Below are 72,089 nucleotides of genomic sequence, written 5' to 3' on the forward strand. Positions count from 1 at the left end.
ATTTCCCTTTCGATAAGTTTTTTCATGATGCCACACTATCAAAATGATTATCTACACATTAATACAAGAACAATGGTGTCCATATTGAATTTTTATGCTTTGGGTCTAAAAATAAAGTCAAAATCCCATGTGAAGCCCATTTATGGAATCACACTTTCAAAACCTTCAACACGCCCATCTATGATATTATTTATCCTCAAAAGCTCAAATGATACCCAAATCAACTCATCTAAAACTAGGCTTTATGACTAATTTTGGGGAATTAATCAAGCATTAAACAAAAACATACAAGGATTTTGATGAGAAAATGATTATTTCGAGCTCACAAATGCCTCACGATCTCCCAATGATTAGTCTCTCAATTTTCCACAGTCTCTAGTATTTTTAGCTCTTGAGACTTGTGAGAAAATGAGAGAAAATTGGGTAAGATAGGGATTTAATGATCATCCAGGTGCCGCTTAAGCGACCATTTGACCACTTAACCGGTCATCACTAAAGCTGCATAGTACCGCTTAAGTAGTACCTATTGGGTTTGTGCCTTCCACTAAAGCGGATAAGTAGCTGCTTAAGCGGCATCCGCTTTACCAGACTGACTTCCACTTTAGCGATCAGGATGGGAAAGCCATGGTCGCTTAAGCTACAGCTGGCCACTAAACCAGCATCTGCTAAAGCAACCAAAGGTCTGGTTAAGCTGATGCATCAGCTGAGGTGCATTAGTTAAAACTTGGGAAATTTTTAAGTTTCTGCCGAACCTTGGAAATTCATCCAAAATTTCATGAATGCAAATGAACTATGCTACCCTATTAAATTCAACATTCCAAAATCAATGACTCCATTAAAATTTCAATTCAAAGTCGTTTATTAAAAATGTGGCCCCAAACTTATGGGCTATTTTTATCAAATTTGGCCAACAGCTTGAAATGCGTTCGGAACACTTAGGACCCGAACCAAAGGTCCTCCTAGCCTAAAATTGATGTTTCAGAGATAAAGGAACTATCAGAATTGGCATACAAAATTGATAAACTAAAGTTTACATCTGATAGCCAATCCTTACCAGCAAAGTCTTCAAATAAAAGAATTGGCTCTAAAAACTAAATGAACTGCCCGGTAACTGAACTGTTAGCTCCAGTAAGTCACAAATGACTTGAGACTGCTATAGGAAGGCTTTAAATTATGAAAATGTGTGGAAAAGTAGAAAATGACCTGGAGGGTCATTACAATATACACCACTAAAAGAAATTTTGACCATGAAAGTAAAGTGTTAAGATGTCCCTGAAGGCTTGAATACGTGGGGATACTGAGCCCGCATCTCGCTTTTGATCTTCTAAGTAGTCTCCTTTACTGGGTGGTGTCTCAACCGAACCTTAACTACTGGGATCTCCCTAGAGCACTACCACCTAACATCCCTAGCTAATATGAATATCGACTCCTATAAGAAGGTCAACCTTTCGTTCAACTGAATTGAGTTCCACCGAAGAACATGTGACTCATTCAAAATATAACACCGCAACATAGAAACATGGAAAACTAGTTTAAAAAAGACAAAATTTAGGGGAAAGGCTAACTTATAAGCAACATCTCCAATCGTGCGAAGGAGCTCAAAAGGTCCATATGCCTAGGGCTGAGCTTGCCTCTCCTTCTGAACCTCATCACCCTTTATGTGTGATACTCGAAGGAATACCGAGTGTTCAAATCCAAACCTCAAGGAACAGAGTCTACGATCTGCATAAGACTTCTGCCTACTCTGAGCTTCCCTCAGCCTATCCTAAATCACCCTTAATCTGTCCAACAACTCTCGAAGCAAGCTAGTACTATAGGGCCTAACCTCAGAGGTTGGAACCATCCAACTGGAGATTGAATATGCCTACCATATAATTCCTCGAATGGTGCCATCTTAATACTTGAATGGTAGCTTTATTATATGTGAACTCTACCAAAGCTAAGTGCTGCTCCCACTAACCTTCAAAATCCATAACACAGGCTCAGAGTATATACTCAAGAACCTGAATAGTTTTCTCCAACTGCCCATCATTTTGAGGGTGAAAAGCGGTGCTAAGATCCACCTGAGTACCCAACTCCTCCAGAAAAGATCTCCAGAAGCTAGAAATGAATACTAAACCTCGGTCTGAAATACTAAGCCCCAATATCAACTAATAAATATAGGCACTCCATACAGGTAAACTATCTCACAAACATAGATATGGGCTAGCCCCTCAGCACTGAAGGATATCTGAATATAGAGGAAATATGTTGATTTGGTCAACCAATCTACAATGACACAAATACCATCGAAATCACGGGATGTGAGAGAAATATCTGAATTAAGACACCAAGCCTCTGATGCTTAGCCTTCACAAGCTGACAACATAGGGAATGAGCTATAAAGTCCTCTACATCTCCCTTTATGCCGCTCCACCAATCGTATTATCTTAAATCCCTATACATCTTAGCTTTCTAGGGTGAATAGAGTATTTGGAGCTGTGAGCCTTACACAACATCAATTGAATCAAGTCACTAGCTCTCAAAACACAAATAGAACCATCAAATCTCAGAACACCCTAAGAATCTATGGTATCCCTCCTGGACTTACCACTCAACACCTGATCATATCCTTTATCTGGGGACTTTGAATCTCCTCAAATATGGTAGACCTCACTTCAGCACTAGCAAGGATCCTTTTGGAATTTGAAATATCAAGCTGAACCATTAATATGGATAAGAAATTTATGTCCCACACTAATGGCCTCTCAAAAACCAAAATAAAATTCAAACTACCCATACTCATCGCCTTCTGGCTTAAGGCATCCGCTACCATGTTTTCCTTTTCCTGATGGTTTAGAATAGAGATGTCATAATCCTTCAGTAACTTCATCCACCTATGATACCTAGAATTAGCTCTCTGTGGGTTATAAATGCTGAAGATTTTAATGATTGGTATATATCTTATAATACACTCCATTAAATAATGTCTCCAAATCTTTTACATGAAAACTACTATTGCCAACTCTAAATCATGAGTGGTGTAGTTACGCTTGTGCCCCTTCAACTGCCTTGATACATAAGCAATAACTCAACCCTGCTGCATCAACATACGGTCAAAACCCACAGTAGAAGCATCATAACAGATAGTGAATCTCTCACTCTTAATAGGAAGAGAAAATATAGGAGCTAAAGTGAGAAAACCTTTGAACTTCCAAAAGTTTGACTCATACTCATAGGACCACTGAAAAGGCCCCATTCTTAGGCACCACATGTTCAAGAAATATTACCGAGTTGAGGCAGAACTCACACTTTAAGAATTTGGCAAAAATCCTATGATCTCTCAAAGTCTGGAGCACAATCCTCAAATGATGAATATACTTCTCTTTATTCCTTGAATACATAAGGATGTCATTGATGAAAACTATCATGAAGGAATCCAAAGAAGGTCTGAACACACAGTTCATTAAATCCATAAATGTAACTGGGGCATTGGTCAACCAAAAAGACATCCCTAGGAACTCATAATGGCCATAACGAGTCCTGAAGGCTGTTGTTGGGATGTACTCAGCTCGAATCCTTAACTGATGGTAATTGAAACTCAAAGTCAATCTTAGAGAACACCGCTGCTCCCTTAAGTTGATCAAAATAAATCATCAATGCGAGGCATAGGATATCGATTCTTCACTGTTACCTTATTAAGTTGCTTGTAGTTAATAAACACATGCAAGGAACCATCTTTCTTCTTCATGAACAAGGAAAGAGCACCCCAAGGCAACCTACTTGGTCTAATGAAACCCTTTCCCAAAAGATCTTGAAGTTGAGAATTTAGCTCCTTAAGCTCGGCAAGATCCATATAGTAAGGTGCCATATAAATAGGTTCAGTGCCCATCTTAAGATGAATAATATACTTAATATCATGCTTAGGAAAAGACCAGGTATATCGGCATAAAAAACATCAGAAAAATCATGGGCTATAGGAATAGACTCAAGCGAAGGACTCTCGCACTAACTTCATGAATATAAATGAGATAAGACTCATAACCCCTCCATATAAGTCTTCTAGCCCAAACATAAAGAATAATCCCGATAGTCTTGTGGATAAAAGATCCTTGACATACAACTGGGGGTATGTCGGGTATGGCTTAGGTAACGGTCTTGGAAAAACAATCCAAGGTAGCATGATAGGAGATAACCAATCTATGTCTAGAATCACACCAAAAACCACCATATCTAATATAATAAGATCATTTTGAGTATCAAATTCTCGAACAGTCATAACACATATTCTATAAGCTCGATCTACTACTAAAGAATTACCCATAAGAGTAGATACACATAACGACACAAAAAATCTCAAGATAACTTTAACTACGATGCATAATAAGTAGAAACATAAGAGTAAGTGGATCCCAGATCAAATAAAGCAAAATTTGGATGATGGCATACTGAGATCATACTTTTTATAATAACATCTAAAGACTCTAACTCGGGTCTACCAGGTACAATATATAAATAATCTCGCTCGCCACCTGGCTGGGCATCTGATCGATCACCTATCCTACCTACCTAAGGACCTCTACGAACACCCTGTCAAATCTGTATGCTACCTCTAGCTAGTGGTGGTACTTTTATAATCGGTGGAACACTCTGAGTTACAAGTAAAATTGCCCTTCATTTGAGAAATACTGTAGAGCAATGGCTGAAGGCCCCACAATCATAACACGCCCTAGGCACTATTCTGTAATCGAAAGATCCAATTGACCCAAAATAGCTACCTTTGCTAAAAATCCCAGATGATAAACCTCTCAAAGGCTGAACTTTACTCTGGCCAGGATGATCACTATATATAGACTGACCTCGCTCAATAATCTGAAGTATGCCATGACGGGCCTACTAGATTGACCTTGATTTTATACGATTGGCATAGAGGGTGGTTGTCTTGAGAATCACTACCTTTGAATCGTGAGCCACTCTAGCTCCCGTTAAAATTGCCCTGTTAAGGTGGCTTCTTATCACTTCCCCCTTAGGCCTCACAATACATATCCTTCATAATTTAGACATGATTAGGAACCTCAATAAAAGACCTGCCAGTAACAACCAAACTAGATGTAGCATGTTGGCCAACTTATAAACTCAAGCCTCATACTCCAAAATGATCATAGAAAGCTTCTCCAATCTTGAGAGTTGGTATATCAGACAATCTCTAAGATGTCAAGGCAAATACTTCTCTAAAAAGACCTCAAAGAACTAAGTCCATGTCAATGGGAGAGATACAGATAGCCTAGAATCAAGATAACCTCTCTACTAATGTCAAGTTGTTAAATCCAACTAAAAATTAGTGTAGTTGACACAACATATCTTAAATAGGCTCAAATTATGGATCCTATCCTTACAAGAAAACAAGAACTAATATGCATCCTCGCTTGATTCCCCAAAATTTAGAGTCAATCTCAAGAATCTACCCAATATCTTTTGCTCCTTAATATACCTAGCATGCTAGGCAACTATCGGTAGAGCAACTAATAGTGCTAGAGGGATCTCAACTCTAGGAGTCACAATGATAGGTTATACCCCTGCCTTGGTTCTACTCTAATCCGTAGATAGAGCATTATCATAAGGTGCACCACTAACCAATCATAAGAGCTGAACTAGAGCATCTCTGAGTAATAAAGAAGAAATAAACCCCACTAGATCCTGGGCCCCCTAGACCATCACTCATTGGGGTGGAGGAATCTTTGGTGTGGGAGCAGGAATAGGGTCTGGTGAAGGATTCCTATCCTGGTCTCTAGCTGATACTGTATCTCTATGCTCTCCTCGGCCTTTAGGTCATCGCGTACTCTAGTAGGATACCTCATCTCTAGTAGTAATAAATTTTGTCCTAGCCATCTACGAATGAGTGAATCCAAAAGAATCTTAGAAACAAACTTAGACTCTTATCACAAAAGGAATGAAGGAAGTGAAGATCTCCTAAGAATATCCTATCACCTCAAGAAGATAAAAAATAAATGTCATAATTTTAATCTGCGGGACTCTACTTGACACTTGATCTTGTACCAACTATACTAGTGAACCTAGTTCTCTGATACCAATTTATCATGATCCTATTTCCCAAGTCATAATGGAACCTACTATACCGCACCAGTAAGTAAGCCTAAACCGTAGCCTAAAACTATAAGTAATGGGCTAGTTGGTGGAAAATGGCATTAATGCCGAAACTATGCAAGTAAATGAAATACATAACACAACATAAGAACAAAACATAAATGAAGAGAAATAAGAGAAAAGAAATATCATCCTACAACCTAGTAAAATTGGTATATGAGCCTTTAATCCCAAAAAATACATGTACATCAAGTTGTAAGACTCTGTAAAGTTTCCTTGTCGTCAAAGCCTTCGAAGCAAGTTAAAAGAAGCTTAACACTTAGAATTTTAGCTAAGTGTTCCAAAAATTAGTTCATTTTTGAGCCCTCAAACTTTGATGAATTATTTCGCGATCCTCCTTACCTCTATTTCTTGATTTTATTATTGTGTTGCAATGGGGAAAGGTCATAAGGTATCTCGGGTGAGTTTCAGAATCTTTGGAATCCATTTAGTGCACGTTTGGGGTGCCAAACCAGTAGCTAAAGGCTATTAAGAGGTGCCGCCCAGCTTAGCTAAGGCCTTGGGCAAGGCGCCGCCCAACTTAGCAAAGGCTCTGGGCAAGGCGCCACCCAGGCCATAGCCTTTGTGCCTAGTTTTCAACTTCTTTTCTCTATCTCATTACGGCTAAAGTTGGTATTTTCCCACTCATTTATCATCCTTAACATGATATTACACCCCAAAAATACCATATTATTCATAATTTCATCAATAACCACCAAGAACATTTCTTAGGGTTTCTACACAAACTTCAAGAGAACTCAAAAGTTAACTGTTTGTTTTCCATAATTTTTTGAGAATTGGAATCCCAATTCCGAGGGCTACAAGAAGCACCCATTAATTTCAAGAATAGCAACCCAAAGTCAAGAACTCACTCAAAGTTTTAATTTCAAGGTATGTGGGGTTTAAACAAGAATACTCTTTCGTTCTTATGCCCAAAAGATTTGGATTTTCTTAAAGAATTTCGTATTTCCAAGATGAATTCGTATTATTTTACTATATTTCAAGTTTATAAGATTATGGAATTATTCAAGTCTTGAATTACATGATTATTTTGTTCAATTATGATCTAAATTGATAGGTCATGATATAAATTGCACATTCCGATATTGATATCATGTTTCCAAGAATTTCCAATAGTTGTTGTCATGAGTTGAACTTTATTGTAAAATTGTGAATCTTTGAGGATGACTTATTAATACTACAAGAAGTGTACTTATATTTCCATGTTGTTGAGATTTTAAAATTTTGATTAAAAGTCTATAAGATTTCAAGAAAAGAATTGAGTTTTGGTCCTAAGCTAAGAAAGAAATTCACATTATTTGTTTGATTTGAGATAAAGGGGAAGCATATTGGCTCCCATTACATATTGTTGAATTGTTTAAGGTGGATTTTCTTAACGTTCTGAGCTAAGTAAGGGAGTAGTATTTAGTATCGTGTTGGGCTTGATTCCGAGGTCTCATGCCCTAGAACTACGTGCCCCTGTAGGTTTCTGATTTACTCCAAGTGGGTTAAGCTAGTGATCACTAAAATTTAAAGGTTCTACTCGATGGCAAGGATAGAACAACTCTTCCCAATGTGGGCAAGACGTTGGACTCCATATAGCTCGTATGGTTTGTGTTGGTTATAAGAAACTCCCAAAGTTATATAATCTCGAGTCCCAAGTATCCCACAGTCTCTTAAGTTTTATAGGGTCTCAAGTATTAAAGTTCCTAAAGTATTAAGTTCTTGAGTTTTAAAGAAGTTTTACTATCCTTAAGCTAAAAGTGTAAGAAGGTATATTAATTTTGAAGGTTATGACCCTATGATTCCTAAAGTTTTCAAGTATCATGATTATTAAGTTCCCAAGAAGTTTCTTGCTTTCATGAGATTATAGCTTTTGTCCTAAAAGTTGATATTTTAAGATTTCATCTAATTTACAAGTTGAGAAAAATGAAAGAATACAAATCCAGAATAAAGTGAAATGACTCACGTGATTTCTATTATCTATTTCCTAACCACAACTTATGAGAATTTTATTCAAACTATGTGAGTCATCTATTATAGCATGCATGTTTTCTATTTAGACTTGTGATACTGATTATTTATTTGCATACACCCCCACATGCTCAGTACATTCCCAAAGTACTGATCCATATATACATCTATGTGCTACATTGTCTCATAATGTAGGTTCGGGTGCTTCATCCCAGCCTCATCAGTGATCCCCGAGTGCCTCTATCTATGTCTCCACAGTGGTGAGTCCTCATGGTTTGAGGACCAGTATGAGTTTTTCATCTCTTTGTCAGACTAGTTGTCAGATTGTTAGTATATCGAGATTTCCAGTATTATGGTTGTTCGGACGAAGTATTTTCACAGTACTTCTTATGATTTGATAGAGCAATGCCCCTGATTTATCTATTTCATCTCTAAGCAAGTTATTATGTGAAATAGCAAGCTCAAAGAGTTAGCTTGGGGCTACTTGTAGCCTTAAGCACCGTGTGACGCTTCGGGACCCATTTTCAGGGCGTTACACAAGTCAACATACAACGGTATCAAAAAAAGAAAACTATCCAAAACCTAAAGATGGGGAAAAGGTCAACTCTAGCTCTGAGTGCTCATCCTATGTTTGAACTTTGACCAGCACAATCACAGCATCAACGATGGCAACTAGCACTGGTTCTGCACCAAAAAGTTACAGAAGTGTAGTATAAGTGCCAAGGCCACAAGTACTCAATAGGCATCATCGACCGACTGAGCTAAATCATAATATAAATATAATAAAATGCGAGATAAATAAGCTAGTCAAGGGAAAAGTAAAAAATGGAATAATTCTCCAATTACTGAAAGTAAATTCTTGAAATAATAATAATAATAAGGAAACATAGCTATCTCTATATAACTGGGCCCCCATAAGCCCAGAAGATGCAAATACAGTAAATAACCGAATACTGGCTCCCATAAGACTGAAGGATGAAATCATGGAGAAGTAATAATAGTAAATATATCAACTAACCATATCAACAATCATAACCGTGGATTATTCCATACCATAAATACCAAACTCGAACCAATTCTATAACCATCATAAATATCCTCTCAATGCAGACTTGAATTGGAACTAGTATCTCATATGACTTAAATGAACCAAAACTAATATCATGAATACGAAACTTGAATTAAAAGTAATATCGTCAACAATGCCAGAATTGAGTCGGTCTTAATATCATAAATCGCCAAACTTGAAGTGGAACTATTATATCACAAACATAATGTTAGAATAATCCATAAGACTAAATCTTCCTCGGTCTCAAGAATGTAAATAAGATAACATAACATGTCTATTGAGTGTATAAGGAGCTAACAGAAATCTTAGCCTAAGGTGGGTCGGAGGAGCCCACTCTAACCTTGATAATTCATTCTAAGAAAAATTATACATCAAACTAGGCTATGGTGTCAAATGCTATTATTAGATGCTAAATAAGTCTAGTTGCATCCTAAGTTAGCAATTCTACCTAAAGAATAAGTAATTAAGCCAATTACGCCCTTAATCTACTAAATAGTCCAATATACACTAGATATACCACCAAGTCCTAATTCTTAACCCAAAACTAGCATAATATCATATTGATACTACAATTAATCCTAATCTAAGAAAAAAAAGTAAGCCTAGCCTACCTGAACATCGAAGAAAGCCTGATAAAGTCTGCTAAATCGATGATTTTCCCTTTAGATAGGCTTTTACACGATGCCGCACTATCAAAATGATAATCTACACACTAATATGAGAAAAATATACCTATATTGAATTTTTATGCTTTGGGTTCAAAAATTAAGTAAAAATCTCATGTAGGGCCCACTTGTAAAATCACACTTTCAAAATTGTCAACACGCCTCTCTATGTTCAAGGGTCATTTATCCTCAAGAATGGTTAAATTCCAAGCTCAATTGGTACCAAAACCAACTCACTAAGAACTAGGGATATATGACTAATTTTTTTGGAATTAATTGAGATTTTAAAAAAAACTTACAATGATTTTTACAAGAAAATGATTATTTGGAGCTTATAAACACCCCATGATCTTCCAATGATTAGTTTTCCAATTTCCCACACTCTCTAGGGATTTTAGCTCTTGATACTTGTGAGAAAATAAAAGAAAATCATATAAGATGGAAATTTAGTGACCTCCCAGGTGCCGCTTAAGCATCCATTTGACTACTTAAGCAGTCACTGCTAAAGTGAAATAGTATTGCTTAAGAGGTACACAGTGGGCCTGGCCCTTCTAGTAAAGCGGACAAGTAACCACTTAAGTGGCCTCTGATTTAGCGGACTAGCTTTCTCTTTAGCGGCCTGACTGAGAATGCCATGGTCACTTAAGTGACCGGATGGATGCTAAAGCTGCCTCCGCTAAAGCAACCAAGGGCCCACTTTAGCGGATGCACCAGCTGAGTTGCATTAGCTAAAACTTAGAAAATTTCTAAGCTTCCACCGGCTCAAATCCAATAATCCAAACTCAATGGTACCCTTGAAATTTTCATCTGGAGTTGTTTCATTGAAATGTGAGCTCCACACCCATAGGCCTTTTTAATGGATTCTGACCGATAGCCCAAAATACATCCAAAAGCCTTGAGACTCAAACCAAAGGTTCCTATAGTCTAAAATTGATGATTTAAAGCTGATGGAACTGTTAGAATTGACATACAAGATTGTTAAACATAAGTTTACGGCCGATAGCCAATGCTTACCAGCAAAGTATTCAAAATGGAAAATTGGCTCTAAAGATCACATGTACTGCCTGGTAACTGAATTGTCAGCTTTAACAAGTCCAAAATAAATTGGGTCAACTATAAGAATGCTCTAAATGACAAAATATATGAAAAAATAGAAAATGAACTGAACGATCATTATAGGTTAGCACAAAGGTTAACAAACCTACCAACATGCATAGGAGTTACAAATTTGTAACACCCCAGGTGTTTACGCTCATCCTTCGTCCCATATCAAAGGGTTACAAGCCTAAATTTGATAGTTTTACTAGTACTACACATAATTCAAGAATATTTGGGTCAAATTAAAATTGACAAAATATATTTTTAGTATCTTCCTAAAATATCTTAAATATTTATGAAAAAATTATTTAGTTAAGATATAATTGTGTATGCATTTGTTTTATAAGTGTTTTATATCAATTATTAATATTTTAGAGTGATAGTATGACTAGTTATATTGAAAAATGATCATTATATAAAGTAGGTATTATTAAATATAATTTTCTATTAATTATAGTATATGAAAAAAATTATATATATATATATATATATATATTTTATTATAAATTAATGTAGTAATCAGGTACACATATAACAGAACAAAAACAAATATGGTGTAGCCAACTCTACTTCCACGTGGAAGTGTACATATATAATTAAGTGAAAGGTGTCATAGTGACACCATGATTAAGCATTAATTTATAAGTAAATTAACTTTCATGGGCTACTAAAGTGATATGTGTATATACTTTTACCAACATCTTGTTTTTCAGATTGGGGAACCTAAATATGCCACTACACTTAGAAAGAAACCAATCTATGCCACTAAGTTAAAAAGTTACAAAAATTAGTTGTTTACACAAATTAAGTGCACCATAGCCATTTTTTCGTCCTAATGCCGTTAAAAGAGGATAGTGCACTTATTTAGTGCACTATCCATTTTTTATTTGGATAGTGCATTAAATAAGTGCACTATCTATTTTTTATGAATAGTGCACTAAATAAGTGCACTATCTATTTATTTTATGGATAGTGCACTAAAAATGTGCACTATTAATTATTTTCTTCTTTAGTGCATTATTCCGCCTTTTCTATAGTTTAGTGCATTTTTTAGTGCACTATCCATAAAATAAAGGGATAGTGCACTTATTTAGTGCACTATCAATTATTTTGATATCTTGCACTTCTTTTGTGCATTATATCTTTTTGTAGTGTGCACCCATCAATCCGTCAGATTTTCGTCATATTGATCTGAAATTTGTAATGTTGCACATTTTATATGCACTTTGTAATGTTGTACATTTTATGTGCACTATATCAACTGTTCAACCCTTTGAACCAATCTTTGAAATTTCTATATAAACAGAAGATGTATATAGCATACTTCATCTCTATCACTTCAACATCTTCAAATCTTTTTATAATTCATCTAAATTTTTATTCGTTTGAGTCTTAGAGAATGAATAGTGAACGTGTAAAATTAGCACTTTTTTGGGATGGTGAAATTGTTCATTAGGGTAATAAAATATATTATAGTATTTTTCCCAAGTGCAACGTCAAGTATCCAATTTCAATTGGTTATCAAGAATTTGTTGATTCAATTTTTAGAAGGATGAAAATTAAAAGTGACGATTATGATTTTTTTTATAATCGGACAATATCCAAATTCCTTCTCATCTCAAGGAATAGTAAATTATGGGGAGTAGATTATCAGTGACGATGAGTCGTTAACAGATTTTTTGAGGGCTCCTTATAATTACGCCAGTCAAATAAAGTTAAATATTCTTCAAGTTTATATTAAGAAGGAGTAGAATCATCGTCGTGCATAATCTCCAGCATGGACGGATGTTTATACACAACTTGAGAATCTAACAAGTGTTGATGTGCCTAGTTAAGTCATCATAGCAATTTTTTTGAAATGAACATTTCTCAATACTTCATGTCGGGTAATGTACCAACACAAGATTCAATACCTGATTTGAACAAAACTTTGAATCAAAGTGACTGACAATGCCCATGACTTCATTTTATTATGAGAACTAATTTATTTTTATGGCCTTTTTGGTTATGTCATATTTTGTTATGTTTTTTCAAGTGCTTAACTCTATGTGAGAGGAATAATGATGATTTTTTGGGCAAGATTATAATTAGGTCAACCATCACAACTTGAATGGGTGGACAATGCTGGAACATCTTGAAATGTTCCCTTTTCATTGAATCTTGATGTTGCCAACTATTATCAATAGGTTAAATATAATTATTATTATATTTATTTATATTTTTGACATATATTAAAAATATTTAATTTTATAAAATGCAGGGATAATGTACCGCGAGATGAGCATGTCGTTCCTGAAGATATTGAAAATAGCGATCAAGCAAATTAGGGCGAATTGTCACAGAGTGATGATAGTGAGCCTAATAATACTGATAAAGATGAACTCCCCTATGACTCTTCATCGAGTGATGATGGTGTGAGGTTCAATTCAAAATAAAGATCAATGTCCATGAGCCCTTATCCTAAAAAAGAATCAATTCCACAGACAACAATGCAAGGGTCGACATCAATCTCACAATCAAAAATTAGACCCCATTTTTATTCTAATGAAATTTCATTTCTTGATCATTTTCAAGAAGAACCTGATATGTTTATGGATAATCATGAAAATAATTTTGTCCCTTCAGGTGTGTGGCATGAACCGACTGATTTTTTAAATGATGTTTTTCATCTTTCTAGCCAGATGTTGTTCAAGTCAAAAAAAGATTTGCAATGGGTGGTTAAACTCTATCATATTAAAGAAGGGAGAGAATTTTTTGTTGTTAAGTTTGAAAAGAATGTGTTCAAAATTTGTTGCAAATGTGTAGATCAAGGTTGCTCTTTCAAACTTTGTGCTACAAAGGATAGTAGTAATAACTTGTGAAAAATTAGCAAATACATTGGCAAACACACTTGTAATATGGGTGATTGTCAAAGAGGTCACAATAATTTGGATGCAGACATGATTACAACTGTTTTGGTGCCGTATATTGAAAAACACCGAGGTACTATTTTTTGTCGACTTCATGTGACTATACAAATCAATAGTTATATTTTCAATTATAATTATTAAGAATTTTGGCTACAGGTATCCTATCAAAGATTGTCAAATATCTGTTCTTAATAAGTTTCACAAAACAATTAGTCGACAAAAGGCGTATCTTGGATGAAAGCATGCATTTGAACAAGTCTATGGAAATTGGGAGGCCTTATTTTGTGAATTACTAAGGTTCATCACTGCTATGAAATATTTCAACTATGTGTTTTAGACGTTTAAGCCATGTGTCGATAGTTATCATTATTGTTGACCGGTGATATCAATAGATGGAACACATGTATATGGTAAGTATGATATAAAGTTATTGATTGCAGTAGGTACGGATGGCAATGACTCCATATTCCACTAGCTTTTGCAATAGCAGCGAATGAAAGCCTTGATACGTGGACTAAGTTTTTGGGAGATTTGCATCAGTATGTTGTATGTGGCCATCAAGGTGTTACATTGATATCTGACAGATACCACAACATACTTGGTAGTGTCAATACAGAACGTAATTGGCAAGCTCCTTTTGCCTATCACCATTATTGATTAAGGCACTTGAAGGCCAATTATCAGATAGCATACAAAAGTGTCCGACTGAACAACCTATTATGGGTTGCTGCAACTGCAACATAGGAGAAAAAGTTCTTGTTACAAATTGAGTTGATAAAGGAGACACACTTGCCAGCATACGAATGGTTGATGAAGCTAGACTTAAAATAGACTATGCACAAGAATGATGGAAGGAGGTGGGGCATGCTCACAATGAATAGCTCTGAGTCATTTAATGGATTGCTAAAGTCTGCTGGAGGCTTACCAGTGACCGCAATGGTCAAAATATCTTACAACATGGTTGTGTATTATTTTGTTCAGAGATCGAAGTATGCAAAACAACTATTGATTAACAAACAAAAATAGATGCCAAACCTGTTCAAAAAATTTAAGGAATATAGGAAAAAGACATCGATGCATAGTATCCAAAATTATCTTATGGAAGATAATATAACGAGTTGAATAAGGTTTAAATAAGTGTTTGTATACGCTTTGTAATATGTTTTCATTAAAGGTGTTCTTGTTTTTTGTGGAGATCTACTCCGGTCGTTAATCTTCTTAGTCATTTGTCTCCACTAGCCGTAGGACGAAGCATTCAGCTAAGAGCAGCCAACATCCTATCTGAAGGCAACTATTTTGAAATAAAAAAAAGGTTTATGGATGAAGTAATTGAAATGACAAGTGGTTACGGTTTCAAAAAGCGGAGAAAGTCAAGAACCGTCGGTTACCTTTTAAAACAAAAATTAGGACATTCAACTCTCATCACGAAAAAGGTGGTAATAAACAAAACATGTATTTATGGTAAATGACAATCCAATCATTTTCTATGTTCTCATCCCATTAGGGTATTTGAGTTTGTTGGAAATCCTGTATGGGAGTATATTGCATTAGAATTCTCTATGGCCTGGTATAAAAAAACTTACTCTGGCTAGTTGATTCCACTTGGTGACGAGGTTTATTGGCCAGAAAGTCCATTTTCCATGATTGCAAATAATTTTTTTTTGCGCAATGTAAAGGTCACGTCCACCACATGTATGCTCAATGAAATGTATGTTTCACAAAGTAGTCTCTCCCAAAAATGCTCTACTTGCAAACAACCAGGACATGATAAGCGCAATTGTCCATCCAGAGAGCGTAATGGTAATGTATATTGGATGATAAATAGCTCCGGTGATGCTACTACTTTTAGGAGATGATTTTAAGTGTATAGGTTATTATGAATTATTTATATGTTATTGTATAATGTATTCGTATGTCAATGGATGGTGTAATTTTTTGTGAGATGAAATTTTACGTATTTTATTATGAGATAAAATTTTAATTTTTTTATAATACCAAATTGCAACATAACGTAAAATATAAAAAATTACATATCTTCTTCGTCAGTTTCAGGAACTACGTCGAATTTATGTTGTGTTGGCTCAACTAAACTCAATTGGTTTATACAACAATATGACACTCCAAAAGTTAATGTTTAGGGTGAATGTTTTTGAAGGCCTATCCATTCGTTAACAATTAGATATACTAGATAGGTAGAATCTCGATGAAGTCTCTTATTTTCAAGTACTTTTCAATGCTCCTCTTCATCTTCTTCTTGAAAGATAAGATCATCTAATGCATGAAAAAGTTCTAATGCTTTTTCCATTTATGATATTTCCTTATTCAAGTGCTTAATAACTTGTGCATCATCCCTAAATTTACATATCTGAGATATCATGGACTGTGCCTGTGGAATGGTCAAACCATACCATCGACATAACACCTCATAATCACACCGTTTAGAATATAGTTGAGTCCACTAAAGTGTTTCTCCCAAATAATAAAATCATCAGCTTTAGAGGAGTATGTTTCTCCAACAGTGATGTGTCCAACAATTTGTAAATCATGATAAATAGAAATAGGTTTATTTTCCAAGGAATAAATTCGACCATACCAATTTTTCCTGGATAAATCTGTATAGCACCCAAATACTTTTGCAGGATTTTTTGAAATTCTCTCATTTTATATTTTTCTAATATCGAACCAAATTTTCATTGAAGCTTGGCGTAATGAGTTGTAAGATGTTATATTTTTTTATATTTGTAGTGTGTTATTTATAATTCAAAGAATGAAGATATTTACAGAAGATGTGTCATATAAAGTGGTATTTTCAATCAGGGACGTCACTCCATCAGTCAAAAGAGGAGTGTACAGTACAAAGTGCATATATTATGTGCACTATGCAGAGTGTAGGTTGTAGAAGATGTGTCATATAAAGTCATGTTGTTAATCGGGGATGTCAGCCCATCAGTCAAAAAAAGAGTGTACAGTATAAAGTGTATATATTATGTGCACTATGTAGCCTGTAGGTTGCAGATGATGTGTCATATAAAGTCATATTATCAATCAGGGACGTCAGCCTGTCAGTCAAAAAATGAGTGTATAGTACAAAGTGCATATATTATGTGCACTATGTAGCTTGTAGGTTGCAGAAGATGTGTCATATAAAGTTGTGTTGTCAATCAGGGACGTCAGCCCGTAAGTCAAAAGAGGAGTGTACTATACAAAGTGCATATATTATGTGTACTATGTAGCCTGTAGGTTGTACTATATATCAGTCTTCTCTTTGTATTTATTTGCCCTTATCGTCCATTAGTTTCAAAATTTCTTAAAAGAATTTTCCTTCAATTTTCTCTGTCACCTTCAATTTCCTACATCACCTTCAATTTCGTGCTCCATGAATTACAATAGAAGGCTTGTTTGTGCATGTAAGTCTCCTCTAGTTGTTAGAATTTCATGGTCTGATGACAACCCCAGACGTAGATTCCTCGGTTGTATGCATTATGGTGTAAGTAATTTTTATATTTTCTATTTTTATCTTTTTTTCTTAATAAGTAATTTTTATAACTTTGTTTTTAATGAACTGCAGTCCCTATTTCGTACTCCTTGCAACTTTTTTGATTGGTATGATCCCGAGTTTCCATGCCAGACAAATATTGTGATTTTGGGCTTATTGAAGAAGACTAAAAAATAACAAACGGAGATGAAGGCCAAAAGGATCTTAAAGCTATTTTTATCATTAGTTTGATATGTAACCTGATGATGTTCATTTACTTTTTGTTCCATTGAAAGAGAATTTAGTGTTTGTGTATGTTTGATGGTGAACTTAAGGCTTGCATCCATGAACGGACAATTAGTTTAAATTCTTGATTTCGTCTATGTATGATGTTGTATTTTGATGGATATAATAGTATTTCTCTGTAAAATTTGCCTTTAAGCTTGGAGGCACCTTCTTATCACACAACACTCCTGAGGCAAGCCTAATACGTGTAGTTAATAGAAATACTCCTAATCTTTTTTAACATAGAAATCTCAAGTAACAAATATCAGCTACTTGAAGCAATTTAATTAAAACCTGAGGTTTCATTAGATAGTTAAGTTCACCGCATAATATTTTACCTCATTTAATATTATAGATCAACCACAATTTGAACAAATATAAGGTTTACAACTTGGTTCTATATATTTTTGGTAGGATGGATTGTAGGTTTTCGAGTCTGAGCTTTTATATGTAGATTATTCTGGGAGTGTTTTCCCCAAATTAGTTGAAGCAACAATGTAAATACCGAACATTGAATGAGAAAATCCAAAAAAATAAATAATGCATGACGATGGTCAAGAATATAGGCAAATATGAGTTTACATCATATTTTGGTATATTGCTAGTGTCGGATTATTAAAAATACATCAACTTTGAAGGATTCTACGTGCAAACGTCGACATTTTTTTGAAGAATCCCAGAAATATAGGATAAAAGTGAACTCCTGAATACATCATACGAAGTAAATTTTCCAAGATATAATAACCTAAAAAGCAATTTCAAGAGATGGATAATCAATTTTATTGTAGCCACCAGAAGCAATTTGGATAATTTTTATAGACAAGCAACGCTTGGTATCCAAAATCAATACAATCAGTCTAAAACATTTGTCATGTAAGTCTTCTAAGAGCCAAAAATGCGCAAGCGAACATAGTTCTACATAGGGCTCTAGTTCGTGTAGCTTTTCCTTCTTACTTGGACTATCCCATAGACAGCTAAATATTGGTCTAGGTAACTCACCAGAATAGAACTAGCTGACTAACTTAACCAATGAATCCCAACAAACTAGGACCTCGATGGTCAGCGAATGGGTTTAACAAAAACCAAAAAAAAGTAGTATCAGCTAAACATTTCAGAGAAAAAGGGAGAAAGATAAATAGTCTACCAGTCTAACTAATTCCAATATTACTAATACACCATATTCATTACTATTCTTATATAGGCTACCAAACGACCCCTTGGTTTATTTAATTATGTATTCAACACAAACCTTACAGATCCTTATGCCTGCATTTAAACTGCTAAGAGGTCATAAATTCATATTAATCAAGTAATATGACAGCTTTGAGAAGAATTCAAGAGGAGTACATGATCAATCTTGTATGATACTATAATATCTGCACATATACTTAGTTTTTAGGTAGTTTTTTGGTGGGATATCATTTTATCCTACACTACAGTATGGCAAGGGAATGTCCATTTCCTATCTTTTTAGCTTGTTATTTTTCATTTCCTTTTCAGTTTAGCTCATAAATGTTTTGTTAGAGTGGGAAGTGGAAAATAGAAGAAAAAGTAAGAAAAGAAAGATAAATTATTTTCCATATTTGGTAAGTGGGAATACCTCTCAATTATTTCCAAACTTCTTAAAGGATAGAAATAAAGAAAAATATGTTCTTGAAGTTGCATTTGCATTTTAAACAATAACTATGAGAGACAATCATTCTCTTTCACAGGAGAAAGTAAACATTGCTCCACTAAATCCCAAAATGTCTACCTAGGTCAGGCTAGATACAATGGATACATATAGTTCCATTTCAATTTTTTAGAGTTATACATAATGAACATAACAAGTTAGGCAGGAGAAAAAATAATACCACAGCATAAATAACTGCCATGACCAGCAAGTGGGTTTTATTAAAAAAATCAAGTACACCTCCTATTTAAGTATTTTATACAAACTTCAAACACTGATGGAGGATAACTGAGTTAACACCAATGCACACCCTTACAAGTTTAGGAAGAATCTGTGAGTTAACGATATTAAAAAGGATGCATATCAACTCTGTATCAACAATAAATGGCAGATAACTCTTCCCACCAAGGATAAAAAAATTTACTTTCTTTATAATCAGTGGAACTATACAGATCATAAATACAAAACATTCCACTGAAATAAATAATTGAATTACCTGGTATATGTAACCACAAGTGAAATATAGAAGCTAATAATAATAAATCGGCTCATGCTGTCCAACTGGGTCATCATCTGCCACTGCCTAAGGATCTGGCTCTGGAGCTGGAAGGATTGGCACATTTCCTACTCCCTCATGTATGAAGACACCATGAACACGTCCACGTCCTCCTCTATGCACAACTGCATCACCATGTCTACGTCCCCATCCCCATCCCCATCCACGTCCTTCCCTACCCCCTCTACGAATCTTAAGTGGCTCCTAGTACTGTTTATTTGGAACTATAGGCCCATGAAAGGCCAGATTTTCTTGGTAAAAATTACCTTTAATATAATCAGAAAGATCGACTCCACTCCCACTAGTCTCTGGTGTCTCCTTCCATACTAATACTTTTTCATACAATCATTGCAGGCGTCTACGTATCACCTCATGTGAAACCGCAATTGGGACATGCCAAGAACCTCTGAGAGTAGGGTTTCCTAATAACAATTGATTGTATTGAAAATACCATTCCAAATAGGCATTTAAGCTGGCATAGTCATGAGCCTTCACAACTCTAGACAGTCAATTAATCCACATATCAACACAATGTTTATGGCCTAAAATAATATCAAGGTCGACTGGAGATCGATCATCATGCTTAGCATGGTTAGGTTGCCATTCAGGAGCTTCTGGAATGTGTTGTATCCGCTCAAACTGCTGTATCACTCTGTCTGCTGGGTGCCACTCTATGTTTTCTAAACATAACATGGGCACCCGCATCCGCCACATCAGCTCACCACTTATACAACAAGGAGGTAATGTATGGAGGATGTCACAATATGGTGCCGTGCCTATATAAACTATATTAAGATAAAATGGTCAATATTAAAGTACAGTTGATGAGTAAATTATATTATAAAATTATAATATAAGCTTTTAAAAGAATCTGCAGGTAAGCACAATGACTTATTTTGTTAAGATATAATGCACAATGAATTATAACTTATAACAACTAAAGTTTACCAAGCTGAACTTTATGGATATGTTTGCTTTGACATTTGTAACTTTAGTGATTTAGTAAGCACAATGAGATATTTGGTCAAGATGTATGATATATCGATCGTTGTAGTCAATCGAGTACAAGCCAATTCAAATTTATTTTTTTGTCTAAATAGAGCTAAAACTAAGCAATATGACCCTACATGCCATAATATACTAAAAATATGACTCCATATAGCACGATACATTAATATATGTCTCATCAATACACAACACAAATAATATAATGTCAAATGGCACAATACATAATAATTTAACTTAATATGATGGAACATAAAGAAAAAATACCTGCTCAAATGTCAAATGATCAAGCTGATCTCTCATAGAGACTAGGGCGTGATGTGTCTCTGTAACATACTTAACCTTTTATAGAAGAGGAATGAATCCTTCAAATTTTTTACCGGTAATAGATATCCGATAGAGAGACCAGTAAAGATACACTAGAACAGCACTGCCCCAGCTGTACATTGTCGTTTGATCGAGAACAACAAAGAAGTGCAAGAACCGTAAATTCAAGACATTCCCCGATATCCTCCGAACCCTATCAGTAGGAGTACAATTAGTAATGGGATGTAGAACTACCTATTTCCGAATATACTCAATTAATATACTTATTTTAAGACGGCTAGTCCCTTCTAAATCCCCAGTGTAGGAGTGAAGCCAGTGTAAACTTGCATCAACCTAGCCCAATCAAAATTGCGGTACATTAAATCTGGATATACCACAACATTTCCCTCAACACGTAATCCAAACAAAATTTGGATATCCTACAGGGTCATAGTGGCCTGTCCAAAGGGAAGGTAGAAAGTGTGTCTCTGGCCTCCACCATTCAATCATGGCCATGCTTAGCTTATGGTCAAGCTGTATCTTACCTACCCTAACAACATCCCATAACCCCGCCCTATAAATATACTCTATGACACACTGATGGGGTCGGTTATCAAAAATTATCCATGCCGTATCAATAATTTTTGGCTCCACAGTCTCATTAAAATCAAGAGTTTCTTTGCACAATTTTTGCAACCTACGAACCGCTTTAACGTAAGTAAAGACCCATAAAATGGCCCAGGATGCAACATTTGATGTATTATATAGACTTGTACATTAAATTCTATTAGGACTACCATCGTAAAACCCAATTATGCATAATTTTGCCTTTGGTATTACGTGAGGGTGTCTTATACATATATAAATAGCTAGCTCTTATCTGTAAATATTTTAGGTTCTCTTTTAGATTATTCACGCATAAAAAGAAATAAAGTTGTTAATTAATTCTTTTTAGTTCTAGCATAAAGTTTTCGAGTTGATGGCTCGAATCTGTTCATTAATTCCAACAATTTTTGAAGTCTAAGTAGTGCGACATTTCTCCTTTTTGACTAAATCTAACATTTTTCTAAACAATTATTCCTTAACATTTTTTCTTTCAAAATTTTCCTCAATTCTTCAAATTTTATTTTTCTCAACTCCCACTGAATCTAAGCAATTATTAGCTGAATCTAAATTCCTTATTATTTATATATGCTCAATTGATGGATATTTAGTGATGAGTTTTTTCTAATATACGTCGTCGCATATTTATACTCATAAGTAGAAAAAAGTATTTTTCACCTAAGAAAAAGTTAATCAACAAAAATCTAAGCATCAAACAAAGTTAAGCTATTAATTTTAATCAAAAAAATTAACTTTTTTCAATGTCGTTGAAGAATCTGTACTTTTTTCTTTTCAGTAAGATTGGACGACAGTGAAGAGGACCATCAAAGTTTTGTTATTCAAAGAGAAGAGGGCACCATTGCATTTTAGGGTACCATCGGATTTGAGGTAAGAGAAAAGAGAGAAAACGATGGAGAAGAAGTCAATTTAGGGTTTTAAAATGAGGAGGAAAAAGTGAAGACAAAAAGTCGGATTGATAATAAGTGCAATTTATTTACAAAAATTGATAGTGCACTTATTTAGTTTACTATCCATAAATAAATGGATAGTGTACTAAATAATTGCACTATCCTCTTTTGACAACGTCAGGGCAGAAAAAGGATATTGTGCACTTAATTTATGCAAACAACCCATTTTTGTAACTTTTTAACTCAGTGGCATAGATTGATTTCCTTTTAAGTGTAGTGGCATATTTAGGTTCCCCACTCTTTTTTCAATTTTTTTTCATACAAGTTTGACATTTACAATATGTACTGCTACACACATTTATGTTCTGCGGAATTGGTAAAGAAGGTATTTTGATGCGATATTTGATCATCAATAGAAAATCAATTATCTATATGAAGTTATTCAATCTATTATCTGTATAAAGTTATTCAAGCTAAAATTCAAGGTATGGAAAAGTTATTCCTTTCCTTTTTTGGCATGGTTTCATAAGATTTGTGATTTTTTGGATCTAACATGATTTCATAAGGTTTGTGATTTTTGGATCTAGCATGCTATCAAGGAGTCGATTGTTAGATGTCTTTAAATATTGTTGGTATTATCCTTGTTAAAAAAACTCTTATTCGATGATGTCAGTCCCAAATTAAGTTGGAATTAGGAGATGTATATCTAATTGTGATTATCAGATTATGGGGATCGACAGACTAATCATGGTATTATGATCATGGTATAGAGGAGGTCCAATGGAATACATCTTTCTTTTCAGGTTGCTATTCTATATACATACACATTGCTATTGTACTTGCACACGTTTAGATATCATGGCAGATTGTTAGCCCATATAGAAATTTACACACCTATAAATATCCTGGTGGTCTTGTCAGTCTCCAATTTGTATATTTCTATTATAAATTATTTGGTTATCTGAGATTGTTGTTGTCATGATATTGAGTTGTGTTAAAAGTTATCATTAGTTATGTAGATTATAGTTGGCTATGGGTATATGTGGTTAGTTGTTGGTATGTCATAGGTCATGGAGCTTGGGTGATAGGCTAATTTTGAGTGTTATGGGTTATTTTGTTATATCCATATATAAGGTCATATGCTTTGCTGCATACTATGATTTGTACTACCTATTGGGCTTTGCAAGAACCTATAAGGCCGTGACGGTTTCTAGCTGAGTTAAGCCCATGGCTTTGCAAGCACCTATAGCTAGAAGATCGTGACTTTTTCCAGAAGGGTTGCATGTATTTTTTGCTTGCCTGAAAGGTCATGACTGTTTCCAACATGATTGATCTTGTATTATCCGCTAGTATATAAAGCTGAGACTATTTTCAATAGGTTTGAGCTTGTGCCTTTCGTTAGCTTTAAGGTCATGACTTTTTCGTCATGGCAAGACTTGTGTATTGATTTTCATTATATTTTATGCTTATTGTGCAGATTTTTTTGGTTAGTTGTACATTTAGTTTTTGAGGTGATGTGTGTTGAGGTTATGATTGTTATGGGGTCTAGAATAGGGGAAGGTAAGGTAGTATTATGTTGACATTATTTCTGTGTAGGTTATGGCTGGAGAATTGGTATTATTTCTATTTAACTTCTGTCCTACTGTGGTCCTAATTTCAAGCTGTGTTGCTTTCATTATTTTCTTACTTTATATATTCATGATATATTTGTCCTAAGCTATGTTGTTTTCATTATTTTTTTTTCTTTGTATATTCTTTACATTATTTTGTACTGATGTCTTTGTTGCTTGAGGGTGAGGTATTCATGCATGTAGGTTATCGGGTAGACAGTGATCCATGTTGTGTGTGGTCGAATTCACCTGATGATTGGTGTGCTTCATTCTTTATAAAGTTGCTGAGTCTAGAGTCTTCTTTGACTCTTTATAGGTAATGGGTATATGGGAGCCTTTCTTTACTCATGACAAGCAGTTTTTCATCTTAGAGGCTTGTAGACATCTACTGTGGTTCTGGTAATCAGTTGCGTCCTAGTAGGACTTTGATACTTTTTTTATATTCAAGTTTGTTTTCATTACATTTCTTTTTGTTTGGAGTGCCACTTTTGCCTCCCGAATTTGGAGCATGACAAAACTTGTGTTATAACAAGCATCAATGAGTCTCCTAAAGAGCAAGCTTCCACTTGAAGCATCAAAAACTTAGTTATTCCAAGGATCAAAAAATAAGGATCTAATAAAGTTATACCTAATAGGTAAAGTCGCATTGATTCTATTAAACATGAACACAATTGCTACTTTCTTTTGACACTAGACCACTCCCAAGATGGTATCATGACTAAGTCACAAAAATATAATGTACCACAGAGGTAAAAAAATAGGGCATCACATTTATAGTCTTTATGATAACTATCTACTCCCTTAGAACTCATATCAACACAAGATGCACACTCATCATATTTAACCAGATTGTAAAGAAAGGTATCACACAAAATAATTTCATCCATGGAGTTATTTCTTGTATGATCACTACTAGATTCACAAACACAATTAAGCACACTATTTTGATTTGGGCGATTCAAGGAATAAATATCAAATTTCAGTTGTCACTTTACTCAAAATAAAAGTCCTCAATTTGACACAAACCACCACTAAAATTAAAGAGGTTATAATTCAATTCATCATATAAATGAACTGATTCATCCTTATGCTCATCAAACAGAGGCGGAGTGGGCTCCATATAAAGTACATAATGGAAATGTGCAACCACATAATAAGTATCATGTAGAGCAATGTCTATCCCAGAATTTGCCAGAACTATTCCAGTTAGTCCTTCTATGGTGAATAAAAAGATGAACCCTACAGCAAATAACATGGGAGTTTTGTATTGTATCAAACCCCTCCCTCCCCAACATGGTAGCAATCTAACTAAAGATTTTGATTCCAGTAGGGACAACTATGATCATGGTAGCAATGGGTCACAATCATCATCAACATCATAAGAACAATAACTAGTTGGATTTATCAAATAATCAAGCACATGAATATTATCTTTACCCAAATGATTCTTCTTTTTCAAAAGTATTAGCTCGATATCAACAATTAGATAATAAGCACAATCTTCATCCAATCTTATTTTGTAAATGGACATCAAGAAATAGGACAACAAGTGAATTTTAAGCATATTATCTTTCTTTTTAAGTAAGCCACTGGCTCTACTCTCTTTATCACATGATAACATATCATTATACAAAACACAAGTGTCAACACTAGGTAGACACAAATTGGTCTTACAAGAAGGATCAATTCGGTCATGAATAAGATCAAATAATGTATGTTCACTTTCAACAAAGACAATTATCACTATATGAAAAAGAATCATTAACCTCACATGAAGACAAACTATCACTCACACTTTATTCATTTAAAATTTTAGAAGTGTCAAGTTTAGGAATTGTACCTTGAAGCTCACAAGAAGGATTTTATTTACCTTGAAGTAAAACTCTCATTCTTTTCGAGCAAGTCAAGCCATTTTTTCAAGGAGATTATCATATTTTTATTATATCCTTAAGTGTAGGATCCTTGTTGTGAAATTGGTTTCTTTATACTCCAGATTTCTACCTATACAAGGATCCTTAAAAATAGGAGAAGTACAAGAAAGAAAGTTATATTTTATTTGTGGAAACTCTCTCAATTCACTCCACATATCTACTTCTTTTTCCTCTCTATAGTTTCCACTATTCGCTACCTCACTCTTATCAATATTTTCTCTTATATTTATAGAACAATATGGATTAAGGTCCCAAAATTCCTTGGTATGGAGAAGTAGGGGTGAAGATAACTTTTTCATTTTTGTCCATGACATACTTTTACTGTTCTTGCTTATTTAGAACTCTATGCTTGTTAAATTATTTGTCTCCCAAAAATAAGTGACAAGTTCTTAGGAAGTAAATCACACCAAATCTTCTCTTAGTATTCACCATGTGTAAATGAGACGTTCACCCTCTCAGTAACCCAATATCTTTTTATGGTAATAGATGGTGTCACTTCAAGATAAAAGATATCCTCAAGCATCTATCTTAGAGAGATTGATATAGTATGCATAAAACCTGTCATCAAGGATAAGAGTGAATCCCAAAGATCCATAAATATCTATGTTTATTTCAAGGACTTTCCTCCTGGGGTCATCCTTTCCTTGAAACATTAGATTTTCTTTATAACTAGAAGCACCAATAAAATACACAAATAAGATTATTAATAAAAATTCCTTATAATCGCTCATATATGTACTACTTTGTGCTTGGATGACACTAGCCAAATGATTTCACACACTCTAGACTTTTGCTAGTCTAGGTTCTTATAAATTTCAATGTTAAAATCAATTAATCACTTGAAAAGAGTAACAAACCACCCCATAATACCCCATGATTTGGCATGCTCAAACTCAAACTTACTGTTAAAAAATAGATAAAATTTTGTAGATACCACACCAGTACGACTCTATGTACGACTCATACTATGGACCCTGAGTTATGGTAGGACGAGTGGTATGAAGTCCCTTAAACCGTAGCCTTCTAGTTTACCACAGACCATAGTGCAACTTATTGTTTGGCTCATGATTCATAGTGTTGATTCGTGGTAACATTTTAGTGAGTTGTGAAAAAAGTATCTCAGGTATCATAACTCAATGTACAAGTTGTAATATCAGGGTGCATGTCGTACAGGATCCATGGTTCCTTAATGAAAGGACTCAAAAGTTAGCTCCAGTAAGCACGAGTCACAGTACGACTCATGGTATCAATGTTCAAGTTATAAAAGGACTCATATTTGGCGTTTCAAATAACCCATTCAACATCAGTCCAGGACTCATAAGTCACATCACAATCTGTAGTTTGATAATATAAGTTGTACAATGACTCGTGGGATCTTGTTTCATAGAATTTAAAAGAGTTTCCAAAGGGGAGAATCATTCCTTTTCTACTCTTTAAAGTCCTCTATTATGTTGTTTTACATTTTTGTAAAGGGTATTAAAGGATAAAAGTCGACCTTTCCCTCATTACATATATTAAACACTTCAAAGTTAGAAAAGAAAGAAAGAATGTCCTCAAGGTTCCAAGTATAGGGTTCATCTTTTCAAGTTTCCACTTTAAGTTTCTAGTCAAAATTCTTCTATAATCAGGTATGTGAGATTTTAGTAAAGCTTTTCTTTTACTATTATACCCATAAAAATCAAAGTTTCATTACAATTTTCATGACTTTATGATTTAGGGTTTATACCTAATTATGCATATTTCTTGGGATTCAATTTATTTATGATATTTTATGACTATGGTTCTTGTTAAAAGTAACTATGCATGATTTATAATTCCTCCAACTTAATTGTTATATTATTTGAAGAACTATGCATGATTTAGCCGATTTCACCCTATTTTAGTACAACTTCACATGTGATGAATACATGATCTTAGAATTTAGTAACTTTAGCATGACTAGTTTGATTATTTAAGAAGTTTAGTAAAAACACTAAATTTAAACTAGTTCATACTTAATATTTTCTGACCACAATTATTCTATTATGAGTAAATTGAGTATTATTTTGCGAGTAGTATTTAGGACTGAGTGGACACAAATTTCAGATAAACCAAGCCCCAAAACTACGTGCTAATAAAGATTATTTTTAATCCTTTAAGGTACAACTTAATGGATCCAGCTCAGTTCAGATTATATAAAGATGGAAAGGCAAAGAGTAGCCCTTCTCGATATGGTCCAGACATTGGACTCCGTATTTATTTAAATGGTCTATGTAGGTTTGAAGAAAATCTCCAAAAAATGATTTAAGCATAATAGATATACATGACTCAATAGATTTTAGCTCAGAGATAACTACTTTATGAGTTTCTAAAATGATATAGTTTTTCATCTCTGATCTAAGAAAATGTAGATCATTATACTTGAGTTTACTTATGTTCTACATGATTAGTACCACAAATGAATTTAGTTTTATGACATGCTTTTCATATTTATTTATAACCTTCATATCTCACATGCTTAGTATATTCAGACGTACGAAATCGCATATTCTCTTTTGTACTATACCTTATTTATGATATATGTTCAGGTACTTGTTCTCAACACCCAGTTTGATATGCTCCCAGTACTTTTTTCAACATATTTGGAGTTTTTTTTAGCATTTTAGTTTTTAGTATTTATGTTAGCTAGTGACTTGTTCCATCAACTTGTTTTTTGTAATCAAAGGCTTTCCGACACATTTAATTTTCTTCTGCTGGGTTAGATATTCATGTCAGCTACTTTATTATTATTTTAGGGTATTTAGTATTTGAAATTTCCCTTATCTTTTCATGATTTATGCTTCCACTCAAAATTTTATTTTTAGCAATATGCCAATACGAAAGGTTCATTCGGGATCACTTGTGGTTCTAAGTATCATGTCTTGTATAGGGTGTAAACTTTTGTCATGACAAATTTGGTATCAGAGCCCTAGGTTCATGTATCCTAGGATGTCTGAAGATCCATATTTAGTAGTCTTTTTCCTGGGTATGAAACGTGCCACACTTTTTAGAAAGAGGCTATAAGATACTGTATGAAACCTTTGCTTCTTTCATGTTCTTTACTATGGGATATATTTTAACTCTATTTACCTTTCTAACTTAGACTTTATGTATTTTAAATTGTACCTCCTTGCAAAAGCAATAGACAAAATTACGATATTGATGCTTGAACCAATAAATTACTAGATTTAGAAAACCCTAACGGTGATTTCAAAACAATCTCTATGTACACAGATTAATGGCTACTATTTCCGGTGGAGATGATCCACCAGATAAAAACATAAAACACAAGAAAGTAAAAGGAGAGAAACAATAAGGTATGGCACCAAAATATGCAAATCTATTAAAGACAAAGCCTTATATGCATGAAAACAACAAGGTTCCTCCTAAGCCATTCATAATGGTGAATGGGGAGCCAACAGTGACATGGAAATCATCTAAAGTTCAAGCTTTGCTTATACAAGAGAACCTACAGTATGCAGTAATTGGTAAGTTCTTTTATGGCAGGCCAGAGATCAATGTTTTGCAAAAAATTATCCCTAATCAGTGTGGTATAAAAGGTGAATATACAATTTGGTATTGGATTCAAGACATGATTATGTAAATTTGTTATCGATAGTAGCTATTCATATTAAGTTCAATGATGTGTATTGGCAAATGAGGACTATCAAATGGGATCCTTGGTTTAAACCAGATGTTGAAACACCAATAGGTATTACATGGATCTCCATGCTAGATCTACCACCAAACTTCTTTGCCAAAGAAGCAATTTTTTCAATTTCTTCAGCAATTAGAAACCTTTAATGGTGGACATGGCGACAAAAAACTACACAAGGCCAAGTTGTGTAAGAGTCAAGATTGAAGTAGACCTGGTGGAGAAGTTACCTCAAAGGGTAAAGATCAATGAAGAAGATGATACAAGTGGAAAGATTAAATCAAATTGGATCACTATTCAGTATGACCATAAGCCCAAATATTTCTAGGAATGTTGTTCACAAGGTCATGATGAAAACTCATGTTGGAATATTCACCCAAAAATATATGAGAAGATCCAGGAGCAAAAGGGAGAAAAGGAGTATGGAAAGGAGAAGGAACAAAACAATGAACAAACAGAAGGAACAAGGCCACACAACAGTAACATAAGAGAATAAAAAAACCAATAGCTACTGAGGAAGAACAAGTACAAGAAAGATAGATATGGACATATAGTTGGGGAGATGGGTGAAAAGACTAATGGTGTTCAAATATCAAATTTATTTGATGTTTTGAATCAAGATTAGTAGGAAAATCAAAAGGAAACTTCCAACATGCATCAGAATAAAAGCACCAAAGAATGGGTGAACAGAAGCTTTGGCAAACGTGAAATAGGAGACCAGATAGACAGTGGTTCCAATGAATAACAAAAAGAGAGTAAAAGAGAAGAAGGTGAAGAGAAAGTGGAAGTAAAAATAAAAGTACAGGAAAACAAGGAAGAATCTCAATAAAGTCAAATTCACAATCAGGGAGAGGTAGTACAAAATCAAAATGAAGGGAAAAAGAGTAAGAATATAGAATTAGCTATAGTGTAGTATGATAGCACAAACAGGAAGGACTAGATAATAAAAGATGTAGTGCCAATTGCAGTGGATGCAGACAATCTTTTGGAGATGGTCAATAGTAAGAATGTTGATTTGGATAAGGAGAACCAGACAGATAATATTGAAAATTCCACAAAGGAAGGGGATTTATTAGTAGAACAAGCTTAGTCTATGAATTAAAAGCATGGAAAAAGCCAGAAGAAGAATAAAAAGACTAGTGGAAGAAAAATACAGACAAGGAGTCATATGTTGAAGTCATTATCAATATGAATACATTAATTTGGAATATCAGATTAGTTAACACACAGAAAGCATTCACAAGATTGATTATAATGCATAAAAGGTTATATTTTGGCTTTATAGGCTTAATGAAACCTTTTTAAGAGAGCCATCTTATAGAGGAATATAAAAGGAGATTGGGAATGCATCATACCGTGGTGAATTTCTCAATTAAAATATCAGCTATCATGGATAACTTTATTGAATTTAACATAGTAAGGGATGACGAACAGCTAAGTACCCTCAAATTGGAGAATCAAATTGTTGGGGTGAAGGTGTTTGTTACCTTAGTATATGGGAAATATAGTTAGAATGAAAGGAAAATATTGTGGGATTCTTTGGGGGAGATTGCCAATAACATGCAACATCCTTGGCTAGTAGGTGGTGATTTTAATGTGATCAGAAGTGAGGAAGAAAATTTTGGTAGATTACAAGTCACAGTGGATGAATCTGATGACTTTAATCATTGTATTAGCATGTTTAATCTAGAAGATTGTTCTTTCAAAGAAAGTAAGTTTACATGGTGGAATTGCAGGGTTGATGAGGTTTATATTTTTAAAATCCTAGATAGGGTACTGGTTAATGATAAAATATAGGAGTTGTTTCCAGTCTTGGAATTGGAAAATATAGTAAAGAGTAGATCTAACCATGATCCAATGTTGCTGAAATTTAGCACATCAAGTGAACAACTGATCAGACCATTCAAATTTCTTAACTTTTGGTTAAAGGAAAAATCCTGCTTAGATGTTATTAAGGGAAGCTGGAATACTGAATGTGAAGCAAATCCCTTTATCAAATTCCACTAAAAGATGAGGAAAACAAAGGCTGCACTAACTAAATGGAGTAAGCAAAATTTTGGAAATATTTTCCTAGAGATTGGCACTTTGGAGGAAGTAATAAAGGTAAGGGAACAACAGTTTGAATTGGAGCCATCAGGTTCTAATAGAGCTAGTTTATCATAGGTTTAAGTACAATGATCAACTCAGCTAAAAAAAGAGGAAGAGTATTGGAGGCAGAAGGCTAGTTTTGAATGGTTTAAGGATGGAGAGAAGAATACTAAATTTTTTCATACTGTAGTCAAAGAGAGAAGAGCCAGATTAAAGATAAATAAAATTCAAAATATAGAGGAGATTTGGTTAGATAAACAGGATGAAACAACCAAAGAAGAAAAAGTATTCTTTCAGAAGCAATTTGAAAAGCAAGATGATGTGGAGGACTTTTCAATGCTTGATGAGTTGCCAAAGTTAGTCATAGATTATCAAAATGAAGAATTGAGGAAAATTCCAACACTGGAAGAAGTTTAGCAAGCAGTTATGGGCTTAAACAGGAACAGTGCTAGGGACCTGAAGGAATGACTGGTGTATTTTTCCAGGATGCATGGAATATTATTTCAGATTATTTACATCAGATGGTTATAGCTTTTTTCTGTGGTCAGGATCTTTCAAGATTTATCACTAAACCTAATTTGGTTTTACTTCCAAAGAAGTTAGTGGTAAATACTTTCTCATATCCAAGACCAATATCCCTTAGTAATTTTGTGAATAAATTCTTCTCTAGAATTATTCATGAAAGAATTAAGGGTATCCTTCCCCACGTAGCATCTGAAGAACAAGCTGGTTTTGTGTTAGGAATGAGCATAGCTGGAAATATTTTAGTGGTGTAAGAGATTGTAGCTGAGCTTAGAAAGAGGGGCAAAATACCAAACATGGTCATAAACTAGATATGATGAAGGCATATGACAGGGTAGAATGGCTATTTATGGCTAAAGTTCCGAGGAAGCTAGGATTTTGTGAACAACTGATAGATATGGTGTCTAGGTTATTGGTAAATAACTAGTACTCCATTCTATTAAATGGACAACCAAAGGGTTTCTTTAAATCCTCTAGAGGTCTTTAACAAGGTGACCCCCTACCACCTACTCTTTTTATCATAGCAGCAGAAGTTTTTTCTAGGATCTTGAAGAAACACTTATTTAAAAAGGAGTTCAGGCCTTTTGGGATGCCGAGGGAAAGTCCTAAACTCAACCATCTGGCCTTTGCAGATGATATGATAATTCTTTGTAAGGCAAAACTAAACACTTTGCAGATGGTGACCTCTACTCTAGAAAGATATGAAAGTGTTTTAGGGCAGAAAATTAATAAAGAAAAAAGTGCCATTTATTTGCATGATAGTGTTTCAAATGGAGTAGTAGTGATGGCAGAAGTTGCTATAGGCATTTTGAGACAAAAATTTCCTTTTAATTACTTTGGATGTCCTATATTTTACATGAGGAAGAAGAAAGTGTACTATCAACATATCATGAATAGAATAAGTTCCAAGTTGCAATCCTAGAAAGGAAAGTTGTTGTCATATGGTGGTAGAGCAGTCCTTATCAAGCATGTGCTACAAAGTATACCAATTCATTGTCTGTTAGTGATGAATCCACCTAAGAATGTCCTTATTACTATTCAGAAGACAATTGCAAATTTTCTCTAGAGTAGTACTATAGGAGGAAGAGGTAGATATTGGGTATCATGGACATCTATATGTCTTCCAAAAGCAGAAGGGGGATTGGGTTTTAGAAGGTTGCAGGATGTATCAATAGCTCTCTTCAGTAAGTTGTGGTGGAATTTTAGAACACATGGAGTGATTATATGATGAATAAATATTATAAGAAGTATTATCCTAAGGAAGCTGAATATAAAGTAGGTTGTGGTTCTCAAGTGTGGAGAAAAATGCTTCAAGTAAGGGATAAGACCATCTCAGCATTTGGAAAGTTAGGAGAGGGGATGTTTATTTGTGGTATAATAATTGGAGTGGCTTGGGGGACTTGTATTCTATCATTGAAGAAAGTTATGAATGGGATGAAAGGTATCAATGGGTGAAGAACATAATGACTAATGGTAAATGGAATGAAGAAGCTTTGAGGATTATGTTTGCAGAGGATATTGTGGCACATGTGCTAATCAAAGTAAGGGCAGGGGGAATAACTGATCAACAAGATAAGCCTATATAGAGTTTGGAGGCAAGAGAGAATTTCACAGTACAATCAACATGGAGTTATGTAAGGAAAAGGGGAGAATTAAATGACTTTTATAAGAAACTATGGATAAAAGGGCTTCCTTTTAAAATTGTGTTCTTTATGTAGAGAATGTGGAAGGAGAGGATATCAATGTATGATACAATTAGAAGATGGGGGATTAATGGTCCTTCTAAGTGTTAGTGTTGTCAAAACCTAGGATAAGAGACCATTGTACATGTGCTATTGAGATTATATTCAGCTAACAAGACCTGGTCCTACTTTTCTTCCTTTGTAGGAATAAACATACGAGGAAGGAGCCTAAAAGAGACAATTTATGATTGGTGGAATGCCTAGTTAAAATAAGGAGATAAAGCATATTTCAAAGCTCTACTAACTATCATAATATGGGAGATATGAAGAAGAAGAAACAACAAAAAGCATGAAGGAAAGGAAGTCAGTATGCATAGTGTAATATTCAATGTTACAAGACAGTTAAGGATGCTTCTTAAAGTGAGAAAATCAATGTTGGAATTTACTATAGATTGGCCAATTATATTACATCAACTAAGTTAGCTTAAACCAAGAGTCACAACAAAGTTTGTACTTTGGGAATTCCCTGAACATGGTTGGTTTAAATATAACACAGATGGGGCATCTAGAGAGAATCTAGGGAGCAGCTCATGGGCTTTTTGTTTAAGGGATGAAAATAGAGATCTAATGCATATAGAGAGATCAATTATGGAAGACACAGATAACATGATAGTAGATGCAAAATCTATTATGCAAGCAGCTTATCATTGCAGTCAGTTAAGACAGGAAAAGATTATCATACAAACTAATTCATTAGCAATACAGAAGTTCTTAAATCAAGAATGAGAAGTACCATGGATGCTTGCAGATACAGTAAACAAGATAAAGATACTATACCAGCACAGCAAGTACAAATTATTCACATTTTTAGAGAGGGTAATCAATTAGCGGATTACTCAGCTAATTTGGCATTTAAACAAGAACATTTCATCTTTACAACTTTCAACTAGCTACCAAGCACTGGTAGGAAGCTACTAAACAGTGATAAGAAACAATGTCTATATCTAAGGTTAAGAGTAGCAACATGCTAACAAGACTGGAAAGACAACAACAAATGTTTTCACTAACAACTTATATACTAACAGGGAAGCTAAACAAAAGAGTAAAAATGCTAGTTTGCCTATTTACACTTGCCAACAAAAAGGGAATCTCAGTATATCGGGGGTCACCAAGTCAGATCAAGTTCAAGCAGCTGAATTTCTTGTTCCTCTTCAACTATCAACAGGTCCGAGAATCCAAGTATCTCCATCCTAGCTATAGCTACATATGGAGAAGAAAAAGAGGGTCAGGTTTGAGATAAAAGTCAAGAAACAAGTTTCCAAAGGCAGATAACTTACAGGAAGAAGAAAAGCTTTAGAAGATGAGACCCATAGTATTAGCACCAAAAAGCAAGGAAAGGTTACTGAAGATTTCATCTGAAACAAAAATAAAAAAGGCAACACAACAAGATTTTAGTCATAGATGAGGTTCACAAGGAGCAATAGAGAAGATAACTCACTCATGCAAGCTGGAATCATCCATATGGAGCAACAAAGGCAAGGTGTTTATCACCCACAACTGAAGAAGAATAAATCGAAGATTAGTTAAGCTGAGCATGCTGAAAATGGTGGAGAAAAAGAAGCTTGGTTGATGAATTTAGAAACCCTACTTAATCTATTTGAGTATAGTGGATCGGGTCATGCAATTGGACCGGTCTATATGTGTTTAATTGGGTCATTGTATATTTGGGTCCGATTCATTTTGGTTTTGTATTTTCCCAATCATGTATTAGACTGATTTAATTTTATTAATAAAATGCTAAATTAAACCCAAAAAAAAATAGATAAAAGAATAGTCAGAAAGCCAATCCACCTAAACCAGTGAATAGTGAGGTGATAAATACTGAGTTTCAAAATATCATTCAAATGCTAGCTCAAGCTATGATACCCTAAGTGAATCAGTAGGTAGTCGTTCTTGTTAACCCAAATGGTGGGTTATATCGAGTCAGAGACTTTGTTCTGAACCCTTTAGCGTTCTTTGAGTCAAGAGTTAAGAAAGATCCACAAAACTCCTATCCCAAACATACGATATAATCTTTACTGACTTTGTTTTATATGCTTCCTCCCACTCTAGTTCTTTCTTTTCAGGCATAACTAGAGTCACTATTTTAGCATTACAATTTAGAACAACATGATGTGGAGATAACCAGGTCATATCCAAAATTATATCAAAGTTCAACATATCTAGAATAACCAAGTCTACCCAAGTCTAAAAACCCATAAATAATACAGGACAAGAACAATAAACATGGGTTAGTATCACAGACTTACCCATCGAAGTAGACACATAAACGGGTAATCAAGTACATAAAAAATTAGAGTCAAACCCACCACAAATTGTATAGATACATAGGAATAACTATACCCCAAATCAAATAAATCAAAAGCCATCCAGTCATAGACAAAAATAGTACCTGCATCATAAAAGCAAAAGTTGAAATCCTAAAACATAAAACAAGAATTTAAAATAAAGGATAGGAGGAACACACATGTAAAAGAATCGATTAACAATAATAGTTATATAAAACTAAAATTTTAATTAGTTGAATCAAAACAAAGATCAATTCTATGAAGATACCTTCCAAAGAATTGGATTCTCAAGCAAGAAATCTCACCAACATTAATTAGCAACAAATGCCATAGTCTCAACTCTCATAAGGGTTTCACACATAATCTAAATATCACCAAATAATCCAAGTTTAAATGAACTTTTCACACTATTTATAACCTAAGATAATTATTAAAAATATACCCTTGATGAAATAAGCATCTTCTTAATCAAGAGACTTGCATTTCAAGAATAGCCACTTTGAGTTTATATCCTATTTGTCCCTAATTCAGGTGTTTTTTCATGTGTTTACTTCTACTTAGTATGTTCTTTAGCTTTAAATCTTCATTCTAAGAACTCTCTAAGACCCCACTACAGCGACTCAACAAAAAGTTAACAAACTTCTTTGCTTAGTTTTGAGTACAAGATTCTGATAATGCTTGGCTTGCATAAGACCACCCCTTATAGGAAAAACCTTCATGACTGAATTTATCTTCTCATTGGGTGATAAAAAACATCCATAAAAATGGCTAATTCATTTTTCATTAAAAAATAATATTTGGAAATGTAATATTTTCCATACCAGATTTAGTGAAGAATTTGAAAATTACATAGGATGAGGAGAAAATTTGGGGTCTAAACATGGCTCTCCTTGCCTACCTTCATTCGTGCCTGAATTTTCTTTGAATTCTCTACTTTTCAACTTCTTACCATTTTTGAAAAAGTTGGTTCTTTTTTTCTTCAAAAGCAAGAAGCTTTCAAGTAATAAAACCATAGTGCTTCCATCCCAAATTAAGTGTCACATTTTTCTTCTTTATGCTCCTTATGAAACATTAATTGTCACTATTCAAATAATTTTGAGTAACATCTACACTAACCATTCGATGGGTGCAACTGTATAAGGATCCAAAAGTCACTGTACATTGAAACTAAGTTAAATGATCTAAGAGTATCCCAAAAATCATAAATAAAATAAAAAATTATTGTCTAAAAGAAGGACAATATGAACTATGGAGATTTGTGGCAGCCTAAAATACAAGTTGCTCACCCTCGAATCGATCAGCTGGACGTACTATAGATGAGGCCGCATTTGAGTTATTGAAATATGGACTGCACTCAACAAAAGAAGAGTACAAGATAGTATCAATACAAACCACAATGTATTGACATACATCTTTGACCGACTCATCTTAGTGGTTATATAAATCAAAATTTAAATAACAAGTAAATAAGAGCATCATGATAAAAAAAATTAGTTTACTTAGTCAACAATCATTTGAAATAGGCTTAACACAGTTAGCAAAACAATTCATATAAGTCTCCAACAATTATCATAAATAATTATGAATCCAAAATCTCAGAAATCACATCACAATATGGATCTATGTCTACCTAAATATCATATTTGTTTTTATTATACATTCATTATTATTAAAATATATCATACAAACTCACAGTTCAAACACTAATTTCTATATACATGCTTAAGGGTCTTATTTCTGTCCAACTAGTCATGACCTACAAGGAACACACCAGGGTCCATGTACCATATTAGTGTGGTACCCAATCCACAATAATAATAATATCATACCGATATTGTAGTCAATCCATCATCTAATATAATATGGTATGGTGTCCTATCTATAATAATTACATCAATTTATATTTTCACTTTTACTATCTCTCAGGATACTATCATAAGTGCACCTAATTGTACAAATATACTTCACAATCATATCTCAAATTTAACAGTTTGACAATCAACAAATGTATTCATTCAAGCATTAGCAAGCCAAAAAATATAAACCACAATTATGTCCAAGACCAATCTAATACCATTTAATTGATAAATATTTAATGGACTATATTAAGTCTAACTCTATCTAAACCATAACCTACCTCAATAAAAAAATGCAAAATCCAAGCTAATTTGCCAGAGCCTGGCCCTTCCTCAATGCTTCAGAATTCTCAAAGTCTAAAGTAATTATTGTGCACGAGTAATTAATCATTTCCTCTTCATTTTTAAGCCTTGGAAATTCAGCCCACCAGGTTTACCCTTATTCATTGCCTATAACTTTAGCCAAGGGTTTTTTTGCCATTAAATTTTCCCTAATTTTGATAATTTGCATTCAAGAGAAATAAGTATATGCTAGGAAGTGTTATCTTACACCCTAAAAGCAATGCTAGATGATATTGCATCTAATTTAGGTATTTCCCACAATTTTATGATCCTAGGTTTCACCTATGAATCTATCCCAACAATTTTCCCAAATGATTCTAGGATAGTAGAGGATTATATTGTAAAATGGTGGATGGAATTACTCACCTTAACAAATAAATTAGCCTATCCCTGTAGGAAAATGCCTCATAGAAATTTAGAATAAAACTTTTGAATTTTTGATAAAAATTGGAAAAAGGTTCCTATCCTATCCTACCTATATCTAAAGTATCGACCCTTGACCTATCACATAGAAACTAATAGATAGCTAATAAAGATTGCACCTATCCTACCTATATCTAAAGTATCGACCCTTGACCTACCTAAAGAAATATAGGATTGGTTGTGTATGACCCAAACTAAGCATTTTTATGATCACCTAAAATACCTAGGTAACTATTTCTAATCGAAGATGCGACATCCCTATGTGACTGATGTTGCTGCGATGAGTGCTCAACAAACCCTTGACAGGGACACTCCCTACATAAATGATCACTCTACAAATAATCATAACAACCCTTAGAAACTCTAGTATAGCTAGGACCACATGCACTGGCTTATTTACTCACACTAGCAGTACTCCCTCAACTGAAGACCAACCTCTCTACAATCAAAAGATGCCCCAACCCCCTTTGATATGATGTACCTTCTAATCTAGAGTAGTCATCGAGGCCTGAAGAACTAGACTGAGAAATCCATGATGGCTGACCAAAACTCTATCCATTGTGACTACTATGACCTATCAGAGAGTCACTTATAAGCTGAGGTGTTACCTGTATAGACTTGATAAGCTGAGAGTGATAGTAACCTCTACAAAAAGGATCCATGACTGTGAGTAGAATACACTAAAACTGTACTAATGGCGAGGCCTCTTACTGCTACCTCTATATGTCTTAATATATGACCACTCTATAGCCCTCGCATGGTCAACAACCTAGAAGAAGGTAGACCCAATTGCTATTAAATAATTTGATGCCAAATAGAGTGGTAAAGATAACCTTCTAATAAAAATCTGCACCATGTCATTCTCTATTACAAATATCATAGAAGTATGCCTGTCCTACTCAAGAAACCCAATCTTATACACCAAAACTGCTAAAGAACCTTGCTAAAGATCTACAAACCTAATTCTGGATTGAGAACCTCTCGATGTATCAGACACCATGATATAAACACAGTTATCTTGGAGCACATTAGGAAGGGCTTCTATATATGGATGATATCTTGAATCCCAGAGTAAGGCATGAAGAAAAAAATACACAACGCCATGAGCAATTAAGATGCCATTTGGGCAATCAAAAAGGTTCCTTATGGGTTATTTGTAAAATAGTCAATTTTGGTCTATTTTTGTATAGAAAATGGCTACAAATGCTTTCCTTAGCCATTTTCATTACTTAGATTTTGGATGAATGAATTGTGTTTAATAGACTTGATATTTAGTTACTCTAGATTAGCGTAGTAATTGGGTTCAATTCCAATTGTTAGCTTAGATTGAGTGATCTGGGTGGATTTCCGATTTGCTTGTGTTATATTCTTTACTTGATTGATCATCGAGTTATCATATTGTGGATTCAATTTGGTTTCTCATACACTTTATTGAATTCTCCTTCTCCCTTGGTTTAATCTTTGTTCAATTGCGTCTTTCTTTCATCACTCCTCTTTTTTTATTTCTTAACTATGTTTTAAAATTTTTTTTGTTTAATTCAGTCTTTTGATATCGATTTTACTCACCTCCAACTAGGATCGTTATTACACCACCCCTCAAAGTGGCGTATTCTTAAAAAGGCACGAAATCTCTAACATGGTATCCTAAAAAGCCGAGGAAGTCATATCTATAGATAATGCGTTCTATCCATATGCGAAATAGTGGAGAAAAAAAATGCACTTAGAAATTGATAGAAGTAAGGAAACATGATCAAAAGTCAAGAAATGGAATTTCCTAACAATGCCCTGTAGCCTTTCAATGATAGGACACGAACGTCATCATACCGATTCATAGATTCTACCTGCACTTTTCTCTTATACCATGACAATGGTGAACCTAGGATTTGATACCAAAGTATCACGACCCAATTGCTCAAGTCACAATGGCACCGACCATGACCCACCAGCAGGTAAGACGACCTACAACCCAGAACAACAAGTAACAAACAATAAAAGTAAAGAAGAAAGCAGTGGAAACCCAGTCCAATATAGAGACTAATATAAATAAACAAGACATATCACGCACCAAAACAAAGGGAGGCAAAACCAAAAGCAAGAAAATATTCCCCCAGGACCTAGTGTCAGTCTATATAGGAGTGACATTTAACTTTTTCATGATTATTAATAAAACAAGACTTAAAGTCAATCTTATCTATAAAAAGTAAAGATTTTCACAAGGAACTAGGAAATATATATGTGTATATATATATATAGACACACACACTTAACCATCTTTGAAATACAAAATAAAGTTTAGTACAACAAAAGAGAGATAGAGAAGAAACAATTTTAGATGCCTAGATATCACCCTAAATCTATAATCCATGGAAAATTTTGTCACGACCCGAGTCTACTCCTTAGTCGTAACATGGTGCTTAAAGCCCCAAGTGACCCCAAGCTAACCCATGAATCTAGTAACTTCTTTGAGCACTGAATAAAGTAATAATAAAACATCACATGTAGAAGCTAAACTGAAGAGAAACTCCTAAGATATAATTCTGAAAACAATACCTACCATGTCTAAACTACTGACAAAATTAAAAACAAATTTGACTATCTTGAAGCCTCTATAACCTGAGGAGTTGATGGGACACACACTTAACTAACTCCGACTAACTAAAATAAAGGAAGTACTAAAAATAATTGCAAATAACTTGTCCTCGATGGGTGACACCTCACCACAACTGCTGTTGAGTAGAACTGAATGGACTAAGGGTGATCAGGGAACTAAGTGTCCAAACCTATATTATAAAATAATATTGCACAAAAGAGAGTATGTGATCAGTACTTTAAATGTACTGGTATGTGAGATAGTGATAACTAAAATAGATATACACACTGAGCATGAATTCATGAATATGTAAGATGAATACAATACCAAGTAAAACAACATGCTGAAATAATATGTAAAATTAAACAACAGATTAACTGATAAACTGCGCACTTGGTCGTGCAAACCTTAGCTGATATGGTCTAAATACTGAATTGAGACTATGGGAGCTAACATTGAATTGACATGCCCCACTCTGAGCTGATCTGGGTTCAACCTGTATACCCAGTTGGAAAGGTGTTGGTATCTTGCCACAGTACTGACACTGGCTATGTGGATCCACTAAAATAGTGTCCCAAAGGAGTAGGGTGTCACCCTCGGCGGGCAAGTACCCTTAAAAAAGTTTTAATTCTCTACTAGTAGAAAGACCTCTTATACCTATGCTGGCTATGTAGTTCTAGATCCCAAGAATTTCTACTAAAGGTCTCACCCTCAACCGGCAAAAAAGCCTTTATCCCTAAATTCGCTCAGTGCTAAGTATTACTCCCAATTAAACTGACATGGAAACATGAAATGGAGTATGCACTGATAACTGATTTGCTAAAAAAAATATGCTGAAAATAACAGCGTATTTATAAATTGAATATGATGATAAAATTATGATTTGGCTAACTCGTTGCTTAAAATTAGGAACATGCATAAACATATAGGTATCAGGTGTTTATAACCTACCAGCATCGAATACCACATTAAATACAATGACATCATCACAATACTATACGGAAATTCATAATTTATAGATCCAAAACTTAGTATATTCACCAAACTGATGAAATCGATGATTATGAGTATATGAAGATGTTAAACTTATAAGGAAAACATGCTCACATAATTTAATTCATAAATTGATAATCAACATGGTGTCAACTGAACATGATATGGATGACTGAGATTATAAAGAATATAAGATAATAATTTACGTAGGGAAACACATTGTCATGGTTTGTAGTCAAAACTATTAAGAGAACGCTGAGTAAATTCGTCCTTGACATTAAAATTTCATCAAAAGAGGGAAAAGGGTTTATACTTGCAAAAAAGTATTCTTGGGACTCAATGGGTGGAAGGAACCCATTGATTAATACCCTACAAACTTGAGTTTGCTTGAATTCTTGAATAAAAGTTGGAATTGAGACCTTCGATGAGTGATTTCTTAGGAGAAACTTTTGATACCTTGTGTTCTTGAGAAAGGGAGAAGTCTGAATATCGTTAACTGATGATGAATGGGAAAAATAATGCCCCTATTGGGTTTTAAGTCATGGATTGGCTATTTAGGGAGAGAAAAATGACCAAAATACCCCTCACCCCATAAAGAGGATTGCATGATTTTACACTGCAGCATAGCACAGTGGCTATTATCCTACTTATCTTGGAGGCCATCCTCCGTGACTTGTACCATATTACAGAGACTAACCTCCATAACACGCTACATATCATAGAGTAACCTTCGTGACACACTAAAATCATGTATGATTACTGCCTCTGTGGTTCAAAATCACTTTGAACCTCTTTTGAAAATTTTAAAACTCTCCCGGATGACCCTTTTAACATTCCTAAACACATTTCAACTCATAAATCAATGTGTGGAACTCAGGAAAGCCAAAAATAAGATGTTCTAAATATTAAAATGTTAAAATTGTCAAGTCACTTGTACTTAGTGTGAAATAATTGCTTTCGGGACCTTTAAAAATGTGACTAAAGGTTGGAACCTTGTCAAGGATCTTGCGAGGTATTATAATATCTCCCCATTAGGGTTATTCATCCCTGAATGAAACTGTCTGAGCTAAGATACTAGGATGATGAAGATTATGTACTGAATACTTATGACCTAAATCATGATTAAATAACTGAATCTGAAACATGACGCATGGAATGAACTAAATTTATGATTGCATGCTATAACATGAGGATGTCTAGACAGCTAAGATTAAAAATGAGAGAATCACTTAAGAAAAACCATTGCCTCAAGATGCATCTAAATTTGCAAAGAAAAGATGGGGATACTTGGCTCGCATTTCAACATTTGCTTCCAAAATAGCTCTCTCAATGGACTGATACCTCCACAAAACCTTTACTAAGTCAACTTCTTTATTTCTCAACCTACGAATCTGATGATCAAGGATTTCAACTGGGATTTTTTGTAGGAAAGGCTATCTTTCACACCTATACTTTCTAGAGGAACTACAGAAGCTGGGTCACCAATGCATTTCTTTGGCAAAGAAACATGAACCATCGGATGCACTGATGTCAATTCTGTAAGTAACTCTAACTCATAAGCAACCTTCCCAAAATGGCTTAAAATCCTATACAGGCCAACATAGCTAGGACTGAGCTTCCCTTTCTTACCAAACCTCTTCACCTCTTTTATGGGTAATATTTTGAAATAAACCAAGTTACCAACATCAAACTCAAGATCACTTTTCCTCACATCAACATAGGATTTCTGTCGACTTTGGGCTATCTCCAACCTCTCTAGAATCAATTGAACTTTCTTCATTGCCCCATACATTGGATCTGACCCAATCACATAAGCCTCACCTACTTTAACTATCCAGTAGGAGATTTACACCTCCTTCCATAGAGAGCCTTAAATGAAGCCATCTGAATACTAGAGTGATAGCTGTTGTTGTAGGTAAACTCAACTAAAGATAAGTAGTCATCCCAACTACCCTTTAAGTCGATAACACAAGATCTCAACATATCCTCTAAGGTATGAATGGTCCTCTCTGCTTGATCATCTATCTGAGGATGAAAAGTTATACTGAGATGGACTTGGGTACCAAGGACCTTCTGAAAAGCCTTTAAAAAGAGAGAGGTAAACTGGGTACCTCTATTTGAAATGATGGTCAAAGAAACCCCATGTAACTTTACCAACTCCTTGAGATAGAGTCTAGCATAATGCTCGACTGAATGCAGAGTATGAACTAGCAAGAAATGGGATGACTTGGTCATTCTATCTACAATGACCCAAATCAAATCATGCTGATGATGTGCATGAGGTTACCTTGTAACAAAATCCCTGTTCACCAGGTCCCACTTCCAAGTGGGGATGCTGAACTTCTAAAGTGTACCACTAGGCCTTTGATGCTCAACCTTAACCAACTGACAATTCAAACACTTAGCCATGAATTCCACAGTATTTTCTTCATACTATTCCACCAATAAATTTCTCAGAAGTCACGGTACATCTTAGTGGCTCTTGGGTGAATAGAATATCGTGCACCATGTGCTTATGCTAATATTCACTACCTCAAATCATCCACACTCAAAACACATAACCTTCCTTGATAGTGAAGCACACTATCTCCCTCTTGAGAGAAAATCTAAACCTTCTAATCCTGAACTATTTCCTTTAACTTGACAAAAATAGGATCCCTGCCTTGGTTTTCTTTTACTTCGACCACCAATGAAGATTTTGAACCCATATACTACCTTCGGTTGAATCAACCAACCGAACACCTAATCTAGAAAGATGATGAACCTCATGGGCTAACTCCTTCTTATCTTTATCAACATGCGCGACACTTTTCATAGACAATCTACTAAGGGCATCGGCCACTACATTATCCTTACCCTGGTGATTTGACACACTCATATCATAGTCTTTCAACAATTCAAGCCACCTTCTCTGATGAAGATTTAGATTCTTTTGAGTGAGCACTTATTTTATGCTTTTATGATCCATAAAGATGTTAACATGAACCCCATAAAGGTAATGCCTCTAAATCTGTATGGCAAAGACAATTGCTGCCAACTCAAGATCATGGGTCGGGTAATTCTTTTGATGGGGTTTAAGATGTCTAGGGGCGTAGGCTATGATCTTACCTTGCTGTATTAATTCACAACGAAGACCAACTCTAGAAGCATGACAATAAACTGCAAACCCATCCTAACCCTCTAGTAGAGTTAATACTAGGGCGTAAGTGAGTCGAGTCTTCAACTCCTAAAACCTCTTCTCGAAGGAATTTGACTACTAAAATTTGAATTTTTTTAGGTTAGTCGAGACATAGGGGAAGTAATAGAAGAAAATCCATCAATAAACCATTTGTAGTAACCAGCTAAACCTAAGAAACTGCTATTATCTAATGGAAAGAAAGGCCTAGGCCTCTGTCTTACTACTTCAACCTTTTAAGGATCAACTCGAATACCATCACCAAAAATAATGTGACCAAGGAAAGATACTTATATCAAACAGAATTCACACTTGCTAAACTTAGCTAATAACTAGTAATCCTTAAGGGTCTGCAATACAATTCTCAAGTGGTCTACATGATCACCTTCATTACAAGAATAGATGAGGATGTTATCTATGAAAACTATGATAAACATGTCCAAGTACTTCTTGAACACCCTGTTCATCAAGTCCATGAAAGCTACAGGAGCATTTGGAAATCCAAAAGACATAACTAGAAATTCAAAGAGACCATGCCAAGTTCTGAAAGCTGTCTTTGGGATGTCACATTCTCTGACTCTAAGCTGATAATAGCCAAATCTGAGGTCTATCTTAGAGAATAGTTTTCACCCTGAAGTTGGTCGAATAAGTCATTAATTTTGGGGGAGGATACTTATTCTTGATGATGACTTTGTTCAACTGATAGTAGTCGATGTACATTTGAAGAGAACCATCTTTCTTGCACATAAAGAGAACTAGAGAACCCCACGAGGAAACACTAGGCCTGATGAAACCCTTATGTAAGAGATCTTTCAACTAATCCTATAATTCCTTAGGCTCAGCTAGAGCCATTCTATAAGGTGGAATTGAGATAGGCTAGGTATCTAGAGGAGGTCTATTCAGAAGTTAATTTCCCTCTCGAGAGGAATTATGAGAAGATTATTAGGAAACATTTCTAGAAACTCATTTACTTTGGAACTGACTCAAAACTTAAAGTTTTAGAATTTGATTCCTTGACTCAAACGAGATGATAAATACTTCTATTGGATATTATTTTTCTTGTCTTAAGATAGGAGACAAATTGACCTATAGGCACTGAATTTCTACCCCTCCATTCAATAATATGCTCATTAGGAAATAAAAACTGGACTATTTTGTTTCTATAGTCAACTGAGGCATAGCACGAGTGGAGCCAATTGATGCCAAGAATGATACCAAAATCAGTTATTTCTAACTCTATAAGGCCAAGTTAAGTGACTTCTTGAGACACTATAACTGGTCAATTTCTGTATGCCCATATGGCTACAAAAGAACTACCAACTAGAGTAGTTATTGAGTAGGGCTCTGCTAATATATTAGGATTGACACCAAAGTCTACTACTAATAACACATAAATATAAAGATGTAAGACTTGTAACATACCCAACGTACCTATAACCACATTAGGGGAACTTTCCTAATCCAGAGAGTTGGAGAGCACAAAGTTGGTTCTGGCGCTCCCCACTAGAGGTACTGGAGATGGCACCCTACTGAGTCAGGCGACCTATTGGAGCTGAGGAGAAATTTAAATGTCTTGATTGATAAAAATCTTTACTCTTCTGGCCCACTATTGGGTAATCCCTGATCCTGTAGCCTAGCTTGACATATCCTAAACATGAATCACTGCTAGCCCTATGCTCCCGCTGATGGTTCTTACCACACTTTCTACAAATCAGGTTGGGGGCAGCCACTATTCACTCTAACCTGGGACTTAGAGACAAGCGCTATATCCCGATTGTCCTGCCTGAACTTAGGCACTAGCGCACTGGCTAAAGATGGGGCTGGAGTTGAAAATTTCTGGTGGAACTGAGAACGATACCCACCTTCTAACTTTTGTTGTAATAAGTTGAAGTTACCAGTTCTGGCTCTCTTATTCTCTCTTTCCTTCTCTTTGAGCTTCTCCTCCTCAATTTGCTGAGCATAAACCATCAACCCAGAAAGGTCCTTATCCTTAATCAACATAGCCATTCTATATTTCTTGATTATACTATTTAATATGTCAGACACAAACTTACTCATTCTAGGCCCTAGAATCAACCACTATAGTAGGAGCATACCTCTCCAACTAGGTAAAATTGAGTGAGTACTTCTTCACACTCATGTTACCCTACTTCAGATTTATAAACTCTTTCATCTTGGCCTTCCTCAACTCCTGTAGAAAGAATCTGTCTAAGAAAATCATAGCAAACTCATCCCACTCTGTAGGCCCTACCTCAACACCCCTATCCTCCTTCCACTACTTGAACAAAGTATGGTCTACTCCTTGTAATTGGAAAGCAGCTAAAACAATACTCATAATAGCAGTAATATCTATGATATCTGTCACTTTTTACATACCATCCAAAAGCTTTTGCGGATCCTTCTTAGACTTATATCCTAAAAATAATGAAGTATTCATTTGAGTAAAGTCCCAAATCCTAGCTGTTGTCATGCTCACTATTGGATTGGATGAGGAAACAACCTCCTGATTATTCTGAAGAGCCATAGTCTGGGCCAAAATGGTGAAAGCAGTCCTAAATTTGGCATGGTAAACATGTTCATTTAGAGGGTCTTCCTGAATAGGTGGTGATGCGGGATGATCACTATTACTTCGTCTATCATTTCTTCTAGGAGGCATTTTCTGTAAATTGATGAAGGATGAGGTAAGAAAAGGAATTCAATAGAGCTCACGCTCTTTTGCACGACATAGATACTAAAAGAAGGGAAACTTTCCTAAAATATATCATAACTTCTCACCCATAAGTGTGGTGCACTTCACACCTATGCACAAGAATCTACTCAATGTAGATTCTAGACACCCTAGGACACTTTAAAACCTTAGGATCTAATACCAAGTTTGTCATGCCTCAAGACTACCCCCTAGTCGTAACACAGTGCTTAAGGCCACAAGTGACCCCATGCTAATCCATGAATCTGGTACCTGTTGTGAGCACTAAATAAAGTAATAATAAAACATCATATACGAAATCTAAACTGATAAGAAATTCTATTAAGATGTAATTCTGAAAATAATACCCAACATGTCTGAACTATTAACAAAAATTGAAAAATAAGTCTGACTATTTGAAAGCCTCTAAAGCATGAGGAGTTGATGGAATACCCCCTAACTAACTCTGATTGACTGAAAAAAGAAGTACTAAAAATAACTACAAATAACTTGTCCTTGATGAATGAGGACTCACTATAACTGTTGGTGAGTAGCACTGAACCAAGTAAGGGCAATTGGGGAACTAAGCGGCCGGACCTATTTTTTAAAACAACATAGCACAAAAGAGAGTATGCGATCGGTACTTTGAATAGACTGGTATGTGAGATAGGATAAATAAATACATATAAGTGATGAGCATGAATGCATGAACATGGAAGATGAATGCAAGACTAAGTAAGACATGTGCTGAAATAATCTGTAAAATTGAACAACTGATTAACTGATAAACTAGGTACTTGGTTATGCAAACCTAAGCTATTATGGTATGAATACTAATCTGAAACTATAGGAGCTAATATTTAATCGACATGCCCCAATCTGAGTGGATAGGGGTCCAACCTATAACCCTAGTTGGAAGGTGTTGGTACCTTGCCACAAGTACCAATACTAGCTATGTGGATCCACTAAAATGGTATCCCGAAGGACTAGGTGTTACCCTAAACTGGAAGGTGGCCCTTAAAATAGTATCAACCATTTACTGGAAGGAAGAACTCACATACCTATGTTGTTTACATAGTTCTAAAACTCAGGGATTTTAACTAAATATCTCACCCTTGATGGAAAGAAAGCCTTCATACATAAATTCGCTCTGTGCTAAGTTTTACTCCCAACTGAACTGACATAGAAACATGAACAGGAATATTCACTGATAACTGATTTTTTCAATAGGGTATGCTAAAAATAATAGTGCATTTATAATTTGAATATGATGATAAAATCATGATCTGATTGACTCATTATTTGAAATTGGGAACATGCATAAACATATAGGTATCGGGTGTTTATAATCCACCATCATTAAATAATACATTAAATGCAATGACATCATCATAATATTGTAAGGAAATTCATAATTCATAGACCTAAAACTTAGTATATTTATGAAACTGATAAAATCTAGGATTATGAGTATGGGAAGATGTTAAACTTACAAGGACAACATACTCACATGGTTTAATTCATAAATTAATAATCAACATGGGGTCAACTAAACATGATATGGATGACTGAGATTATAAATATGTAAGATCATAATTTACGTGAGGAACCATATTGTCATGGTTTGTATTCAAAACTAGTTAGAGAAAGTTGAGTAAATTCGTACTCGACATTGAAATTTCATCAAAAGAGGGAAAAGGGTTTATACTTAAAAATAAAGAATTTTTCAGACTCAATGGGCGGAAGGAATCCATTGATGAATACCCCACATACATGAGTTTTCTTGAATTCTTGAAGAAAAGATGGATTTGAGACCTTGGATGAGTGAATTCTTAGGAGAAGCTTTTGATTCCTTGTGTTCTTAAGAATAAGAGAAGACTGAATATATTTAACTAATGATGAATGGGGCAACTAATTCCCCTTTTAGGTTTTAAGTCATGGATTGGCTATTTAGGGAGAGGAAAAAAATACCAAAATACCCCTAACCCCTTAAAGAAAACTGCATAATTTTACACTGCAGCATGGCACGGTGGCTATCCCGGAGGCCAACCTTTATGGGATGCTTCTTATCCTTGAGGCTATTTTCCATGACGCTGCATATCCCAGAGACTAACCTCCATGATATGTTGTATATCATAGAGAGTAACCTCTGTGACATGCTAAAATTGTGGTGGCTTACTGCCTTCGTTGTTCAAAATCACTCTGAACGTCTTCAAAAAGTCTTGAAACTCTTCTAGATGACCCTTTTGACATTTCTAAACATATTTCAACTCATAAATCAATGTTTGGAATTCAAGAAGGCAAAAAATAAAACGTTTGAAATCTTAGAGTGTTAAAATGGCCATGTCACTTGTACTTAGTGTGAAATAATTGCTTTGGGGACCTTTAAATATATGACTAAATATTGGAAGCTTGTCTATAATCTTGCAGGGTATTACAACTTTGCACGAGGCACACATTAGCAGCGAAAACTTATATTATAATTTACAGGGTGCAACACGTGTAGTACGAGTAGTAAATATGAGGCACTTAGTAGGCATCGACCGACTAACCTCTAAAGATAATGCAAGTATAAGTAACATGTAATGTAGGTATAAACAATAAAAGCAACAAACAAAGAAACAAAATACAATAAGGATATAGATAGGTAAATATAAACTACCATATTCTAATTAGGTATTAAAGTTCTATATAATAAGAAGCTAAACAATTTACAATAGTAGTATGAAAAAAGATATGTACAATAGTAGTACGAAGAAAGATGGCGATATACCGTTACACCCCGCATTTTTGAGCTAAAAATCACACCATCGTTCCTACGTTTGTAAACTCTAATCCTATGATTTGTATTTGAATACATATTTCATGATCTTTATCCTAGTGTTTATAGTGATTATTAGGTGAAAAATGTTCATAGAAATCACTTAGAACAAAGTTGAGCTAAGAGCCTTTAATTCGTCCAAAGTTTGGCATTTGATTCTAAGATAATATAATTTGAATGTGTATAAATTTTGATATACATAGAATTTTTCAGTTCAAGACACACAAAATTGTAGATAATTGAATTATCTTTCAAACAATACCAATTTCTCCTTAATCTGATACCCGAGCAAAAAGTTATGCCAATTTTCATGAGAGGTAGTAAGGGTGTGCGATTGTCCATGCGTCGCCCAACCCAGGGCTACGCGATTGGAAGGGAATTGTCATCTTAGCTTGGGATATTGACTGGGAGTCACCTAAGGCATTTCCAAGTGCCACAAATACTATGTTTTGATCTAGATCAGGGGTGTTAAAGTTATTTCACACCCCTAAACCATCCCTAATCACTCCTAATAGATATAAGGGGTCTTTAAACATGTAAATCCCACTCCCTAAGCCCCGAATCAGTCAAGTCACAATAAAAAATCCTTCCCCTCTTCCCACTAACAAAATCCAAGTGTCATCTCATAAGAATCAAGAAGTTAAGTTCAAAATTCAAAGTTCCCTCCAAAGATTCATCCAATCAAGGTATGTGGGGTTATGAACAAGGGTATCCTTTCATCCTTGTGCCCAAAAATGCATGATTTTAAGGTTTTATTTAACTATTTTGAGGTAGGGTTCATACCCAAATATGTATATTCTTGAAGCATGTGATTATCATGAAATTTAAAGCTTTTAGTATGTCAAGAAGTGCCTATATTATGTTTTCAACTTACATAATTTAGATTATGAATGAAATTGCACTTTCTTGATTTGTTATCATTGGAGTATTTCAAGAATCATATTTAGCATGAAGTTTTGATATGAATTGACATTCGTTTAAAGCATAGGTTTGAAGCCCTAAGTTTTAGTATTGAGATTTCAAAAAGATTATGTTTTTAAGAATTCTTTGATAAGTATATATTTAGATTTAAAGAAAAATTGATCCTTTGATCTTCAGCTAATATATGGAATCCACACATATTAGTTTTGATTACAGTTTAAAGAAAATAAATGCATAAATGATTTTTATTATAAAGCCTTATGCGATTTTAAGGTGGATTCCTACAGTATGAGCATATAAGTAAGGGAGTAATATTTAGCTACTGTACTACTGAAAGTCTAAGGGACTTAGTGCGATCCTGGAACTGAGCATCAAGACCTATGATATGAGACATGATAGCGCAAAAGAAAGGTATACGATCATTACTTTAAATGTACTAGTAAGCTAAATGAGGTAGGTTAACATGGAAGGTTTCATGAATAGGAGTAATGATCTATCTGAATATAAATGTAAAGCATGGAAAACTGAATAGAAAACATGAAATCTGTAGATACTGAACATTCATGAAAGTTTATAAGATACTGAAAATACATGAAAATCTGTAGACACTAAGGATGTATGAACAAGCATGTGATATAAACAAGATGAAATCTGTAAATTGAAAAACTAAAAATAACTGAAATCTGTATGATTTGGTCAAACAAGAAAAAATTTGAATAACTGAGCTGGGACTGTAACTGAGACTATATCTGAGACTGTGGGAGGTATCATCTAACCGATATTCCCTAATTTGAGCTAATCGGAGTCCAACATATAACCTCAGTTGGAAGGGTGTCAATACCATGCTATGGGTACTAACGCTGGCTATGTGGATCAACTATACTGATATCATGTCCAAAGGACTAAGGGTGTCAAGCTTGAACTGACGGGTGACCCCTACGAGATAGTAAAGTCTAATCTAACGGGTGACTACTCATATACTATGCTGGCTATGTAGTTTTAGAGTATAGGGACTTATACTAACGACTCTGCCTATCTGACGGGGAAGCCGCCATTCCTACACTTGCTCAGTGCTAAATCCTACTCCCAATTGAATGACACTGAAATGCTAGACTATTCTGAGTTTAACTGACTATTCTGATAATGCTCATGATATAATCTAAAGTTATTCTGAATATACTGGGACAACATTAAGTAAAAAACTACGGTTTTGGGTATTCAATATCCCCAGGACTCAAAATAATAGTAGTAGCAAGTCATTAAAACATTGAAGGACATAACATGAAGACTCTCATTAAAATAATTACTCTTGTAGGAATTTTTCAAACACTTATAGTTCATGGTTTAAAATAATCATAGAATTAATAAAGGACCGACATAATTGACATAATTATCATGGAAAACACTAAGTCATGATTTAATTCAATAAATAATAACACTAAAACATGAGAAATCAAATAACAACAATAACTTCATTAAAACATGGTATTAAATCAAAGTTCATGGAGATTAATGGAAGAAATCATGATTTAAAATCAAATAACTTAAAAGGATCATAACTTTATAATTTAAAAGGTTACTTGAGCGCCATGGATGAAAGGAATCCATGGATGAACATTTAACATACCTGGGTTAATGAATTTGAAGAGATGAACGGAGAGTTCTTGAGAAATTGCCTTGAATTTGAGAGCTAAGGTTCTTGTTTTTTAAATGGGGATCTTCAATTTTGAAGAAGAGTTGAATAATGAATGACTATTTAGGTCAATTGAGGCTAAATTTCATGTTTTAGGTTAATTAGGGTCATGAAAGAAGACCCAATTACCCTTGTATGAATTTAAAAACGGAAGCTGAAAAGTGAAATAACCCAATTTTTGGCCTTGGTGAGACACGCCAAGCCACTGGAAAATGGACAACTGGGACCTGGACAAATGTCGCGATGCAGTTCCATCGCGGTAAAACTTTGGATGCCATTTTGGCCACCTTCGTGATGCGCCATAATCGCGGAGGCCCACTGGAAATTGACAAATGGGAATTTGGCCTACTCCGCGATGCTCTATGATCACGGAGTCATACTGGAAATTGATAATTGTCATTTAGGCTGCCTATCGCGACACGCTGAGGGTTAAAATGATGGTGTTTAATGACTGAAACTTAAAATCGCTATAACTTCTTACCCCGCTTATTGAATTTAGGCAAATCTTATAGTTTTGGAAAGCTAATTGAATTTCCTACGCAATAACAGGATCTAAACTAAAAATAATGAGCATTTCAGAAAATCTTTTATACGAATACTCATGCACTGGGACTTAGGTTATTCTAGGTAAATATGGGGTATTACAATATCTCTCCCTTGGGATCATTCGTCCCCGAATAAAATTGGTTAAGCTGAGGGAACTGATGGACATAGCTTACATACTGAATACGCATGTCTGATGTATGAAATGCATGATTGAACTGATTCATGAATGCACAAATGATAGGAACATGATGTACGGCTGAAACTGAGCATGACCGACAAACAAAAATCTTAAGGAAATTAGTACCTTATACTGAATCTAGATTCGCAGAGAAGAGATGAGGGTACTTGGTTTGCATATCTTCCTCTGCTTCCCAAGTGGCTCCCTCAACGGACTGATTCACTAAAGAACTTTGACTAGTGAAACTTCTTTGTTCCTTAGTCTGCGAACTTGATGATTAAGAATTTCGACTGGGACTTCCTCAAAGGAAAGATTGTTCTGAATGTCTACACTTTCTAAGGGAACAACTACAGCTAGATCACTAATACTTTTTTTCAACAATGAGATATGGAATACTGGATGTACAGAGGCTAAATCTGAAGGCAACCCAAGCTCATAATCTACCTTTCCAAAACAACTGAGAATGCTGAAGGGACTAACATATCGGGGACTGAGTTTCCCTTTCTTGGCGAATCTCTTCACTCCCTTCATGGGAGAGATTTTCAAGTACATGATGTCACCAACCTCAAACTCAAGATCCTTTCTCCTCACATCTACATATGATTTCCGTCAGCTCTGGGTAGCCTTAAGTCTTTCTCTGATCAACTGAACCTTTTCTAAAGCATCAAACACCAAGTCTGGCCCTACTACCACAGCCTCACCTACTTCAAACCAACCAATTAGAGATCTACATCTCCTACCGTAGAGAGCCTCAAATGGAGCCATACGAATACTGGAATGATAGTTGTTGTTGTATGTGAATTAAATCCAAGGCAAATGGTTATCCCAACTACCCTTGAAATCAAAGAACACATGCTCTTAGCATATCCACAAAAGTCTAAATGGTCTTTTATGCTTGACCATCTGTCCGAGGGTGGAAGGCTATACTGAGGTGGACTTAGGTACCAAGACCCTTTTGAAATGCTTTCCAGAAGTGAGAGGTAAACTGAGTACCTCTATTAGAGATGATAGATAAGGGAACACCATTCAACCTAACCAACTCTTTAAGATAGAGATTTGCATAGTCCTCGGCTAAATAAGAGGTATGGACTGGCAAGAAATGAGCTACTTTGGTTATACTGTCTACGATAACCCAAATAGAGTTATGCTGATGGCGGGTACGAGGAAAACTTGTCACAAAGTCGATGTTCACTTCCTCCCATTTTGACATAGAAATATTGAACTCCTGCATTAAACCACTAGGTTTCTAGTGCTCAACCTTAACTTGCTGACATATAGAGCACTTAGCTACAAACTCTGCAATATCTCTCTTCATCCCACTCCACTAATAGATCTCCCATAAATCGTGGTACATCTTAGTGGCCCCTGGATGAATAGAGTACGCGCCCCATGCACTTCTGTAAGAATTCGTTGCCTCAAATCATCCACACTAGGCACACATAATCTACCCTAACAACGCAAGACACCATCTCCCCCTTGGGAGAAAACCTCCACTTTCTGATCTCTGACTGATTTTTTCAACTTAACTAGACTGGGATCTCTATCATATTTTTCCTTTACCTTAGAAACTAAAGATGACTCTGAACTACTTTGCACCTATACACTACCTTCTACTAAATCGAGTAAAAAGACACCTAATTGGTCAAGCTAATGAACTTCCTGAGCTAACTTCTTCTTACCATCCTCAACATGAGCTACACTACCCATAGAAATTCTACTGAGACCATCAGCCACTATATTGACCTTACCTGGATGATACAAAACACTAATGTCATAATCCTTTAATAACTCTAACCATCTTCTCTGACGCAAATACAAATCTTTCTGAGAGAACACATACTGAAGGCTTTTGTAATCTGTGAACACATCTACATGCACCCCATATAAGTAATGCCTTCAAATCTTTAAGGCAAATACTACAACTGCTAGCTCAAGATCATGAGTCGAATAATTTTTCTCATGAGGCTTAAGTTGTCTGGAGGCGTAGGCTATGACCTTACTTCTCTGCATGAGGACACAATCCAAACCTACTCTGGATGTATCACAGTACACAACAAAACCATCTGAACCATCCAGTAGAGTCAAGACTGGGGCTGAGGTAAGTTGAGTCTTCAACTCCTGAAAACACTTATCATAAGAATTTGACCACTAAAACATAACTTTCTTCTGATTCAATCTGGACATAGGGGATACAATAGGAGAAAACCCCTCAACAAACCAACGGTAATAGCCAGTTAAACCCAAGAAACTCCTAATATTTGATGGAGAGATGGGTCTAGGCTATTTTCTCACCGCTCCAGTCTTTTGAGGATCATTTCTAATGCCATCACCAAAAATAATATGAAAAAGGAATGCTACTGATCTTAGATAAAATTCACACTTACTAAATTTAGCAAACAACTGATGGGCTTTAAGAATCTGAAGCACTATGGTCTGCATGGTCGCTTTCACTACAAGAATAGACAGGAATGTCATCAATAAAGACTATGAAGAACACGTCTAAGTACGGCTTGAAAACTCAGTTCATCAAGTCCATGAAGGCTGCTAGGGAATTTGTAAGACTAAAGGACATGACTAGAAATTCAAAGTGACCATACCAAGTTCGGAAAGCTATTTTTAGAATGTTACGTTCTCTGACTCTAAGCTGATGATAGCCTAATCTGTGGTCTATGTTGGAAAATTAACTGGCACCCTAAAGCTGTTCAAATAAGTCATCGATTCTAGGAAGTGGATATTTATTCTTAACTGTGACAATGTTCAACTTACGGTAGTCTATGCACATTCTGAGAGAACCATCTTTCTTACGCATGAATAGAATAGGTGCGCCCCATGGGGAGACGTTGGGTCTGATGAATCCCTTATCTAAGAGATCCTTCAACTGTTCTTTCAGTTTTTTGAGTTTAGCTGGAGCCATTCTATATGGCAAAATAGATATAGGTTGAGTATCTGGGAGAAGGTCTATTCTAAAGTTGATTTCCCTTTCGGGAGGAACTTCGAGAAGATCTTCAGGAAAACATCTAACAATTTATTTACTGCTGGGACTGAATCAAGAGTATGGATTTCTGAGTTAGAGTCTTTGACTTGAACAAGATGGTAGACACACCTCTTGGATATCATCTTTCTGGATCTAAGGTAAGAAATTAACTGACCCCTAAGAGCTGTAGTACTACCTCTTTATTCAAGGACTGGTTTATTTGGAAACTGAAAATGAACTATTCTATTTCTATAATCAACTGAGGCATAGCATGAGTGGAGCCAATCCATGTCGAGAATGACATCAAAATCCATCATCTCTAACTCTACGAGATTAACTAAAGTAACTTTTTTGTGTTATTATGACCGGATAGTTCCTGTATACCTATCTGGCTATAATGAAAATGCCTACTGGGGTAGACACTGAAAAGGGCTCTGCTAGATTTTCAGGACTGACTCCAAAATTGACCGCTATATATAGAGATACAAAAGAAAGAGAAGCTCTAGGGTCTAGTAAAGAATAAAAATATAGGTTAAAGACCTGCAACACACCAATAACTATGTCAGGAGAGTTTTTTTGATCTTAGCGGGACTGAAGAGCATACAATCTATTCGGATGCTGACCACTGTAGCACTGGAAGTGGCACCCTGCTGAGTCAGGTGACCAGATAAAACTGACGATTGATGGGACTAGCCCTAGTGGCGCGCATCCCTACCTTTTTGAGAAATTACTTGACGCTCCCGAATCTTATGGATTGGCTTGCCACACCCAAAGCACATATCACTACCCATTCTACACTCACCCTGATAGTGTCTTCCATACTTCTGACATAAAGGATTGGTACGAGCACTGCTAACAATAACCTGGGACTTAGAGCCTGCTGCCCTATCCCTATTGTTGTTTTTGAATTTGTGTATTGGGGCACTAGCTGAAGAAGGTACTAGGCCTAAAAGCCTCTGATAAAACTGAGGATGGTTACCACCTTCGGACTTTGGTTGATTGAAATTAAAACTACCCATCCTAGCTATCTTGTTTCCTCTCCCCCTCTCCTTAATCTTTTGTTCCTTAATCTGTTAAGCATGGACCATCAGCCTAGACAAGTCCATCACATAAATAACCATTGAGGTCCTACACTCCTTGACCATACTATCAGACACACCAGATACAAACATACTCATCTTAGACCTATTGTCAGCTACCACATGAGGAGCATATCTAGCTAACTGAGTGAACTTGAGAGAATACTCCCTCACACTTATGCTGCCTTGCCTTAAATTAATAATTTCTAAAACTTTGGCTTCCCACAACTCTAATGGATAGAATCTATCCAAGAAAGCTGTGGAATACTCTTCCCATTCTATAGGCCCTGCATCAATACCTCTATCAACTTTCCACTTCTTAAACCAAGTAGAGGTTACATCCTACAATTGATAAGCATCCAAATCGGCACTCTAACTAGAAATTAACCACATAGCATCCGTTACCTTCTGAACCATATCTAAGAATTCCTATGGATCCTTTTCAGACTTGGATCCTCTGAAAGTAAGAGGATTTATCCGGGTAAAATCCCAAATTCTAGTTGCAGCAGTATTGGCCACTGGGTTGGCCAAAACAGTAGCTATCCATTCATTCTGTGCTGCTACAGATTTTGATAGAGTAGTAAACATAGATCTAAATTTTGCGTGAGAGACATGCTCGTCCATAGGATCTGCCTGGATGGGCTGTGGGGCTGGCTGAGTTCCTATTCTTCTTTCGTTCTTCTTGGGAGGTATGTTCTATAAACAAAAGGAAGAAAAAAATTAGACTGAGAGTTTAACTTGAGCTCATGCTTAATCGCATGACATGAATACTTGAAAGAAGGGAAACTTTTTCTAAATGCCTTATAGCCTCCGTCCATAAGTATGGCGCACTAAACACCTATGCACAAGACTCTACTAGACACAACTTTCAGACTTCCTAGGACACTTTAGAACCTTAGGCTTTGATATCAAGTTTATAATGACCCGAGACTACCCCCTAGTCGTTAGATGGTGCTTACGATCCCGAGAGACCACAAGCTAACCCATATGCTAGTATCTGCTGTGAGCACTGAATAATATAATCATGAATATGGAAGAATAACTAAAGTGCCTTAAAGTTTTAAATAACTAAATTCAAACTAAAATATAAATCTAGGAAAATAACTGTCTGAATCTGATAAAGTACAGATAAACTGAACAACTAACTAACTATAATGTCTAAAGAACCTCTAGGACTGACTGACGGAGAGTTGATGGGACTAGCCCCCAACTAACTCTACTGACTACTAAAATAAAAACATGAAATAAGATAGCCTGTCCTCGGGTGATGAGGACTCACCACCGCTATTGTACTGCTGAAATTTGAAGGACTAAGTGCGATTCAGGAACTGAGCGTCAACACCTATGATAAGAGACATCATATCATAAAAGAAAGGTATATGATCAGTACTTTGAATGTACTGTTATGCTAAATAGGTAGGTTAATATGCAAGGTTTCATAAATAAGAGTAGTGATCTATCTGAATATACATGTAAAGCATAGAATACTAAATAGAGAACGTGGAATCTATAGATATTGAACATGCATAAAAGTCTGTAAAATACTAAAAATATATGAAAATATGTAGACACTAAGGATGCATGACCAAGCATATAACATGAACTGGATAAAACCTGCAAACTGAAATACTGAAAATAACTAAAATCTGTATGCTTTGGTCTAACAACACTAAAATTGAATAACTCAACTATGACTATAACTAAGACTTTATTTGAGACTATGGGAGGTATCATCTAACCGACATTCTCTAATTTGAGCTAATCGGGGTCCAACCTGTAACTCCAGTTGGAAGGGTGTTAATACTATACAACGGGTACTAATGTTGGCTGTGTAGATCCACTAAACTGATATCATGTCCAAAGGACCAAGGGTGTCAAGCCTGAACTGATGGGTGACCCTTACGAGATAGTCAAGCCTAATCTGATGGGTGACTACTCATATCCAATGCTGGCTATATAGTTTTGGAGTATAGGAACTGCTACTAATGACTCTACCTATCAGATGAGGAAGTCTCCATCCCTACACTTACTCAGTGTTAAATCCTACTCCCAACTGAATGACACTGAAATGCTAGACTATTCTAAGATTAACTGACTGTTCTGATAATAATCATGATATAATCTGAAGTTATTCTGAATATATTGAGATAAAATTTAGTAAATAACTATGGTTTTGGGGATTCATAACCCCAGGACTCAAAACAATATTAGTAGCATGACAATAAAACATTGAAGGACATAATATGAAGACTCTTATTAAAATAATTGCTCTTGTAGTAATTTTATCAAACACTTATAGTTCATGGTTTAAAATAATCATAGAATTACTAAAGGACCGTTATAATAGACATGAAATTATTATGTAAAACACTAAGTCATGATTTAATTAAAAAAATGATAACACTAAAACATGAGGAATCGAATAACAACAATAACTTCATTAAAACATGGTATTAAATCAAGGTTCATGGAGATTAATGGATGAAATCATTATTTAAAATCAAATAACTTAAAAGGATCATAACTTTATAATTAAAAAGGTTACTTGAGCTCCATGGATGAAAGGAATCCATGTATAAATATTTAACATACCTGGGTTACTAAATTTGAAGAGATGAATGGAGAGTTCTTAAGAAATTGCCTTGAATTTAAGAGCTAAGGTTCTTATTTTTGAAAAATGGATCTTAAATTTTGAATAAGAGTTGAATAATGAATGACTATTTAGGTCAATTGAGGCTAAATTTCATGTTTTAGGTTAATTAGGGTCGTAGAAGAAGACCTAATTACCCTTGGATGAATTTAAAAATGAAAGCTGAAACGTGAAAAAACCTGATTTTTGACCTTGGCGCAACGCGCCACTATCGCCTCAAGACATTGGAAAGTGGACAACTGGGACTTGGACAAACATCATGATACGGTGCCATTACGGTAAAGCTTTGGATGCCATTTTGGCAACCTACGCTACGCGCCATGATTATGGAGGCCCACTGGAAATTGTCAAACGGGAATTCGGCCTGTTCTACGATGCGCCATGATCATGGAGTCACACTGGAAATTGACATTTCTTATTTGAGTTGCCAACGCGATGCGCTGAAGGGTAAAATGACGGTGTTTAACGACTAAAACTTAAAATCACCATAACTTCTTATCAATTATCGGATTTGGGAAAATTTTATATCATTGGAAAGCTAATTGAATTTCCTACGCAATGCCAGGATCTAAACTGATAAATAATGAGCATTTCAGAAATTTCTTTATACAAAAACTCATGCACTGGGACTTAGATTATGCTAGGGAAATACGGGGTATTACATGTGGCTGATAAAGTTTATTATTATCCTTTACTACTTATGTTTATGATTTTACAGCTTTGTTTTACTCAAGCCCAAGGTTAGTCATTTATACATAGCATGCATTATTTGAAATTTTATTAGTACATTGAGTTATTGTTTAACTTATGCATTCACCCTCACATGCTTAGTACATAAAAGTACTGATCCATATATACATCTATGTGTTACATTGTCTTATAATATAGGTACCAGTTGCAGCCCACATATCACCCTTTTATTCGAGGGCTTGAGTCAATCACTGTTCTAGTAGCATCTTGGGTTTTTTATTCAGTCGTATTAATTTGAGATAGTTGGGGGTCATGTCCCAGCAACCAATAGTCAATATTAGTAAAGGCTTCATAGATAGTCAGTAGAGTTGATATATTTGATTTCAATTTTGTTTTGTATAACCAGAGCGGTAATAGCTTTATTAGTTTTGTTTTGAAGATGTTCAGCTAAAGACTTTTCTTCCACTTATTTCTTTAAGTTTTATGTATTTATTTAGTTGTTCTTGAGTTATGCTAGTACAAGAGTTAGATTGGGATCACTTGTGGTCCTAAGCACCGTGTGATGTCCAAGGGTAGTATCGAAGTGTTACAAACTTGGTATTAGAGCATAGAATTCAAGAGTCCTAGGGTGTCTATGAAGCCATGTCTAATAGAGTTTTGCAGAATAGTATAAAGACATCTGTACTTTTTTTCGAAAGGCTACAGGGCATTTAAGAAATGTCTCTTTTCTTTCATACTCTAGATCATGCAGTAAAGTTGTTCTTTTTGAAACTTCTGTCGATTCATGTGTTACTCCATAATTCTCCATCTATGACTTTTCGAGATAACATAAGTACTAGATTCTAATTCCTCCCAAGATGATACTCTCAGATTTACTATTAGTAACTTCAAAATTTATACAAAGGGCTTGAGATGAGCTCGCTAGTGTGTTACAAGTTCCTTAAGTAGAAAGTTATATCCTCATCCATATGAGTTGTTCAGTTAATTCAAAATAAGATATGTATTCAGATTCCTTTTTAACCCTTCATTACAAATAGTGATCTTGCTCATGAAAGGAGATAGTATGAACCTAGGTTGTTAAATAAAATTTAAAGTTGAGGGATATTGTAACCTAGCATGTTATAATTCATAATTAGTAGAACCTTTTTATAGATGGAAGTATGGGTATAGAAGTATAGTGACAAGAAGGGTGGTGAGATGATTGATTAAATGCATATAGACAAACTTTTGCATACGATTAAGTTAGTAGTGAGGTAATATGTCCTTGTGTGTTAGTTTAGGGGTAATGAATATGGTACAGGTTCCTTGGTGAAAGATAGAGAAAGAGCTACTAGTTAAGGTGAATTGTTGCTTGCTTGAAGTAGAAAATGAGTTATTGATAGTATTTATTACGTTGGAAAGGTATAAGATATTAATGAAGTATTTAGTAGTTGAGTATTGTTAATTTAGGCTTTCCTTGATGTTGGAAAAGGAGTTTAGTTAAAACTTATATACCTATGAAAGTAATTTAGGTGTAAAGATAGGTAAATAGTAGTAATGTGTAGAAGGAGGATGTGCTAGTATATTTTAATAAGATATACCATATGATTATGATTGATTATTGGTTTGATGAGTTTCTAGTGGACTAGTGTTTCTTGGTGTTTTATTTATACTTTAATCAAGTGAGCACTAAACACTAAGTTTGAACAATGGATGATCATCAAGGTGGAAATAATGATTGCTTGGTTAGTGATGCTAGTTATATGGAAGTGATCTAGTAGGCTTGAATGGTGTATGCAAGAATTTAAGTTTGTTGATTCAAAATTAAGTATGATGTTGGGTATGTGGTATAATGGAAATTCTCATGGTTTAGGGAAAGTATAAGTTTAGAGATGTGATATTAGTAAGCTGTAAAGGAAAAGAGGCAGATTATGTGTATAGTAGGGTAAGTATGTTGTCAAAAAGGGTGTAAATATGTGATGATGATTGTTGAAGATAAAGAAAGTTAAGAATAGTGTATATTAAGGGAGTGCTCAAGAATAAAGCTAGCATAGTTTGTTAGAAGTTTGGCAATATCCATGTTAAGTGTTAGAATCTAAGTTTGAAACTTGGATGATTGAGCTAATAGAAAGAAGAGTTGAAGTTCTAGAAGGAATAAACTCAGGGTATGGTGATGCTTATGAAGATTCAAAGTAAGTGTTCAAGTTACTATATGATGATTAGTAGGGCTATATAAAGTTAAGAGTTGTATCTCATAAGAAAGTCTTAGCATAGTTTTTTTTAACACTTTCAGGTGTAGTCTTTCAGGGTGAGTTTATTATTGATGTGTATTTTTATATCCCAAACTCTAAATTAAAGTGATTGTATTTCAGTTTAGAGTTTATTAAAGGGGCCTACAAACTTATAATTTGACTTACAACTAAGGGGAAGATGATAAAATAAGAAACTAGGTTAGACACTCAGATTCTAGTAGTGATACCAATGAGCTGTAGATCATTAGTAAGGGAGGAAAATACCCGACCCATTCTTATTTAAGTGCAAAGTTTTGTACTTTAGTCATCATGACATACTCAAGCTTTACAAGTCAACTCTATTATCATAACTCATATTCATGTAATTACCATAAGGTCATGTACGCTCTCAGTACCTAGTATGAGGAGTTCCAGTTCACTCAATAGTACAAATCATATTCCATGAAATTATAAACTCCAAACTCAGGTCATGCAACTCATGAATGATGTACTCATGCTTAGAATATGCTCAATTCCCATAACTCATGGTGCACTCCTAATGATCAGCAAAGTTCAGAGCATGCCATGTATATCCTCAGTTTAGATATTTTTGATAAATCCATAATGTTGATACTCTATTCCTCAGGCCTCAAATACATGTCAAAGTTATTCTTTCATGCTTTAGGTCTTCATGTTCTAGACTTTTAGTGACCTCTCCTTAGGTTAAGATAGTGATGATGAACAATTGTTTAGATGGGAGAGAGTAAACCTTTCTTGTTCATGAAAGATTGTTGTATGCTTATTTTAGTTAAGGCTATAAGTGTGAAGTAAGATTAAGGCAAAGTTTCTGATATATGTCTTGGTTGGTTGAAAATTTTGTGTGTGTTTTCTTGGAGTAGTGTATGGAAGTTGTCGATGATAGAGATAGAAGTTTTTGATGATAGCGGTTTGGAGGATATGAGAAAGATTCTTTTATAGGTGTTTGTTTAGAAGTGCATATATGGTTATGATGATAGTCTTGAATGTCATGCTTATATATATATGTGGATAAATGCATTGCTCGTCAGGTGAATGTCTAGTAAGAGTTGAATGTAGTTATTGAAGTGGTAATAAGAATTATTCATGAGATGAGAAGTTGTAAGAACACTTGGGGTATTGAATTCAAATGAGCATGGTATTTAACAGTAAAAGTATAGTTGAGGGAGTATTTTAGGAGTGTAGCTAATCCTGAAAGTTAGTAGTTGCATTGCCTAAGGCTTAGTGATTTTATCCTAGCATATGCTCTATAGGCCTATATTCCAGGTCATAAAGTTGTAGCCATGTTTCAATTCCTTATTCAGATATCGTATTTAGATTATGCCCAAGATTCTTTGCTTCCTAAATGTTATTATAATTTCTTGCAAAGAGTGTTGAATAAGTACTCTAATTGAGTATGAGCTCCCATTATAATTCAATCTGAATAGTCAACAATTTAGTTTAGCAGTCAGACAAATAAGTTTCGATGGTTTCCTATCTTTCCATATAGTCTCACAATCTGAAGTTTCATGAGTATGTCTATCCTATAAGGTAATTCATCTCAGTCCATGCATCATATCTATAATTCAAATATTTAGTCATGATTCAATTCATAAGTGTTTAGTGAATTATCTTAGTTATCCAAGTATTTTAGCTCAGAAAGTGTAATACCCATTTTACGATTTTAGTCTCATTGTCTCATGATTCGTGCCTACATAACGCGCTTAGCAATGCCATGAAGCCTCTTCTTTCAATTCCTAGACGTGTTTTGTTATGGAACAATTCCTAATAAGAAGTTATGCACTTTATTCCATCCTTAGTAATTCTTGGGATATTTTTTCATCAGTTGTCACTTCGCAATTCTACATGTAAGATCATATCATGAGGATTTCAGGTAAGTCCTAATCTCTCAGCATGAATCAACCCTTATAAGTTAATAGCGTCAAGTTAGCTCAGAAACCAGTTTCATGATAGAAGTTTAATGTTTCAACTCAGCTATATCCTTCATTTGCATACATGAAATGTCTACATTATTTCATAATTCTAAAGTCTCAATAAGTTCCTATCCATACACCCCGCATTTTTGAGCTAGAAATCAAAACATCGTTCCTACGTTTGTAAAATCTAATCCCATGATTTGTATTTGAATACACATTTTATGATCTTTATCCTAGTGTTGATAGTGCTTATGAGGTGAAAAATGTTTATATGAATCACTTAGAACAAAGTTGAGCTAAGAGCCTTTGATTCGTCCAAAGTTTGGTATTCAATTCTTTAAGAATCTAATTTGAATGTGTATAAATTTTGATATACATAGAATTTTTCAACTCAAGACACACAAAGATGTAGATAATTGAATTAGCTTTCAAACAATACCAATTTCTCCTTAATCTGATACCCGAGCGTAAAACATTTTGGTGAGAAGCAGTAAGGGTGTGCAATTGGCCATGCGTCGCCCAATCTAGGGCGAGGAGATTAACAAGGCATCACCCACCTTATCTTGGGCTATTGAATGGGCGTTGCCTAAGTTATTTCCAAGTACCAAAAACACTTCATTTTGACCTATATCAAGGGTGTTGAAGTCATTTCACACCCATAAGCCATCCCTAATCACTCCTAATTGATATATGGGGTATTTAAACATGTAAATCCCACTCCCTAAGCCCCAAATCAGTCAAGTCACGATCCAAAACCCTTCCCCTCTTCCCAAGAACAAAATTCAAGTGTCATCTCTTAAGTATAAAGAAGTTAAGATCCAAATTCAAAGTTCCCTCCTAGGATTTATCCACTCAAGGTATGTGGGGTTATGAACAAGGGTATCCTTTCACCCTTATGCACAAAATTGCATGATTTTAAGGTTTTATTTAATTGTTTTGAGGTAGGGTCCATACCCAAATATGTATATTCTTGAAGTATGTGATTATCATGAAATTGAATGATTTTAGTATGCCAAGAAGTGCATATGTTATGTTTTCAACTTACATGATTTAGATTATGAATGAGATTGCACTTTCTTGATTTGTTATCGTTGGAGTGTTTCAAGAATCATATTTAGCATGAAGTTTTGATATGAATTGACATGAGTTTAAAGCATGAATTTTAAGCCCTAATTTTGAATGTTGAGATTTCAAGAAGATTATATTTTTAAGCATTCTTTGATAAGTATATATTCAGATTTGAAGCAATAATTGATCTTTTGATCCTCAGCTAAGATATGAAATTCACACATTTTAGTTATGATTACAGTTTAAAGCAAATAGATGCATAACTAGTTTTTATTATAAACCCTTATGCGATTTTAAGGTGGATTCCCCACAGTATGAGCATATAAGTATGAGAGTAGTATTTAGCATCAAGTTGGGTATGTGTCCAAGGTCACATGCCTCAGAACTACGAGCCAACATAAGTTTAGCTTATTCCCAATATGGATAAAGTTATAGATAGTGATCACTTAGCTCAGGTCCTACTCTATGGAAAGATCAGGACAACTCTCCCTAACGTGAGTTTTTCCCTATCGGGAATAAGACGTTGGACACCATGATAGCTCACATGGTGTAAGTCGGTTAAAAGAAACTCTCTAAGACAGAATAAACAAAAAGCTTTTAGAACTAAGTGTTGTGGCTCACAAAGTTTATCATTATGCTTTACTACTCATGTTTATGATTTTACAAATTTTTCTATTTAAGCCCAAGGTGAGTCATTTACACCTAGCATGCATTATTTGAAAGTTTATGAGTACATTTAGTTATTATTTTACTTATGCATTCACTCCCATATGCTCAGTACATTCTGAAATTAATGATCCACATATGTATCTATGTGATACATTATCTTATAATGTAGGTACCAGTTGCAGCCCACACATCATAATCAGATAGTGTGCAGTTTCCAGTCAGCAGGTGATGAGTCCTTTTTAATCGAGGGCTTGAGTCAAACACAGTTCTAGTAACATCTTATTTTCTTTATTTAGTCGTACTGATTTGGGATAGCTGGGGGTCATGTCCTGTCTACCTATAGTCAATATTAATAGAGGCTTCATAGACAGTCAGTCGAGTTGATGTATTCGATTTCAATTTTGTTTTGCATAACCAGAGTTGTAATCGCTTTATTAATTTTGTTTTGAAAATGTTCAGCTAAAGAATTTTATTCCTCTTATTTCTTCAAGTTTTATTTATTAATTTAGTTGCTCACGAGTTATGCTAGTACAAGGGTTAGCTTGGGATCGCTTGTGGTCTTAAGCACCGTGTGACGTTTAAGGGGTAGTCTCGGGACGTTACATATAAAAAAGTAGCTAGAGAAGAAATAAATATACAACAATACTATATAGAAGACTAGACACAGAGGTACTAACCTAAGGGAGCTGTCCTAACAACCTAAATATTGCTAGGGTTAAAAACAAGAAAGGAGCTCGCTCTAGCACAATTAGAATGTATAACCCAAAATATGAATAATTAGAAGGTTCATAATATCAAAGAGAAAAAGAACTCAAAAGTGTACCTACAACCTCGAGTACAAATCTATGACCGACTTTTCATGAACTATACAATAATATCCAAACAATAATACAACTGGATAAGCCTAGACAAACAATAACCTAAATGAACCCCATAAGCCAGAAAGTACACAACAATAAACATAACCTAACCTAGCCCCCATAAAAAGGATAGGTATAAATAATAAACAAACATATCGGTGATAAGCAATGAATATGAATAAATGAAAAGCAAAGACAATCCAGTACTGCTATGTCAACCTGTTTTATGTCCTACATAGTACATACAACTCCTTTGGTTTGCTGGCTCGCAAGGCAGGACCGATGCAACATCCCTTCTTTTGGCATGTGATTCCAATACAAAAGTGACTCATAAGGGACTCGGGATATCCATATATACTACTTGCTCCTAATCCAGGACTACTAATAATCCATGACAAATCCACTTTATCCTGTACTGGAGGTAAATATGTATAATATGTGCTCGAAGCCAAAACTAGACTAAATAAGTAGTGGCCAGTAAAATCCAGTGCCCAAGGTCAGTAAGGACTAAAATAGTAGAACTTATTGCCTCTCTATTTTAAAATCCGTTAGCCAATAATAAAGGTGGTACGACTTCTATTTAAAAATATATTTTTAGAAATACAAAGTGGGTTACAAATCCCTTTTTGAAAACAATGATAAAACCAAGGTTTTAGTTGGAATCATACCATAATACATTTGTAAATATGTACACATTCCATAACCAGTATCCAAACAAGGAAAACGTAAGAGCCTAAGCGTCTAAGAACTAAGACATAATCCATGGAGAGCACAATGGACTAACCATGAATCCATTAGGTCTTCTAATTAAGGATTCAGGACCACTAATATACAGAGTAAAAGGATAGCAAAATTGTAACTCATAAAGCTAAGGTAAGTAGGAGTCTCATGCTACCAGGAGAATCTGTCGAGAAATATCGCCTTTATAGAAAGAGACTACCCTAAATCCTACATTACGGATTACTAATATCAGCCTAAGGTCACATCAAGTAAATAGTCAAGCTTAACATAGCTCTATAGCTATAGCAGATATTCTGGGCTAAGGTTTAGACTACAAATCTATTATAAAGTTCCACTAAAAAGGTCAAATATCGAAAAAAAGATACAAATAGCATTACGAGAGTCAACCTTAGGTCATAACATGACAATAAGTAACTCTAAAACAATCTTACAACTATAGTAGACATTCTAAACTAAGGCTCAAGTTGCTATTTTATACTAAATTCTATATAGAAGGCCAAGACGAGGTGATAAGGTAACCATAAGACTATCTTATGACCCTATCTCACATGCAATATATATGACACATAATCTCATAGAAAAGAGTAGACCGTAGCCTATGTCATAGATAAACTATAGTCTTAAAAAGTCCATGAACTACTTGTCCCTACTCCTTGATCATTGAATGTCGTCGTTCTACAAAATTCATGATCTACACATTATACGAGTAAAATAGACCCATATGGAAGTAATAAACTTCAGGTCGAGAATCAAGTTAAAATAGATCCATAGAATCTGTACGTTGAATTCCAAAAGTGAATCCATCATTAGGCCCCTTAAAGAAAAGGGAATACATGCTTGAAACTAAGCATAAACAGTTCCCAATTAGGGCTCAAATTTGTCTCAAAAGCTTAGTAAGTCATGAATTATATTCTAGGTACTTCGTATGAAAAAGGCAGAATTGATGGAGAAAAATAATAGAATATGATCAACAGGGGTAAAATTAACTTTCCTAAACCTCAAAGGATGATTTTTCATAGTTTCCCATGCTTCAAGCTCAAACTACACTCAAAAACTCAAGAACAATAACGGAGAATTAGGCTGAGGACTTATAGGTTAACAACCATAAAATGCTCACTTTAACATTCCCCAGTTAGTCTAAGCTTCAAACCACAATTTTCCCACAAATTTTGAGTAGTCACAACCAATAATGGAGTATTTTTAACATAGAGATGAGCTAAAAGTCAAATGCGGAAAGATATATACTATGTACCAGTAGCCACTTAAGCATCCAAATGACCGCTTAAGAGATAAAGTGCCGCTTAAGCAACCATCGCCAAGCAGGTCAGCCTCTACTTATGTGTATAGCTACAAAAGAGACTACCGCTTAAGTAGTCCCTAAGCTGCTTAAGCGGCTTCACCATTTACTAGGCACCAATAATTTTGGCTAAGTCCTAGCAAACTCCGACTGGGTACTCGAGATTCATTTAGAACCCAGTGCATGTAAATAAACTACGCTACCCTATCAAATTCGACATTTCAAGTTCACTGGAACCATCAAAATTCTCAACATAGGTCATTTCAATAGAATGTGGGTCCCACACCCATAATTTCATGTATATCAAAATCCACCTAATAGATTAAAATGAACCCAGAAGCCTTAGGTCCCAGACCAAGAGTCATTCTAGCCTAAAATCTATGTTCCGGACAAAAAGAACTGTTGAAATCATCATCCGAGACTGTTTATCTGAAGTCTTGGCCAAAGACCAATTTCTCAACTTCAAAAGCTCTAAAATAGAGAAACAGAAAAGCTCTAAAATAGAGAAACAGACTTAAAACCCAAACGAACTATCTAAGAACCCAACCGACGGTCCCAATAAGTCATAAATCACCTTTAACTGCTATGGGAAAGTATAAAACATAGAAAATGCACGAAAACAAGAAAAATGACCTTGAAGGTCATTACATATTAATTGGTACTTAGTAAACTTACTTGAGAAAATCACGACAACACCATGAGTATATCAATAATATTACCTATTTTCTAATTCATAAATTCTATTCTAATATCCGTGTTTCGGCTATGCTTTAATGTTTAGGTACACTACAACAAACTAAATTAAAAGCCTACCAACCACATACACAAAGAAATAAGGAAAAAAATACAAAAAATAAAAAGATAATAAGCACCATAGTTTGTTACCTTTGCAGGAATTATATATATATATATATATATATATATATATATATACACACACACACACACATCAAACTTGAACTCTACACAATTAAGATGTAAACAATTCTATATAGGGTGTTTTTATGATAGTTTACATTTTTTTTAAGAAAGTAGTTTAGTGTACGTGCGTTGCATGAGAGTTTTTCATTAGTAAAAAAGATTGCATATAAGAAGAACAAGTACATTATATCCTAATTGAAGTTGTAAAACATGATATTCATGATTTAAATGGAAAAAAATGATTGTTCTTCT

The sequence above is a fragment of the Capsicum annuum genome, chromosome 9 (genome assembly GCF_002878395.1).
Source record: "Capsicum annuum cultivar UCD-10X-F1 chromosome 9, UCD10Xv1.1, whole genome shotgun sequence".
NCBI classification, from domain to species: domain Eukaryota; kingdom Viridiplantae; phylum Streptophyta; class Magnoliopsida; order Solanales; family Solanaceae; genus Capsicum; species Capsicum annuum.